A 51,000-nucleotide genomic window follows, 5' to 3' on the forward strand; every position below is an offset into this window, starting at 1 on the left:
GAAATCAAAAAATACTAATAATAAAAAATTATTAAATAAGAATAGTCACAGCAGAAAAATCATTCATCATTGATCCTGAGAGATGCCTTTCAAATTTCATAGCATTCATTGAAAAAGAGGGAAGGTGAGTTGTATTTCTAATTTGCGTTTGATTATTGTAGAAGAGGAGGTGAACCTGTAAATAAGCGTGTCTAATATTTAAAGAAGAGCAGAATGTTTTATTTAGCCAAAAATAAAAGGCACAACATTTAAATGTAAAACACTGAACTCTAGAAGGGGAGGTGAACCTATCATTTGCGTTTGATTATTGTAGAAGGGGAGGTGAACCTGGAAATAAGCGTGTTTGATATTTAAAGAAGAGCAGACGGTTTTATTCAGCCAAAAAAAAAAAGGCACAACATTTAAATGTAAAACGCAAAATTCTAGAAGGGGAGGTGAACCTAGCGTTTACTATAATAATCATGAGTTTATATTTAAATTGGTGTGGTCCTGCATGAATCTTAACACATGGCACAAAATTAGAATTCTAATATAGAATTGCAATTTAAGTTTCTCTCTGCTTTACCTATTATATATATATATATATATATATATATATATATATATATATATATATATATATATATATATATTTCAATTGCAAAAAAGCAAAGAAGAGAATATATGAAATTAAAAACTATCTACATTTCTATCCGATTCCCTATATTTCTCAGGAACCAAAAAGAGCGTAATAGAAAAGAAAATCAAAAGGAAAAAAAAAAAAAAAAAGCATACCGACAAGCTAACGAGTCTGATTTGCGAGTTGATCAAAAACCCTAAGATTTCACACACAATGAATGAAAGAAAGAGAGGGAGCAATAGAGAGAGAGAGTGAGAGAGAGCTATAGAGAGAGAGAGAGAGAGAGAGAGCCATTATAACTTCCATGTTTTTATTTTCAACATTTTATAACTGTTGATAAAATATTTAATTTATTTTTTTCCACATTTATCCGACTGTTGATATAACTTTTTTCTATTTATTTTTTTTCTAACACTTATTTTAACAGTTATGTCTACTGTGGATTTTTTTAACACATGTTTCAATAGTTATACCAACTGTGGAAACAAATATGTGAAGTTCTTTACTTTACTCAATAGTTGTGTATAACTGTAGAAGTTTAAGGTTTTTATTAACATTTTTTAGTGACCGTAGATAAAAATATGTTGAAAAAACTCAAGTTTGTTGCATGCTTGACTCCATTCCCAAGGATTTGAATCGTCCATGGGAAGACTCTATGCCAAAGACAGGTGAGAGGCATCTAGCACATGAGCTTAGAGGTGTTGGTTTATCATCGGCATATGATATGCCGGAGTGGAAGAAGGATGCTTATGGACATGGACAATCCCTTAGCTTTGGGCAAAGGTTGAAGCGTGCGTCCATTCAAGAACAGAGGCAGAGCTTGCCAATCTACAAATTAGAGAAGGAACTCATTCAGGCTGTGCATGACAATCAGGTCCTAGTTGTAATTGGCGAGACTGGTTCAGGTAAGACATCTCAAGTAACTCAATGTCTAGCAGAAGCTGGATACACAACAAAGGGTAAAATTGGGTGTACTCATCCTCGTAGGGTGGCTGCAACATCTGTAGCTAAGAGGGATGCTGAAGAGTTTGGTTGTCATTTGGGTGAGGAAGTTAGATATGCTATTCAATTTGAAGATTGTACTGGTCCAGATACTGTCATCAAGTACATGACTGATAGTATGCTTCTAAGGGAAACTTTGATCGATGATTACCTTTCTCAGTACTCTGTTGTCATGCTTGATGAAGCACATGAGAGGACTATACACACGGATGTTCTCTTTTGATTATGGATATTGCTGTAAATCGGAATGTTGCTATCTGCATGGTTGTTCTCATTATTTGATGTGATGCATTCGGCGGGAGATAAATAACAATTTTCAAATCTTAAACTATTCTTTTTTAAGACTCTTTTGGACTAGGTTGTAGTGTTAGGTTTTTGTTCTTTGTTTTAGTTCATGGTTTTATGGACTACAGTACTTTATGCACATGAATTTATTGTAAAACGAAGCAGCAAGTTCTATTCTGATTATTGTTACACTACATGAACTTCATTCTAAAAGGGAGCTTCTAGTTCTATTCAGATTTTAACTTCATTAGTTCTACAAAAAATGTTGTGCATACATCTAAGTCCGCCTAACATAAAAATCAGGAAAAAAAAAAAAAGCCAATTCGTTAGAAGTTGTAGGGGAATCCTTTTATTGCTCTCCCGCATTCAGTCATCCAACTTGTTTAAAGAGTTATCTTAGCTAGCACATATTTGTATAAAAAATATACCTCAAAAAGATTTTCAAGACTCTCCATCACTTGACCAAACCAGCCTAGTGACATATCTGAGCAAATATTTCATTATGGGGAAGACCAGCAGCAGAGAAAAGTGGTCCTCTAGCAATGGAATTGATGACATCAATTGTAGAAATCCCTGTCTGTATCATCTCCTCATGATAGGTTCTCACACTAGGGCTGAAGAAAACATTCACAACATCCCTTATTGTTTTTGAAGAAAATGCTAATTACTAATTAAAAATCAGAAAATATCACACAATGGAACCCTGCTTCAAAGTAGAATGTAGTGTAAGGAAGACCAGCAAATTGTCCTCATATGCAAAAAAGATGTTCATAGCACAAAAATAATACAGCGATAACAAACAAAACTTTCGCTGCAATGATGCATGGCACACACCCCTCAATCAAGGCTTTAAGCCTTAATAATGGAATTCAAAAAAAGTACTTGCACCATCTATACAATAACATTCCTAAGCATGACTCATGCATTGAGAACTGAAACTAGCTGCAGATATAGCATAATTGCTTCTCACAACTCTCAACTTAAAAAAATTGTCTCTAATACTTGGAAGCCATGTATAATGTGCAAATATATTAAAAATTTCTCAGTATTAGAACCACAAAGCTTTGTGAATACTGACACAGACCTTTAAAAAAAAATTACAGTATATGATACAGCCTCAGTGCAAATTAAAGATGTAAATATTTTGCATTACCTCATGAAGAGCATCGTCATAAGAACTCATATCTGTAAGTATGACAAGAACATGCTTCCCAATTCAAAAGCCAAATATTCAGCAATAGTAAGAGCTATATGAGGAGTGATAATACATTCAATTGTAGGGTCATTTGCCAGTAAAAGAGCACATCAAAGGACACATTTTATGAATGCAATTTAGACACTGTATTACTGAACTTATAACAGTAATAGGTATATCACAATATGGTCCATATGCAGATTTCAAATTATACCAGGTTCAGAAAGAGCGTCACATTCTCCATAGAGCCATTTTCCTCAAAATCATGTGTGAAAAACTTTGCAGTCTCCATATTTACAACCATCCTTAATTCCTAGTGAACACAAAGCTTCTCCTTAATTCCTAGGTGCTTCAATTCGAAGGCAAGCATTTGCAACTTTGGCCGACATGCAACATACGACAACCAGGCCGACAGACACTAGACAACTTCACAACAACATAACAATCACAAGGTTTCACAGTGTCAGAACGAACTCACAAAACCAGGGAAACGAAAGTTCTCGAGAGCTGGCGTGTTTATCTGAAGTTTCAACACCCAAAACAAAGCTATTGGACCTGCTAACGAGTTGGTGCTGGTCCAACTCGAGAACTGGGCCAGAGTGGCCTCCACCTGCTCGATAAAATGCTTGTGAGAACAGTGAACCAGGTTGGGTGAAAAGAGAGGATGTGGCAGAGAAGACAGTCAGGTAGCGTGCGTGTGTGTGCGCGCTTTTTTTTCCCCCTCTAAATGCCAGCAATTGGCAAACAACATCGTTCAGAGCAACAAATTCCGGAATGCTCCGACCCGTAAGACCGCTATACCCGCAAAACTGTATGTCTATATTGCCTTTTATGTTTTTGATATGTTATTGCTATTGGTATTCATTTTCTTTTTATTATGTTTAATTTGACTCAATTGAATTAATAAAAGACTTTGTTTTATTTATTATCAAGATGTACTTACCAATCTAAAAGAAAATATTCAGTTTGTAAATTAATATTTAGGCTAAAATGCAAAACTTACTTTTTAAGTTTCATTAGAATTCATTTCAACTTTATAATTTTGTTTCTGTTTATTTCAGTCTTCTATATTTCAAGTTAAATTAAAATCTATCCATCAATTTTGGTTAAAAATTTTGGAAAATATTTTTGAATTATTAATTCAGCTGGGATCCTTCCTACCACCTATAGCAAGAACATCAAAAGAGAGCTAAGCCACAATTTAATCCACTTGTTGGTCATTTTAATTAGCTTCTTCTGACATTTCTTGACAATTAATTCATTATACCTGCTTCATTAGAAGAACAACACAATTTCACTAAGTTACCACTAACATTGTAAGCAATAGTCTCCTAGTAATAAATAATAAAAAAGGTAACCCAAAAACGAAAACAAAAATTACAAGATCTAAAAGCCTTCACTAAAAGAATTACTCATCACGTTGACTAACCAAAGCGCTTCCAATATGAGGGACTTCAAGATGACCATGATCTTTATTGATATATAGAGAGATATACAATCTAGGAAATAAATGCAAATGCAGATCACGCAATGCTGATTAAAAAGGAGGAAGGGAGATATAAGCTAAGTTTCCTCCATCAATGTTTGCATCGTTGACTATAGACTGATCAAGGGTCTTCGCAAACATACAGTGGAGAAGCTCATGTGGGAAAATGCGAAGGAGTGTCCATGCCAAAACTAGCAACTAAATGATATTGCGAGTGTCATAAGCTGGATCACAAATTTCATCTCTGATTTATCCAGCTCCAAATACAAATAATAGTTATTTTTTCATGAAAAATCCAAACAATAGTCACATGTAGACCATTGCTACCTTCAATCATAATAAGTTTACCTTGCTTGTTTTGCCAGACTGCCACGAATTAAACTTAGGATGTAATTGGATACCACTTATTTTACTGAAACTAAAAAATTATTGCTGAAAGTACTGTAGATAAAGGTAAAAGTTAGTTGAAATAGTACAATAGGGCCCATGAATAGTAGTAAAAATAAGATGAATAGTGAAATAATTTTCATTTTTAGGATCCGTTTGGATACCGCTGAAAATTGAAAATTGAAAACACTATAGCAAGATAATTTTTAAATGTGTGAATAGTAAGGTGAGACCCATTCTTAATGAAAGTTTTGTTGAAAAAAAAAGTTTGTGGGTCCCGTGAACAGTGCACGGGACCCACTGAACTTAGTTAACGCTCTTCTCAAAAAACAAAAAGTGAAACGCAAACACTGGATACTTTCATCAGTATCCAAACGCTACCTTAATCTCTACCCAAATGCACACTTACTCTAATAGAGCCTTTCGCTATGGAGGTTAATGCTATCAGTTTTGCCACAACCAACTTATAATAAAAAGACAAATTATTACTCTTTCATGAAAAATCCAAACTATTGTCACATATAGAGAGCATACCCATCAACTTTGAGTTTTGACCCCAATCCAACAACACCCTCAACAATTATTCACCCTATAAATTGATTGCTCAGCGTTTTTTTGTTTTACCATTTGGTACTTGCATTGGGGAGTAATTTTATTCCTCAAATTTTGTAGTTTTTAATGTTCCCTCTCTTTTGGCAAGGCAAAAGATGAGCCTTTATTTTATTTTATTTTTTGTGGATGGTAACCAAGTTCTTGGTCCAAGAAATGCAAGCAAGGCACATAGTACAAGAAAATATTTTAGGCCACGCTACAGGCCAAGCTCCAAGCCCATAAGCTACAAACATGAGAACCTGCTTAGCATAGCATACCATTTAGACTACTAACAAAATGTTAGGAACCCATAGGTAGAACTCACCTTTGAATCTGGTTTGCAAGGAGATAGTACCCAAGAGCTTATAAACACATGATTAAACTTACACTTAATCCATGTGGGACACTAGGATCATAACATAAAAAGGCAATAATTGACCTACAAATATTGAATCCTTATATTTTGATAGCAAATGGCAATAATAACTTGATAAATCTAACCTCTTTTTACAGTCTTTATTGATTCGCAAATCGTATGCCAAACCCAAGGACAGTAGCATACAAAAGACTCTCTCTCTCTCTCTCTCTTCCCCCCAACCCCCAAGAAAAACTCAAAGACATGCATATGTCATCTTCTCATTGCACATCCATAATCCATAAATCCTATTTGCTATCAGAGAACTTAGCCTCATATGCAAGGGGCACCTGCATGCATTTGTAGAATTTACTCTCCCTCTCTAAACTGAACCTAGTTTCTCTCTCTTCTCTCCATCGGTTTCACTTTCAGACGCTTAATTTTGGTAATTTTTATGTTACACGTGTGTCTCACATGAGTAGTCCATTAATTTATATATTGACGGCAAAATCACAACTGTTCTAATTTGGCACATATGTGAAGTTTAGAGAGTAAACTGGCTAAAATAAAAGTTTAGGTATGTAATAGCCACTGGCCTAAAGTTCAAAGGGTGTCACGGTATTTTTCTCTAAAATTCTACTATAGTTCTTTGGTATTTTATGTTGCCTATTGGCTTATTAAAGCCTAATTTCAAAGGTAAAATTTTCATTGGCAATAACTAGTAAGGGAAGTTTTATTTTATGTTTGTAAGTATAACTAGTAAGGAAATTTTATAGACTTATCACGCATATCCTTTGCTATTAAATTCTCTCTCATTTTTCTTCACAACCAAATAAAGAAAATATATATTGGTTTTCTATTCTTTTATTTTTTTCATTCTTCCAACCAAACATGTATGGTGGAAAACTAAATCTAATATATCTTTTCACTTTTCTATCCTCCCAATCTTTTCTGATTGTCATTCTATTGTTTATAAATCCCTGAACACAATTCCCACACCCCTCCTCTCCAATTTCTTCTACAAAAAAATAAAGGGAAAGGGAGTGACAAATACAAAGTGATGTTACAAAAAACAAAAAGGAATTTATTCTTACCACGCCCAAATGCTAACCATTTACTTCATTCTTTTAGGTTATAGATTAACCCCGAAAAATCAATTCAATTACTCAATTTGATTAATTAGGTTAAATTACATGCAAATCATGGAAGCACCAACAAATCAACAAATAAACTAAATACAATGGAAATTAAAATTGACACGTTGATTTATTAACAAATGAAGAAAACCTCACCGAGTGAATTTCAAGTCACCACTCCTAAGAATCCACTAATCAAGAACAAGCAGTTACATTTATAATGAATCTTACCACTACCCTGGCTTATCCCAAAATACCAACCTACAGCTGAATCTTTACTTCAATCCCCAATTAGACTTAATCTTGTAGAAGACTTCTTCTTTTGCACGGATTCTAGTACGTGACTAACTCCCAACAACTGATTGCTTATTGTGGGATGCAAAGTTCTTCACTCCAACGCACATTGAAGATCTGGAAGCACTTGGTTACAAAACCCTAAGTCGCAGAAAAATGCAATAGCTTCTCATAGAGTGTATGAGTTCTCTAATTGAGTTTTTGAGTGTTTGATTATTTTAAAATAAAGCTTTTATATGGTCTAGAGGTTTAGGGAACAAAAACCTATCAATCTAAGTCTTCATGGGACGATATTCAAATTTGAGAATTCTGAAATCATACAGCTCAATAGATCGAGAGGTATCGAGCTTGTGTCAAGAATCCTTCATTAAGTCTCGATAGATACTAGTGTTGAGACTAGTGAGTTTCACTAAATTAGCTTTTCATTACTTGTTTCTTGGTTCAATCTTCATGTTTTTTATGATAATACTTGTAAAGTAAACTTCACATATATATTGTTACATTAAACCCAACTTAGATCTACTCAATTACAAGCAAAGTACATTTTGTTAAAGGATAAGCTAATACATAGAAAAAAATGTATATTCCCTAACACATTCAACCTATGTTATAAATGTATATTCCCTGGTAATTTGCCTCAATCTGAAAAAAATTTCATGCTGAAACTCAAATGAGCCGATAAGGAAACCGCATGTCTCTCCCACTGCTATAATTTATACACAGAAGCTCTACTCATTAATTTCCAGTGTGAGAGGCCGCCATTACTATTCCCATATTGCCAAATCTCTTATCTCTCTAGTATAGTAACCTTCTTTTCTACTTATCAATGCTCTTTTGTGGTGTTTTTGTGTGTGTGTGTGTGTGTGTGTGTGTGTGTGTGTTATAAGCATGCCGTGCAATGACAGTATTATATCATCATGTATGACCGCACCGACTTACTGTAAAATCTAATTTGCATATTCCATTAGCAAATGAAAAATGAGACTTCATCCAAAGTTGGTGTGGTCATTCGCGTGATTACTCTATCGTTACTGAGCAGTTGCATTATGTATTACAGGGCTTGCAATGCTCTGTTGAAGGATTTCTCAGTGGTCGCCTCCTGTGAAATAACTTTTGGTTAGTTATTTAATTTGCTAAAGTAAATGAAATTTTGCTATTTTGTGTATTTGATTTAAGTACCTTAGATTGTTAGGAACTAGCTAGTATAATAAGCTGGTTGGAGTATTTGAAATTTGTATGTTTATATCATTGTTAAAGAGATTTGTTATATTTATTTTGTATTAATTCATGCATTTTATATTTAGTATTAGAAAAATGTTTAATGACTGATTTTGTACTTAAATGAGAAGGAAGATCTTTTAATTGAAACCAATACAACAATACCCTAATTAAAACTTTTGATGAACAGTGACTCCTTTTTTTTTTTTTAAATGAACGATTTCCTGTTTCTACTTTCTATCTTTTGGAAAACTCAAATTAGTATTGCAATTATTGTAGACTAAAGATCTTTAATCTTTACTTTCCAGAAAAAAGAGAAGAAAAAAAGTGGCACCTCTAGATTGAATAATTGCAGTTGCACCACGGAAATTTCATGGAAGAATCATATACCTACTTTCATTATTGCGCCTCTTTGTCAAGGCGACTACTTTACTCTCTTTCCTTTATTTAGCTTTTTGTTAAATTCTTTTAGGATTAAAAGTTTGCTTAAAATATATTTATACTGTGAGAAAAAATAATAAACGTGAACCGCTAAAAAGAAAAAAAAAAATAGTTTATAAATTAGTCTCAAACACACAAATATAAAGATGTCAATAGCCATAAATAGGGTAAATTCTATTAACATATTTTGATATTTTGGCTAATATTAACTAGACTCAAGACTTTTCAAAACTGATCAATTTGATCCTTAAAACTAATTTATAGTCTGTTTGAGAACAACTTATTTAGCTGAAAGTAAAAACTTTTTGCTGAAAGTATTATAGATAAAGCTAAAATAGTATAGTGGAACTAGTGGCAAAGCTAGGATTTTTGTTCGGGGGGGCAAAATTAAAAGACAACATTTAAAGTGAAACTAATCTAATAAATATTAATCAATAATAATAAAATAAATAAATAAATAATTATAAGAAAATAAATATATTTCATATCATTAAAATAAATAAATAAAAATAATCAATTCATAGTTATTACAAAATCTACAACAAAAAGTTTACAAATTAATGCGGTAAAAATGCGAATGGTGTTATTTAAACAATATAATGAATAAATGTTTGTGATTATTTTTTGTGATTGGTGACATGCCAATTTGTAAGATATAAATAGTAAAATTTATAATATCTCTAACATCACTTAACAATAAAATATTGCAAAAAATATCATCAATAGTGAAAATAATTATAGAAATTAAAAAAGAAAAAAAATTGTGAAATAGGTGTCAAACATGGACAAGATAAAAGCTTACAAGAACAGTAAAATAGATGAAAAGGGAATATGATTTGATGTTTGAGATTTTTTTTTTTTTACTTTCCTTTTCTTGTGTCAGAATCACTTTCAAGTTTCAATCAATTGGAGTCATTTTTTCCTTTCTTTTTCCTATGTCAGAGTCCCTTAAGATTACAATTACATTTACAAGGAAATTTTAGGTGGAGTCAGGGGGAGGTGGCCCCTCGTCCCCTCTCTGCCTCCGCTATTGAGTGGAACTCATAAAGAGTACCAAAAAATATAATGAAACTTATAAATAGTAGTAAAATAGGTTAAATAAAAAAACAATCGGTTTTTTAAACCAATGCCGAATGCACACTTAATCTCTAAATACAGCTAGACCAACTAGTCATTTTTCTCAATTTAAAGACTAATTTAATTTTAAGGGCCAAATTAATCAATTTTAGAAAGTTATTTTTTGAGAAACACACACACACACACACATATATATATATATATGGAGGGGAGGAGGGTGAGATAATATTGGTATTATCTATCCACTAAGAAATGGTCGGTGCTCTATGCATTGTTTTATAAAAGTAAACAGAGCTTAAGAGTAATTTGCCATGTCATTTTCTCACTTTTTCTCTTTTTGAAAAACTGAAGACGCCCGAGATTTTGACGGAATTTGGTGGAAATTTCGTGGAAACAGCATAAGTATTCACGTAGGTCTTTGTTGTCAAGAAAGTAAGAAAAATTGTATAAAAAAAAAGGAAAGTAAGAAAAATTGAGCTGAAAATGCACCGAAGGTGTAGTACTTTATACCTATTTTCAGGTCTTTGAGGTTGCAAGTCAAAAGACTCAAAACCACTTAGACTCTTTTCTAAATAATATTTATTTATTTATTTTAAATTAAAATTGTGAGGTTCCGAGGACCCAAGAACCCAAAGACCCGAGGAAAGGAAGGCCGACATGCATTAAGCAAGATGAAGTAAAGGAGTAAGGGAATTTACCCGGAGATACCCGAAGATGAAGTGGCATGGGCGCTGCTGACGTAAGGGTTGCAAATATCTGAATGTGGCAGGCTAATTTAGAGGGTTGCATTAAATGCCCGGCAACAACCATTCTGGCCGCATTAATTAGAAGGTACCAACTCAATCCATTGCATTAATGTAGATATGACCTGAACAGTGCTGAACGCAAAGTTAGAACTTTGCTACATTACCGACAGACAGGTGTCAGGGGGAAAAACATAGTAGATTGCAAGGTGTAAGGCCACGATGAAAGGAACAAAGGATATAAATAGGAATCAGGAAACTACGGAGGGAAGACTTTTGTTGTTGAACCCTCTCTACCAAATGTATTGTATTTGGACCTTTAGTGAATAAACGAACAACGAAGTCTCTAAGTTGATTTTATGCGTTTTTGGTCCTTACAAAAATTTTTATTTAAAACTAGCCTTTTGTTTTTTAAAATAAAATTTTTATATTTAGGTTTGTTAAGAGCACTCAAATCACTATTAGTATCTATATAATAGAAAAATAACTACATTTTAGCCAACAACATGCAAAATTCTGTATTAAAAAAAAAACATAGTTGCTAAAATAATTATGTAAATTTACGTTAGTACTATTTATTTTATTTAGTTTTTTATTATTTCTTTACATGTCTCAAGAATGAAGGAAGAGAGTGAGTGATGATAGTTGTGTGTGAAGAAAGATAAATAATTTTAAAAATTAAGAAAAAAATGATATTTTAATAAAATGTAATGTAAAATAGAAAATCTGATGTTAAGTGTTTTCAAATATAAATATATAAACTAGAAAAAGTAGTTTTTATGTTAAAATAGACATGAATTTTTGCACGAGCTAATGTTCTTACGTCTACTTTTCATCAAATGATTAAAAGACAAATCCATTTAATTTCATTATTTATAATAGATTTTAAATAGGATTTCATGAATTTTAGTTTTGAAAAACTTATTTTGATGAAACAATTGTCACAAATTTTATTTAATATAATTCTGTAAGTGCACAAGTGCACCTGGCCCCAAGAACAGTTATGGGCCCAGGCCCAATGAGCCTTAAACAATATGAATTTGTAGAGTGTGGGCTTGAAACCCAGGTTAGAAGTGTGTGGGGATTAAATGACAAACTAAAGATGGCAAGTACATGGAAACAACAAGGAATATTGTAAATCGTCCTCCTCGGATGTAAGCCGAGGGCTGTTCTTATATTTTATCTTTCTCCTTGTCTTTTTTCTTTTTAGGTTACAAAAAGTCCATCCCCGTTTCTGTTCCAGGTTCCTCCTTAAATACTCCTCTTTTTAATACTTTGTACACGTGTTGCCCCAACTCCTCCCTTAGCCTAGATATTTCTTTTCTTAGTGCCTTTGAACAGTAACTGGAAGTTTCCCTTCCACTGTTCAAGTGTCACTTCCCCATTAATGCGGCCAAGGTGGTAGGTGCAGGGTCTTTAATGTGGAGGTAGCAGCCTTTATCTTTGACATTTCTCCAACACCGGTGCTTCTGGGGCATTCTAGGGTTCACCCCTTTTAACCATTGGTTCTGTCCGTGTCCTTTCCTAACTTTTACCATGAAGTCCCAGGTTCTTCGGTGTCAGTCCGAAGAGAAAAATCATCCTCGGCTGGATCCTCGGAGCCTCGGCGTATGGACCGACCCGTAGTACTAACAAGTCCTAAACCCAAGAGCAAGTCGGCCTTCCTTAGCATGACCCAACGGCCCATATTCCTATCAAGGTCTTTTTACTCCCCACAAATTCTGTAAGCATAAATGCACTTGAAAAATAATTTAATTTTTTTATAGTCATATATTATTCCACGACAGATATATCATTTTCTAATGCTATAATGATTATTATTGCCCCTGTAATCTTTTCATTGTATTACTTCTTTATCTTCTAATTCGGTTTTGATAATGTTCTAACAATAAATATAAAAAATAAAAACTCAATTTTGATAATTTCTCATTGACTTGGGAGATTTCATACTAATTTTTGTAGGATTTTGCAACGTCAACCGAATGAAATCACACAAATTCTCATCAAAATTAGTATTATTTATATTTTATCAATTTCTTAAGTAGTGCAAGCCAACTGTAAGCTAGTAGAAGACTTGGGTTCATAGAGGCATGCATTGCTTTAGGCAAAAATGACCACTACCACTATTTAGCAAAAAAATTAGCAATTTACCACTATTTTGGAAATATGTAAGGATCTACCACTTTTTTCAAACTCGAGTTTGTGAAACTCGAGTTCCAAAAACTCGAGTTTGAAAAAATATACTCTGAAAAATTTTGAAAATTTTTTATGGTCCTCAAGTTTATGGAACTCGAGTATCATGAAAAACTCGATTTCGCCAAACTCAAGTATAAAAAAAGTGATAGATCCCTACATATTTCTAAAACAGTGGTGGATTGCAACATAGTTTGCGAAAATGTGCTATTTGACTATTTTCGCCCATTGCTTTAAATAAAAAAGAGGCCTAAGAGCCATGGATTGCCTTAAATAAATTATATATAAATAAAAAAGAGGCCAATTTCCCAATTAAGTATACCTTTGTATGAGTCCAAATCTTCTGTCCTATTTTTCCTACTCCACTCTATACTCCACTCATAAAAACTTGCCACGTGTTCACCTAAGTAACTAAATACTATCATTATTGACTTATTAATGCTACCGTTATTAATTAATAGTAGTATTTAATTACTCAGGTGAACACGTGACAAATTTTTATTGGTGGAGTATAAAGTGGAGCAGAAAAAGTGAGACAGAAGATTTGGACTCCCTTCGTATAGTAATCTCAAGAAAAGTATACCTTGGTATTCGATTTTTATAAAAAATAAAAGAATAGGATTCCTCATCAGTCATCATTGATGGGGATAAATAGTAGTAGCTCTTTTGGTGTTAAATTAAAATTACTTTAATCATTTGAGAAGTACTACGTCCAGAATATTTTTATAATAAATTATATGTGGTTAATTATTATTGGTTATTATTTGAATTTATCATTAAAATTACTTTTTTGCCTTACTAATAACAATCTGTCACTTAAAATTTATTGTAAAAATATAGTGAACATAACATTTCTCTTTGTAAATTGGTGATGAAAATAAGGTAAAGTAAATCAAAATTGTAAAACTGTGTATTTTCATGTTAAGGGGGTTAAGAACTTAAAATGAAGTGAGTTTTTGTAAAAAAATTAAAAATACGTTAGTTGTTTTTGTGAAAAATAAAAAATCTGTAACAAAACTATGGAAATAAAATAGGATGTTCCTTTCAACACGCATTACGTGCTAACGGATGAGGAAGAATGTCATTTTCCCACTTTTTTTTAAATTTTTTTTAATCTTCTTGGACAACTGAAAACGCGCGAGATTTCGAGGCAATTTTCAGAATAACAATGTGAGGGAGGGCAATATAGTAAGTTAACACACACCTGAAACGTATTAAGAAAATAGCATCTCGAGTTTTAGAAACTCGAGTTCCATTTTAAAACTCAAGTCCCAAACACTCGCATTGTACTTGATGACGTGGACAGCAAATCCCAAAAAATGCCACATAGATCTCGAGTCTGTAAGACTCGAGTTCTAGCAAATCAAAGTCGAGTCTTACAGACTCGAGTTCCGCAGACAACGAAGAAGAGAACCCACAGTAGAACACGAAGAAGACTTCGTTGAAGAAGAGAGAAACCCAGTTGAAGATGAAGCCCGAATCTAGGAAGAACAGAACGAAGAAGAAAATAAGAAACCCAGAACGAAGATGATGAAGAAAAGAAGAAGAAACCCAGGAAGAACAGAACAAAGAAGAAACCCAGAATGAAGATGATGAAGAAAAGAAGAAGAAACTCGGGAAGAACGGAACGAAGAAGAAACCCAGAACGAAGATGATGAAGAAAACAAGAAGAAACCCAGGAACGGGAGGAAAGAAGATGATGAGGAAACCCAGGAACGAAGATGATGAAGAAAAGAAGAAAGAACTCAGGAAGATGAAGAATGTGAGGAAGAGAAAGTATTAAGTGGATGAAAGGAAAAAATGGTAGAACTCGAGTATCTAAAACTCGAGTTCTACGTGAGAGGGAAAAATCATGGAACTCAAGTTTCTAAAACTTGAGTTCTATGTAGAATCCCGAGTTTTAAAAACTCGAATTTTACCATTTAATTCGAGTTTTTAAAACTCGAGATGCTAGTTTCCTAGCTTCTTTTACAACAGGACAATTAACAATATTCTTTAAAAACTCACACCAAATAAAAAATAAAAAAATCGCAAGATTTCTACCAAAGTTGGTGGAAACAGCATAACTATTGGCTAAAACAATTTGGTTCTTCTGTAAATAAATATAGATGTTAGGGCATTTGAAAAAGATGAAAGCTTCCAGAATTTTCCCACCCCACGTAAATGGCTAGCTTTTCGAAGTCCTTTCTTGTAGACTTTCCATTCTCCTACTTTTATTACATCATTTCATCTTGTTTGTTGGAATGGTGTGGTAAACAAACTAGAAGCAGATATAATAGTCTGATTTAAACAAAGAAAAACTCTAAAAGTTTTACTAAAGACAGTAGCGGTTTTAGGAATTTTTTTTAAGATGTTTCTTAAGAAACATAAATTACACAAGCGAATGTATGAAATATTAATAAAATTATTAATTATCGTTGTTTAGTTATTTCATTAATTTATTTATCTTTTATAAACTATAATTTGTTATATTGTTGTTTCATCAAGTATAAAATTATTAATTATTATTTAGTCTAATATAATATAATTTGTTTGTCTTTTATAATGTGTTGATTATTTAAATTATTAATTATTTTTTATTAGTTGTTTTTTCCAATTAATTATTGGTTAATTAATATCCCAGACAAAACAAACAAAATTAATTAGTTCAACTAATTACTATGGTTGTTTGATACTTGGAATATCACACTATTACTTAACAAAATAAAAAAGTCAATAAACAATAAGCCAATTATTTAGAGGTCTCAACTTTGTACAACACAAAAATATATAAACTTAAGTCTAAGTCTAAAAAAGAGTGATTTATTACATACTTTATGACTATTAGTTGAACAAATCACTAATGTTGGTCAAACACATGGGGCAGAGGGAGAGATATTTTGTTTTGATTGCACCACTCCACTCAACAGACAGGCCCATGGCTTCCAATTAACTGTATCTTACCGACACCAACACCAATCCCAACACCCGATAAAGCCAAAACTAAGGGCAAATATTAATAAAGTTACCAACACCAATTCTAACACCAACTAATAAAGCCAAAATCAGGGACAAATATTAATAAAGTTAACAAAAGTAAATCTAAGCGAATAAAGCAACCAGCCACTCAAAGAGAATCAAATAAAGTCTAAGAGAGAGGGAGTCATTTCATATTTTCATTTCACTGTTATAACTTTATTCTCTAGATAGAGAGAGAGTCTGAGAGGAACTGAGAAACCCATCAACCCAACCCGTATATGTAACTATGTAAGAGAGAACGAGAGAGAAGTTAAGTGAAAAGATCAAAGATGATATACCTTGAGGAGCAGGGAGGCCTGAGGGGCGGGCCGGGCGGCGCCACTGCGAGCGTGACCGACGGATCGGACCGATCTCCGATGCGGCGATGTGCTCTGGACTGGAGCAGTGGAGCTCGAGTTGTGTTGGCTGATGCGAACTCCGATGCTACGATGCCCGATCCGTTGACTGGATGTGATCTCGCGATGCGATCTCACGATGCAATATCCGCTCCGATGCGATCTCCGATGCTCTGGACTGGAGCTCTGTTGACTGATGAGGTTTTCCGTTTTTGTCTTTAGTTTAGGTTTCTGATTTAGTGATTTGAGAATCCGTGGGTTTTGGTTTTGATTTAATTGACTGTTGCAGAGTATGTGGAATTAATTGAAAACTTAGAAGATTTAATTGATTTAATTGAATAAAAATAAAAATAAAGTTCAATAACTAAAATGAATTTCAGTCAAATTTAAAAGTATAAATTTGTATTTTGATTATCTCCATTTATCTTGTTATTTATCATTTATTGAACTACCAGTAAAAGGACGGAAGCTCCCAAAATGGCATTTTTGGTGGGAAATTCACATAAAACTACACGTCTTGGTGGATTTGTACAAGTCATTTACATATATCTGAAGGCCTAACTTTGGTTTGGAAATCAAAAGGAAAAGACATTGGATTCGAACATTGTGAATTTTAGAAAAGCAAGAAAATTATAGTGCGTGGTTGTGGTATTCATCCCCTGTGATATTGAAGCTACCACACAACCACCGCCTTCAACCTCCAGCTCCAGGCTCCAGTCATCAAAAAAAAGGTAAGTGTCTTTTTTTTTTTTTTTTCATGTGTTCACTCAGCCCTTATAATTCCCATTTTATCACATCTTTGACCTTCTCAATCTTCTGCTCGTATGTAGACTACAATGACTTCCACTCACCGGTGGGAGTATGATGTCTTTATGAGCTTCCGAGGTGAAGATACCTGCTACGGTTTTACAGGCCTTTTATATAAAGCTTTATGTGACAAATACATATACACCTTCATGAACGATAAACTTCGGAGGGGAGAAAAAATTTCAGAGGAACTTCTCAAAACCATCAAAAGGTTAATGATTTCGGTTGTTGTCATCTCTGAAAATTATGCATCTTCCAAATGGTGTTTGGACGAACTTGTTTGGATTCTTGAGTGTAGGAAAAATCTTGGCCAATTGGTTTTACCAGTTTTTTATGGAGTAGATCCATCAGAAGTACGTAAGCAAGAGGGAAAGACTCGGGTAGAATTATGTATCATGAGACACATACTCATTATCGTAATGGAATCCAATCAAATTGCCAACTTCTTTTAGAGTTGCCCTCCAAATCTGCACCTTGGCAATGTTATCCTTGAAATTTTTTTCATGTTCAGCCAATTCTACCCCAAATTTTTCCTCTTGCTTACGTACTTCTGATGGATCTACTTTATAAAGAACTGGTAAAACCAATTGGCCAAGATTTTTCCTACACTCAAGAATCCAAACAAGTTCATCCAAACACCATTTGGAAGATGCATAATTTTCAGAGATCACAACAACCGAAATCATTGAAAAATTTCAGAGGAACTTCTCAAAACCATCAAAAGTCAATGATTTCGGTTGTTGTGATCTTTGAAAATTATGCATCTTCCACCGAAGAATAGTTATGCACCAAAAGAGTTTCAGCCACCCACGCAAAAAAAAGTGATTAGATCTGGTAATGAAATTTTGATATCAAATTTATGAATATTTTTTCCCTTTCCTTGATTTCTTTGCTAAGGATCTTCCCTTTGTTTCATTTATAGTAAAGATTATCTATTTCTTTTATTGCATTTTTTAATATAAATATTTGATTGATTTCTTGTTGAATGTTTTTCAGATTTTTATAACTTTTATGAAGCATAATTGAGAGTGTGCATGTCAATGGCGGCCAAGACTGGCAGGTGGCTAGTAGCATTTCTTGCTTTTTTATTTTTCCTTGAGATTTTGTGAGGTTGGATCCTCTAATGTCGATGTTTGGATGTTGGTGCTATTGGGGTTACTGTGTTATGTTTGTGTTTTCATGTCATGAGTTTTAGGGGGGGGGAGTCATTTTTAAAAGTGTCTTGTTTCTTGAGGTTGTCTTTCTTGCTTACAAATTCATTTAGTTTTCATATTTAGAGTTGAAAAAAAAGCAATAAGAGATGAAATAGCTTTAGTTGGGTGCTTTGAAAACAGAAATTGCTTACTAATGAGTAGTAACTTTTTCTTTCACTAATATAATGAGTAGTAACTCTGGAGAATGTTATTGATGACTTAGAATTTTTATGTTAGGCCCCTTTTCAATCCACTAAAGAATGATCATGCTGCCAAATTATATCACTCTGGTGATTTACGTTTTTGCATAATGTGATTTCATTTACTATTATACAGGAAATGAATTAGTAAGAAAGAAAGACAACCTCATCTATCTATATATATAATTAAAGTCAAAGCTTAGTGAAAATTCAATTAGTTCTCAAATTGGTAGAGCAGAATATTATCACGATTCTCTTGCATCTAGGTGTCTTTTCCACTTCTTCTATCCATCAAATCCTAATAAGCTCTTACATATTCTGCAGTTATAAATTCACCTATTATTATTTTGTGTTTGTAAATTTCCGGACCATTTCTCTTCCTTATCTCTCTCACCTCTTATACTTCTTTCTCCTCTATGGCATTCACACACAGCCTCACATAATGTGAGCACCTACATAGTGCAAAAGGCCTCTCTCTTCCTGTAGAAATTTAGCTTTGTATTGATCCAAAATGCAAAAAATAATCACTATATTTACCCAAAAAATAAAACCCATTTCTATTTGTGTTTCTTCTTTTTGACATTTGTTTTCCTATGGCAGAGTCAATGACCGCACCAACTTGGACATCAAACAGTCTTCCATGACAATGAGGTCCATTTCATGCCTCTTCTTCTTCCCTTATTTTTTTTTCCCTATGTCAACTGTTCTATTTGAAAAATGCCATTGGATTGTTTTCTGAGTGATCATTCAGGAAATTCGTTGGGATTATTTTGTTTACTATTTCTATTTATATTTTTTCTCTTTTGGAACTAACAACTGCTACATTTTGAAATTAATAGCATTGACCATTGGTGGTTTCATTACATCTTATCAAGCCCTTAGATTAAATAGCATTGGCCTTTGGATTGACCCCTTAGAAATTGCCTGCAACTTGTCTGTCAAAATACTTGACTATAAGATTTTTGTGACATTGGGGCTTTAAAAGCATATTTCTAGGATCCTTTGGCTATTGTGTTTGCTATACTTGAGTTGTGAGGTTTGGATTGATGCTTTAGGAGACAAAGAAAACCTTAAATTTTCAATATGTTAGAACTCCTTAAATTGTTAAGTCCCTTTTAAGTCAAGTTTTTGTGTTTTAAGATTTTGCATGAGCAGTTGGTCTATTGAGAATTACATTAGTTATTATTGCTGGCTTTGACACAAACCTTATGACAGCAAAATATCCACTCTATTATGTGGATAGATGACTTGATTCAAATATTTTCAATTGTTTAATTCTAATGCAAAATGTCCTTTTTAGCTTATTGTATCCATTTCAATAAATCTTCATATTTTATTTATTTTTTCTTGTATTAGTTTTAACATAGCCAATAATATGTTGTTGGGACAGTTGTTGAATCACTCTGCGTCATCGCTCATTAAGCAAAAATCCCCATGGAAGAAAGCGATAACAGATTTTCATGTTGTTTGAACCCATAACCTGCATTAACATTGAATACATCCGAGTCATGCAGCAGCCTACCAACCTCTGCTGTTTCAAGATGCTATTGTAAATGGGGTAAAACTTGCAACTGATACTATATTTTTTTGTTCTTATTTTGTTGGTAGGGTGATTGAAGTGGCATGTGGTGGGTCCAAAATTTAATATTAACTTTAGTCTCCTAAGAGTTAAATGAACTGTTCTAGGCATATAATGGTGGATGAAACATGTTCTCTATGTGAGCGGTCTTGGGAAACAAACATGCACAGCCTTTGGTACTGTGAGCAAGCCCAAGCAATCTGGAAGTCAGAGAGAAGCTTTGCGGATTTATATAAGAAGCATCACTGGACCTTCATGGACCTGTTTGAAGGGGTGCTAATGCAGGGGTCCGTTTTTCGAATAGCTTGGTTTCAACCATAGCTTGGAGCACATGGCAATGGCGCAACGGAATTAGAGAAAATCAGACCACATGGCCTTTGTTAGAGATTGGAAGAAGAGCAAAAGCACAGGTGGAGGAATTTTTTGAGGTGCACAGACAGGCCCCGAGGACACTTCCCAGACCTGCTACTGTCTGATGGGCTCTGCTGATGGGGAATTGGTACAAAGCAAACTTTGATGCAGCCTTATTCAAACACTTGGGCATGGCTGGATTGGGAGTAGTTTTTCGGGACAGCACGGGGAATTTGATTGCAGCACTGAGTCAGAAGATTTGCTGCCCCAAACAGTGGAGATGGCAGAAGCGTTGGCAGCAAAACAAGCAGTCCTATTAGCAACAGAGCTGAGTCTTTCAGGGTGCTGGTTGAGGGTGATTGCTTAATTTGCTTGCGGGTTATACAAGCTCTGAATGCTCCTGGTAAATGTATCACGTTGTATGGGCATGTGATTGAGGATGCCCGTAGAATTGGTCCCACATTGCAATCATGTAGCTTTCACCATGTAAAACAAGAGGGTAATAAGTAAGCGCACTCTCTTGCACGTGGAGCAGTTTTATCTACAGATACAGATGTATGGGTAGAAGAACTACCTATCTGGATAATGTATTTCAAAATGATTTTTGATTAGTAAAATGCTGTGACCTTTTTCTCATAAAAAAAAAAAAAAGAACTTTTATATATTTAAATTAGAATTAACTTCTAACATTGCATGTACTTCCTTATAATGCTTCTCAGATCCATTTGAATAAATCAATGAGTTGAATAAATCCAAAGCCAGTGGCACAAAACTTGGTGTTTCATCTACTAATAAAACAAATGCAAAAGTGCCAAAAGCAGATAATGGTTCTTATTACTTCCTCAAACTTATGAGATTTTTATCCGTAAGACCCTTCATAAACTTAATAGTGGGAACATAATTTGCGATGCATATAAGCAATCAAGAATGTCTTCAATTGTCAAATTTGAGAACTTTCCCATAGGTAGGGTGCATAATATAGTTGGTGAATGATAAGATGAATCCTCAAGAAAGTTCATTTATGTGGCTTATTTGTATTTGATGCAATTACAAACCTCTTTTTTTTTTTTGTTTTCTTTCTTTTTTTTTGTTTTTGTTTTGTTTTGTTTTGTGTGTAGAAATTGTATTTTCATATAATTAAGAACTTCAGTGGAATAATGGATATGATAAACAAGTTTGAAAAGCCGAGTTTTTTATTTGAATGCATGAAATTCTCAGATTTTTAAATTATTCCTAATTTTATTTAACGGCATGTCATTTTATGTTCATGTCATGTGCTTCCTATTTCATCCAATGATGGGTAAACAAGTTTGAGTAATCATTTTTTTTAAAAAAATTCTTGAATTCCTAATACATGTAGAATGGTCAGGAGGAAGAGAAATAAGAATGGTGCGGGTGGTGCTACAATCATGGTTCCCTGGTCCTATGCTAATGGACATTAAGAATGTTCTTCAAACTTAGGTGTTGCCTTTATTTTTCTCTCATTAAAAATTTGGAATTCTGGAGGGTTTTGTATGATTGTTGAAGTTGGAAAAGTGAGATAAATGGGTTTATTGAGATTTGAGGATCGGCTAAATGATGGAGCTTGCATATGTTCCTTTCAAGAGAGAATGTGCTATCAATTTTTTGTTATTTTGATGTGCAGGTTATTTTATTTTCTTGAATATAATTTTTTGAACTTCCTCACCTTTGATGACCAATTCATGGACATCTTTCGGCCTAAGGCTCTTATTAGTAGTTGGAACTAAGTTTTGGAATTTGAAAGTTATGTAAACCATCATCTTATGTATGTATTTGTCTTCTTTATTTGGTTATTAGAAAGTATTTATCAATGTCAAAGACATTTTTGTAAGGTGGTTCATGACTTCATTCTCAACAATTTAGGTAACTAAAATACTATTACTTTATAACTAATGATGTAGAAAACCTCGAGGATGAAACTAATTTTTTGTAATGCCTTATTTGCAAGTATAATCTACCTTCCAAAATATCATGAATAAATGAGTGCCAAACATATATTTTTTTTTTTGGCTTGAAAGTGTCAAATTAACATTACTAGAACTGGTAACGGTAATGTGGCAGACCACCATACAGAATCACATGGGGTAAGTTTTCCTGATTTTTCTTATGACCCCAAAATCCTACAATAACTTAGTGGTAGAATGAGTCTTCAAGGTTTTAATTTCTTTAAGGGGTAATCATTTTTATGTGTGCGATGATGTATTATACTATTACACAAAATTTTCCCATGCGTCACGAGTTAGTGACCATCCCTTGAAAATTGAGATCATAGCACCATAAATGTGTACTCTCTCCTCTCACATACCTGTGGGTTCCACTAATTAAATTTATAGTGGAACCTACAATTCATGTGAGATGGGGGAGTACGCATTTATGGTACTTCGGAGTATTTAATAATTTTCCAGCACAATATATGAGAAAATCGATGATGTATTAAAGTCAAAATTCAAATTAGCTTCTAACTGTAGTCTAAAATATCCATTTTAACTTTCTTAATTTTAATGCCAAGTGACCCATTTATAATACTCAATGAGAAAGCTGAAATGACCATTTCATCGTTATTCTTTTGCTTAATGACAATTTCATTATTACTATTATTGAATATTTTTGTGCATAAGCATAAATGACCATTTCATTATTACCTTTTTTTTTTTTTGCTTCACAACCATTTCATTATTACTATTATTGAGTTTTGTTAGTTTTTTTTTTTTTTTGTCTTTCAATTTTGATATATTATTATTTAGTAAGTTTTTTCAATTGGTTGCATTGATGTCAAGCTTATGATGAGAAGGTAATAAATACAAACAATTCAAGTCTAAATCTTGCCATCTTAGATAATTTTCTTTTAGCCTTTTTTGCTTTAGTTAGTTTTCCATACAAATTAGATTGTTTATATTTTTATGTAATTCTTTCTTTGAACTATTGAGTATATTTTTTTATGTTGTTTCTATTCATATACTTTCTATACAAAGATCTTGGACATAACAAATTGTAATTAAGTTGAACAATCTGCACCTATTCTCATCCAATTTTGGAGATACTATTAGACCAACATATTCTTATACTTTGTGTTGTATTTAGTAGAATTTCATTGACAATGATTGTGAATTGATATTATATATGTAGTATCTAACAGTGATTTTCAAAATTATATACGTAATAGCAGTGTAATGAGAAACTTGACGTAACTAGTATCGTGAAAGCTATAAGGAAAAACTATTTTAGTGCTTTCAAATATCCTAATTAAACTAATGTTCTTTATGTTTAATAACCATATTGAGTTACATACTAGTTTTAGTAATGTGGATGGTGAGGGTAGTGGATTCAAGACCCACTAGGAAGGTGTGTTTGAAACTTGGTAATAAAGAAGAGGATGTGTTTTTATATGTCTGAGTAAAAAGAGTAGTGGCAACATAAATTAATCCATATCCTAAAAATTTTGCTAAATTGCCACTTCCCCACAAATCACCAAGCTTTAGCCTTGAACTTAAGATGAACGGATGTTGAATGTACATACACACAAAAACAAGCACTACTAGGCAACTAAATGGACTTTGCAACTGATACAGGCACAAACCAAGCTAGAATGTTAGATTTTGCCACAACTGAGAAATAAACATAGATAAGAGAAAAGTGGAGAATCATTCTAGATCAAAATAAAAGAGAATCCTAATGTACTGTTTTCAGTCAATAACCAATTGTTGTAAACCCAACAATGTAATTTATGACATCAATTATAGAAATCCTAATCTATATCATCTCCTCTTAATAGGTTCTCTCACTAGAGAAACGTTCACAACATCAGTTATTGTTTTCAAAGAAGTTGTTCGTGGTCTAAAGAAATAGAAAGAGTGGCATTGAGCGCAAGAAAAAGTCCAAGGCTTGCACAACTTTGCTTAGCAAGAAATCAGTAGTAATTGAATGAATTATGATTATTAAAAATAAAAATTTTAAAAAAATCTTTACCCAGTGAAAATAAGTAGATGCCTATGTTAATTCTTTTATTTATGCATATACGTTCAGTAAGCAAAAAGGCCTAGGCCCAGCTGCGTATAGCATGGCCCAGATTTTATGAGCCGGTGATTCGGAATCGATCTCACTGAGTTTTCTTTATATCTCTATCTTTTTCTTTTTCTTTTTCCTTCATTGAATCTCTCTAGCTATTTCTGTATCTTTTTCAACAATGGCTCCCGCTAAAGACGACGGGTTTAAGAAACTCTAATAAGTCGGAGAAGTTAGAAGATGATAGAAGAGATTACAGGAATTAAGGAAGGCATAGCAATCGCCATTGCCATCGCCATGAGAAGCGTAGGAGAGACGATGAGAGTGAAGACATTGGTGATAATGTTGATCATAGGAGAGGCAACTCGGATAAGCCGGAATAGTATAAGGTTTACAAGGGAATGAGTCACCGGAGAAGCGGGAAGCGAAGCAGTTGATTGCTTCAGGTGGTTTGAGTCTTAGGGACTGTCAGGGAGATGGATTGTTATATCAAGAAGAAGAAGAAGAAGAAGAAGAAGAAGAGGGTGCTGAGGTTGAGATTGGGATGAATGAGGATGAACCAGCGTTTCTACAAGCGCAGAGCAGGTATTCAAGTTCAATGGATATGTCACCTGTTTGAATTTTTAAGAATCCAGAAGGGTCTTTGAGTCGTGCAGCAAAGCTTCAGTCTGCGCTTATAAAGGAACAGAGGCAGAGCCAATCTATGAATTAAAGAAGGAACTCATTCAGGTTGTGCATGAAAATCAAGTCCTAGTTGTAATTGGTGAGACTGGTTCAAGTAAAACAACTCAGGTAACTCAATATCTAGCAGAAGCTAGATACAAAACAAAGGGTAAAATCGGCAGTACGCAGCCTCGTAGGGAGGCTGCAACGTCTGTGGCTAAGAGGGTTGCTGAAGAGTTTGGTTGTCGTTTGGGGTGAGGAAGTTGGATATGCTATTCGATTTGAAGATTGTATTGGTCCAGATACTGTTATCAAGTACATGACTGATGGTATGCTTCTTAGGGAAATTTTGATAGATGGTAACCTTTCTCAGTACTCTGTTATTATGCTCGATGAAGCACATGAGAGGACTATATACACGGATGTTCTTTTTGGATTTACTCAAGAAACTAGTGAAACGAAGGCCCGACCTTCGCTTGATTGTCATGTCTGCAACACTGGATGCAGAAAGTTTTCAGGGTATTTCTTTAACTGTAATATATTTACAATTCCTGGTAGAACTTTTCCTGTAGAGATACTCTACTCCAAACAGCCGGAAAGTGATTACCTTGATGCATCCCTACTTACTGTGTTACACATCCACTTGACAGAACCTTAAGGAGAGATCCTTCTCTTCTTGACTGGTCAAGAGGAGATTGATTTTGCATGCCAGTCTCTTCTTGAAAGGATGAAAGGGATACGTAAAAATGTTCCGGAATTGATTATACTACCTGTTTATAGTGCTCTTCCAAGTGAAATGCAATCAAGGATATTTGAACCTGCACCTCCGGGGAAGAGGAAAGTGGTAGTTGCTACCAATATTGCTGAGGCATCTTTGACAATTGATGGAATTTATTACGTCATTGATCCTGGGTTTGCAAAGCAGAATGCGTATAACCCGAAGCAAGGGCTTGATTCACTTGTCATAACTCCTATTTCACAAGCTTCAGCCAAGCAGCAAGCTGGGTGTACGGGGCCTGGGAGATCTTATCGCCTCTACACTGAGAGTGCATACTGCAATGAGATGTCTTCTACTTGAATTCCTGAAATACAGAGGATAAATCTTGGGTTAACTACGCTTACCATGAAAGCTATGGGGATAAATGATCTTCTGTCTTTTGATTTCATGGATCCACCTTCACCCCAGGCTCTCATTTCTGCCATGGAACAGTTGTACAATCTAGGAGCTCTTGATGAGGAAGGGCTTCTGACCAAATTGGGCCGGAAAATGGCAGAATTTCCTCTTGAACCACCATTATCTAAGATGCTGCTTGCCAGTGTGGACCTTGGATGCAGTGATGAGATTTTGACCATCATTGCATTGATTCAAACAGGGAATATCTGCTACAGGCCCAGAGAGAAACAAGCACAAGCTGATCAGAAGAAGGCCAAGTTTTTCCAGCCAGAGGGAGACCATCTAACATTACTTGTGGTTTATGAGGCTTGGAAAAGTAATAACTTTTCTGGGCCCTGGTGTTTTGAGAACTTTGTTCGGTATAGATCCTTGAGAAGAGCATAGGATGTGAGAAAACAGCTTCTCACCATCATGGATAAATATAAATTGAACATAGTGACTGCAGGGGAAATTTTTACAAAGATACAAAAGGCGATTACTGCAGGGTTGTTTTTCCCTGCCTCTAGAAAGGACCCACAAGAGGGCTATAAGACCCTAGTAGAGAACCAGCAATTCTATATACATCCAGGCAGTACTCTTTTCCAGAGGCAACCTGACTGGGTCATCTACCATGAGCTGGTGATGACTACAAAGGAGTACACGCGAGAGGTCATGGTTATAGATCCTAAATGGCTCGTGTAACTGGTGCCTAGATTTTTCAAGGTGGCAGATTCTACAAAGTTGAGCAAACGAAAATGACAAGAAAGGATTGAGCCACTATATGACAGACATCACGAGCCGAACTCTTGGCTTTTGAGTAAACGTCGTGCTTGAGATGTCTTGATGTCATTCATTTTGATTATGGGTATTGCTGTAAATCGGAATGTTGCTATTTGCATGGTTGTCCCTTGTTATTTGATGTGATGCATTCGGCGGGAGGGAAATAACCGGCACTCAGATCTTAAACTATTCTTTTTAATACTCTTTAGGACTAGGTTGTAGTGTGTTAGGTTTTCGTTCTTTTGTTTCAGTCCATGGTTTAATGGACTTTTGTACTTTATGCGCTTGATTTTATTGTAAAAGGGAGCTGTTAGTTCTATTCAGATTATTGTTACACTACATGAATTTTATATTGTTATTGTTGTTACACTACATGAACTTCATTGTAAAAGGGAGCTGCTAGTTCTATGCACAGTTTTCAGCCATTAACCAGTTGTTGTAAACCCAGTCACTCTAAAAAATTCATCAAAACCATGCTACAATAGAGAAGGTAAAATTCTTAATGGTGGCATAAAACTATTAAGTCTGTTTCCTTAGATACAGTTTGTTGCATTTAGTTTATTATATGACACACACACACACATATGTTCCTATTAAAAATATTGATTTACATGTTGACATTATGTATACATGGCACTAAATTACTGTGATAATTACACATATGTTCCTATTAAAAATATTGTTTTACATGTTGACATCATGTACACATGGCACTAAACTACTGTGATAATAAGAAACCCCCAACCACATGAAATTTATTTCCCATCAGTTGTTCAACTGCCTTTTAATGTATATCTGCCCCTGTGATATATCTAGTAAGATCTAAAGTTGGATGCATAATGTCTGAGAAAACAAAGAAATCAGTGTTCAATATTTTTTTTTTTTTGGTAAATCAATGTTCAAGAAATAATTTGTCATTAAAACAAGATCGAAGAATAGGTGAGATGATTTGAGAATCCATTACCATCATTAGGCAGTGCTAAAATCAGAATGTGCAATTGAGCCTTTCTGCCCTTCAATCCTTCCAGCACGCTCATAAATTGTTTCCAAATCAGTATACATATACCCAAGATACCACGCCTTCCCAGCACTTCTTGACAGGCACCAGAAACCTGCACAGTAGCAATCAGTTGTTTTTGTCAAGCAAATTGTTTTAGAAAGCTTTTGAGGCTCTTACAGGGCACTCAAAATACTCCGGACAAACAGCAAAGTCTTGACTTTCAAATATACTAGGAAGCCATGTAAATTTTGCAAATATATTATATATTTCTAAGTATTAGAACCACAAAAAGATGTTGAAGGATGTACAAAAGGCTTCATGCATCCTGACAATGACCTTTGTTTTTTTCATAAATTACAGTACATGGCACAGCCCCAGTGCAAATTAAGGCATAAAGATTTTACATTACCTCACGAAGAGCATCAGCATAAGAACTCATATCTATAAGTATGACAAGAACATGCTTCCCGCATTCATAAGCCAAATAATCAGCAGTAGCAAGAGCTATAGGAGTAATAATACGTTCAAATGTAGAGTCATTTTCCTGTAAAAGAGCACATCAGAGGACACAGTTTAGGAATGCAATTCAGAGACTGTATTACTGAACTCATAAAGAAACAAGTATATCAAGATATGGTCCATATGCAGATTTCAAATTATACCACATTCAGAAAGAGCGCCACGCTCTCCATAAAGCCATTTTCCTCAAAATCACGTTTGAAAAACTGTGCAATATTTACACCCATAGCTACAAATTCAATGGCAAAATTGTCCTCTTCTGCATTCTGGAAATTAATAAAGTAGGTCAGCACTATCACTTAAAAGTTAGGGGGGAAGAAAACAACAAGAAGCAGATAAGAGACATTGTAACAAAAGTGGTGATGTAAGAAATAATTAACTCAGTGAATTCTAAGGAAAAGGAAACAACTGGATCAGAAGTAAGCAATATCATAAAGCAACACTTCAATTAAAGCAGCTAGGCTCCTATATTTGAGCCATTACAACTCTTTCAGAAAATTTAAATTAACTTCATACTACAAATCTGGGCAATTTTACCAACGAGAAAAAAATTTAAAAGTTCAGTTACTTTAACTCACAAAGAGAAGTAAAAGACATTGTTCTTATTAATATAATTTGGAAGTTCTATTTGCTAGGAAGGTATATAATTCTAGCACTACATGAATTTCATTGTAAAAGGGAGCTGCTAGTTCTATTCAGATTATTTTTTTTGATAAATAACGGAATTGTATTAATCAAAAAACCAGGTACAATGGGGGTGTATATGGGCAGCAGTGCATCAAACTCCTAAATTACAATGATCGAGCAATTAAAAAAAAATAGAACATGGAAAGAGATTAAAAACAAAACTCCAATCCAGTAAGGTGTGGAGAAGGAGAGATTTAATTTCCGGAATAGACCATTCCTTCCCTTCAAAACATATTGAGTTCCATTCTCTCCTAATTCACCATAAAACACAATGTGGTACAGCCCTCCACAAATCAATGCTTCGATGTCCACCCAAGGAACCTTGCCAACACGAAATAATGTTGTGCATGCATCTAAGTACCCCTAACATTAAAATCAGGAAAAAAAGGCCGATTCATTAGAAGTTATAGGGGGATCCTTTTGGTGCTCTCCTGCATTCAGTCACCCAACCAGTTTAATAAGTTATTTTTTGAGTTCTTCATGTTTTTCCAAAAAAAAAAGAAAAAAATTAATTTAACTAATTTTTTTTTCTCTTTTTTAACTTATTATGTATCTGTTCATGAGATTATATAACTTATTGTGTTTCACTTAAAAAAGAGAAAAAATTGTTAAAAAAATTACCAAAAGAAATATAAAAAAAAAATTGCCAGAAAAACTGAGCAGAAAATGCACGGAAAGTGTAGTACTTTTTTACACTTTATAGCCAATACTTTACACCTATTTTGAGGTCCTTGTGCTTTCTCAAAAAGAAAAAATATTTTGAGGTCTTTGAGGTCGCAAGTCACAACCATTTAGACTTTTTAAAATAATATTTATTTAATTTTTTAAATTAAAATTTTTATTTAAAACTCTTTTTGTAATATAAAAGTTTTATATTTAAGTTTGTTAAGAGCAATGGAATCATTATTAATACCTGTATAATAGAAAAATGACAAGATTTTAGTTAAAAAATTCTAAAATTCACACACATAAAGTCATATAAAATTGTGTAAAAATATATAATTATTATAATAATTGTGTAAATTTAGCCTAACTCTATTAATTTATTATTATTATTTTTATTCTTGCTTTGCATATCTTGAAAATGAAAAAAATGAATGGATGATAGGTATTATGTGTATGAAGAAATATAAAAAATTTAAAAATTAAGTTCTTGTGTTAAAATCGACACAAATTTTTGCACGAGTTAATGCAAATGCTCTAACATCTATTTCTTAATTGATTATAAGACAAATCCATTTAATTTCATTATGCATAATAGATTTTAATTAGGATTGAATTTTAATTTAAAAAAACTTATTTTGATGAAACAAAAAATGCACTGGGAAAATAATTTAATTTTGTTACATATTATTATTTGAATTTTATTATTTTAATTGAATTTTAATTTTGTTACATATAATAGTCAAATATTATTATTTGAATTTTTTTTTCAATTTTTTTAACTATTATGATTATTATTGCCATTATAATCTTCTCATTATATTATTTCTTTATCTTCTAATTCGGTTTTGATAAGCTTTTCAAAAAAAAAAAAAAAAACCCTCAATTTTGATAAATTCTCATTGACTTCTGAGCTTTCATATAAATTTTATCTTATATTATTATATTCCTAGTAATAGATTAATCAAAGGATCCTATGTGATAATCAATTAAAATTTCTAGTTTTACCTTTTTTTATTATCTTTTTTTTTTTAATATCTATGTCAATATATATATTAGACATTTCTAATTAAAAAATATTTATAACCAAAAGAAATACATTCTATAAGATAAAAAGTTATGATTAGGATATAATAGAGTAAATTTAAAGCGTATGACAATATGATGTAATATCTCAAATACACTTGTAAGGACACAATTCAAATTCCCAAACCACGACTGGGAGGAAATGGGCTTGAAAGGCCTTTCTTCACAATGAATTTGTAGAGGATGGGTTTGTAATCTAGATTTCAAGGATGGCTTAGACAATTACAAAAAGAACGGGCTTTGGGCCCAATGGAACAAAACAAAAAATCGTTTGCAAAGAGTAAGACTGAGAATTCCTCCTCGGACTGTTTCCGAGGATAGTTTATAATAGTATTTCTCAAGTTTGGATACAAATATTGATTATCATACACTTTTTCTTTCTCAAAAAGCCTCTCCTCTTCTTCGTATGCCTTCCCTTCTATTTATACTCCTCTCCTTCTCTTCATCATCTTCCACTTTATGGTTGCAATCCTGATTTTCGGATACTTGTCCCATCCATTCTTCCCTAAAGCCCGCTGGGATTAGGGACCAAGTTCCAAGCTCTATGCTCAGGTCCCATCCTTCCATCTATACAGTCAGCGTATCAATTACAGAGTTTTTAATGTATGGGCGGTGGTAGCAGCTTTACTTTAGACATTCCACCGCTCTTTCTATTGTCCTCCACGTATACTGTGTATCCTCGGCTTAACATTCCGAGGACAAATCTACTCCTCGGACGTTTTGGGACATTTAAATACTCCACGATCATTTTGATGTTTTCGGATTTGGGTTTCTAGCCCAAAAGACTTCGTTGGGCCGTCCTTCATAAATTACTGGGCCCAATACCCCTACAACACTATTACAACTTTACTTCATAATATAATCGCTCCATACCAACGGTTTCAAATTGGCAAAATAAAGACGAAATTAACATATGATAGATTAACCAGATTGTGTTTTTAAATTTAAAATTATTTAACTAAAAGATATGGTTATTTTAGAGAGTTTAAAAATTTGTGTGAGAATATTTTAGTATGCAAAATGATGAAACTCATATAAGGAATCATATTATTGATAGTATATATTAACTAAGAATTTTGGAGCTCTTTTATACTAGGGCCTAGGCTACTTCTGTGACCTTACCTTAATGGCTGACCTGAATTACAATTAATGTTTTGAATATTTTGGTATGCATTTGAACAAAATATTTCGAAATTAGTATATTTTGGCATACCGTTTTAGTATTATCACTAATATATACTCCTCCATCCCAGTTTGTTTATTCTTTATTCCGTTTTGGAATGTCCCAAAATATTGTCTTATTTCTAAAAATAAAAGTTATTAATTTACTAATATTCCTATTATACCCGTACTTTATTTTCAAAACTATTTGAAAAGAAAACTAACAAATATTTAAATAATCAATCTAATTTGGGCACCTTTTTAGTTGCCTCATTAAGAGTAACTTTTTTTTTTTTTTAAACTGATAAATTTATTTAAGAGTAGTTTTGTAAACTTATACATTTTTATAAGGTAGAGAAGACAATAAATGGTGTTTCTTTAAAAAATTTGACTTTTCAAATAGGACAAACAAATAAGAGTAATTATTTATATAATAAATTATTACTTATTATTACTATTTAGTTAAATAATAGTAGAAATCAATTATTTTAATAAGCTAATCTGATTTCTTTTAGTTTCTTATTTTTTAATAATTTTTTGGCCTCATCTCTATTTTTGCATGCCAACTGTTCAACTTAAGGCCTTCCCTCATACAGAGCTTAATCCCTTTCTTTCTTCCTTCCTTCTTCTTGTTCTTTTATTTTTTTTTTCAATGCATTTTGATTCATGTGTTACAATAATATGAGAAGTTAGAAGCAAACTAGTTTATATTGCCAAAAATGTCGGCTTTGATTTCAAGCAAACTTTTTATTTGGTAATATAATCAAAATTGACATCTTAGTAGTTAGAATTGTCCCCCTACAATAATATAACAGTTAAATAATTGATGGGGTATGTGGAATCCACTTTACAGAGTTGGAATTATATGAATATGATTGAAATCTTGCTCTGAGGAAAACAGAGAAGGCAAGGGGATCTTATGGGTTGGATCATACTATTCCTTACTTATTTAGCAAGGAGCAGTGGACTACAAACCTCTATTAGGGTGGATCAAGGAGATCATGGAAAGTAGATGTGGATCTATTGCTAAAAATAGAAAAATCTATCTCTAAAAAAATAGAGGATATAATTTTGGTTAAAATTCATTATAAAGAAAGACACAGGATAGCAGGGGATTATAGAGAGTTAATAGAAAACAGTTTTGTTGATATATGTTTTGTTATATGTCTTTATCATACTTTATGTTTCATAACCTAAAAGATTGGAGATTGGATATAATTTTCAGTAGCAATGGTGGTACAATAGATTGCAAAGAGATGAAGTGGTGGTAGAGTGGAAGAAAGTAAAGGGGAAGTTGTCTCTTCATGTTCATTGTCATATAAGTGGAGGCCATATAAGGGAGTTCTTCATCTTCTACAAAGAGCTCCTTGTGGTAAAAAGATTTATTTAGACCTAGGCCTGAAGTATGGTGTTGATTTATGATTTATCATTCATTCCTCTGGAGTTTGTTTCTTGTTTTGCTAGTTCAGCATTATAAAGAAATGCAATGTTGATTTATGATTTATCATGCATTCCTCTGGAGTTTGTTTCTTGTTTTGCTAGTTCAGCATTATAAAGAAATGCAGCACCTTTTTTTTTCACATCAAAGTTCTTGTGGCTTGCGCAGAACCCCCTGCTATTGAACTTAGAAGCATATCTCACTTCTTAGTTATCCTTATAATTTAGTTTCCTTTCTTATCCTTTTTTTGTTTGTAATGACCTTGAGTCTCCTTTTTTGGCTATAATGGGTGTTTAAGGGCCAAAGGCACATGTAGAATGTTGGAAAAATTGTCTCAATTTTCACATTGCCAATCATGGTAATTCCACAGTGCAAGCATCCTATATAATCGTGGTAATTCCACATTGCTAATAAGAGGGCAATGAGTTACAATTGGAGGGTAGCTTTTAGGGATGAAAAATGCTCATAATATTGCCTCTTTTTTTTTGCATTTGTTGCTGCACTAGTTTTATCGGCTAAAGGCAGTCTTGACATACATGCTTATTAATAATGTCATGTGATGGAATAAGTTGTAATAAGTAATTAGTGTTAACTGTCAAGTAAATGCATATGGAAGAGAGCTTGCTATGTTTATTCATTAGCATTATGTGTTTCTATTTTTTGTTTTTGTTACTAGGGATGGATTCGGGTATTCCAGGAGGCACATCATTCACTAATCTTATAGAAGATAGCTATAATGATTATGTGTCTGGATCTTCACATATTAGTGATGAAGACAGTGTTCCACAAGCCCAAACATTAAGTCAAATGTCTTCACCCCAAGTGATGGAGAAATTTAGAATGAAACAAGTGAAGGAGGAAACAAAGATTATGATGATGGATGTAAGTACGTTGTCTTCAGTGCAGCAAGAATATATTCATCAGCGCCAAATGGAGATCCTTGAAAAACGAAGGTCTAGTCATTAGACTATTATATTCATCAATGCTCTTGTTTTGTAGGATTAAGAGAGCGCTTAAAACTTTTTATTTTGTTACAATACGATTCTACTGACTAAGGATATATGTTGGGTCACTCACTTTTTTTGGTTGCAATGTGATCCTACTGTACTATATACATATATCCAAGATGATGTTCAACTTTAGTTGATTAGCTTTTAAAATGTAAAGCTTCTTTTGTATCAGTAGCTTGCTACAATGAAACAGGCAGGTTTAGTGTTTAGTATTAACTGTGAAATGTCAAACTTCTTTTGTATTGATGTTTTTATTCTTTAATGTAGTACTAATGAGATTCATATATGCTTCCCATGACTAGCCCATGTTGGTATCATCGCTTATTTGCTGGTTGTTGACAAGAGGAGTGGGGTTAATTTAATACATAATGTTCTTTACAATTGTGTGTCAGCTCTAGATTTTATTCTTAAGCTGAAACAATATTGCTTTAGCCAACAGATGAGAGACTATGCGATCTTCATGAATACTTCTAACTGTGGCTTGATCTGCGTGACTATGTGTCTTGTACAAGTACTTTAAAAATTCTATGTAATTTGAAATTTATCAAATCTATGTAAATCTTGAAATTTATTAAGTCTTTTTGAGACATGACTATTGAGAAATATTACCATTTGAAAAATATGACCCTTAAAAAAAAGCCTATATAATTGTTGAAAATTTTGAAAATATTTCCGTTGGGAAATTTAAAAATATAGCAGTTAGGAATTTGAAAAATATAGTTATTGGGAGAATAAAAAAAGATTAAAAAATAATAAAGAATGAATTAAGAAATAATATTTAAATGAGATGGAAAAAGGATAGAGAATCTATATTGGAAAACGTATTTCAAAAAGTAGGTAGGTAAAAAGTAAATGTAACTGTTCATTCTCCAAACAATATATACAAAAATTTAGAGAGAACTTTTGATATTTGAATAATTCAACATAAGTTTTGAGGGTCCGTTTGGATAGAGTTTATTGCTGAAAACTGAAAACTGAAAACACTGTAGCAAAATAAATTTTAAATGTGTGAATAGTACCATGTGACCCATTTTTAATAAAAAAGTTCTGTAAAGTGAAGTTTGTGAGTCCTGTGAACAGTACACGGGACCCACAGATGTGCTGAAAAGGCAGCAAAATGCGGCTACTGTTCATGCACAGTAACATGAACAGTAGCCTTTGTCCCCCTGACTAGCAGACAAAAAAAAAAAAAAACAAAACAGAAAACGCAAAAAACTCAAGACGTGGACGCTATAAGTAAAGGAAAAATTCTGGTTTTGCATCTCATGCAAAATTCACAGCGGAAGCGACGAACTAGGATCTATTTCATTCATGATTGATAACGTGCACAATGTAAATTTCAGAATTTAAGAACAAGATAGCGTACCTTGGTGTGGAGAAATTCAAAACAAAGATTAGAAGCACTTGGGAACACTTTTAATCTTCACTCCAATTCCACTTTTCGCCCAAGATGTGTGGTCTCTCAATCAGTTTTTCAAAGGGAGAATGAAAGTGTGTCTCACACTCTCTCACACACCGTTTCTTTTTCTTTTCTAATCTCTTCTAATAAAAATTCTGTATGTTTCTCCTTTTATAACTAATTGATTATCTAATTGGACTGGCCTATTGGGCCTTTCTAATTGGGCTTTAGTGTGTGGCTTGGAGTGGGACCAATAAGACACTAGCTCCAATGGGCCTTGGGCTTTTCCGTCAACTCTTGACAAGCCCAAAGTTACCACTAATTATATTTAATACCACTATATAAATATAATTGCACTCTAGGCCTTATTAATAAATTATATCTCAAGACTTTATTATGCATACAACCCCTTCATTAAAATATTCGTAGTAATCCAAAGTCATGAATATAGACTGCCACTTTAAAGATTACTACATCTTAATCCTTGAGTACCCGGTTTAATCCTTTATGTTATTCGTCATATATTTATGAAATCCAATTTCATAAATATATACTTTAGTAACTCCTTACTAAAGTGGTTGGGCCCAACACTCTGAATAACTAAATCCATTAAACTTATCTCAGGGGAATATTTTGTATCTCCATTAAGAGACTATGAATTCCATCTTGAGAATATATGTTCCATCAACACTAAATGCGGATGCCCAACATACTGAGATTTTGACCGTAACTAATAGATCTCACTCCTGATATATCAAAGCAACCTACATCTCATGATCAGGTCCATTATTCTCTCAGGATTTAGAGTTGATGTAAATAGAAGTCGTGAGATTTATTATTCATTTGACAGTCGTTAGGAGAATAATAAATCTCACAGCGGTCCAGTTCAATATGTCTTAACTCTTAAAACATATCAACATACCAACTAGAAGTCTCTACTTCCATGATCAAGACAAATCATCTTAGTTGATATGTTATAGTCTTCGCAGATGAAACGCTCAATTTCATCACCGACTACGAACTAAACTTCTGAGTTTACAAAGAACTTGTGATTTATATCTTCTGTGACTTTTCACATAAATCACATACAATGCATCTCATGGACTATGATAATGTCTTAGTTCATTTATAGATAGTCTCATATAATTAAACAATTTAATTATTAAATACATGCCAATAAATTGGGTTTTAAGGCATAAACCCCAACAATCTCCCACTTGCCCTCAAAGACAATTTATCATATATCTGACACTTATTTCCCTTTAGAGTAATTCATAATCACTCTAAGGCAAGGCTTGGAAACAAGTTACAGCCAAATTTATTGCATAAATTATCTTTTCTACTACTATTATTTCTCATGTACTCATATCTCTCTAATGAGAAGATATCATTTACACTTAATGTGTATCTTCACCACCTAGAGTGAACACATATCTTGAAGTTCAATTTCATAATGTGTATCTTCACCACCAAGGATGAACACATATCTTAAAGTCCAACTTCATGAATCACAATCAAACTACAAATCAGTATTTGCACATCCAGTAATAATCAAAACTTCACTTCTGTGGACAAGCATATAACACCTCATTCCCATAAGATATTTGAGTATATGCTTTACTCCCACTAACTTAAGTGATCTTTGATTCAATTGATATTTGCTTACTATGCCCACCGTAAAATAGATATTTAGTCTAGCATGTAGCATAGCATAAAGACTTCCTATCTATTTGATATAAGGAACCGTCTTAATATGCTCTTCCTTTTATATGTCTTAGGACCACAATCCTATATAAAGGAACTTCAAACTTAAAAGGAAAGAATCATTTCTTGAAGTATTATATGCTATACTTGGCTAGAATCTAATCTATTTAAGCAGTTTGAGATAGACCCAACATCCTAATTTTTGAATTATAACAAAGTTTAATTCTTAGGATGTGACCAGTTTTTCCCAAGTACTTTATATCAAACAGGACTAGACAACCAAAAACACATTGATGACAATAAATCAACATCATTCTAAATGATTAGAATGTCATCAACATACATTAAGAAATTTATTATTCTATATAGCTATACACACATAAGGCCTTTTAATATTTGATCAAAATCAAACAATTTGATTTCTTGATCAAAGATAATATTTTATGATTTGGATGCTATCTTTAATCCTTAAATGGAATTTAAGCAACTTGCAATCTAAATACTACCGTTTCTTTACTATGTACAAGTCTAGTTACATCATATAGATGTCTTTCTCAAAATTGCTACTAAAAGGAGCTTTCTTGATATCCATTGTCATATTTCATCCAAATGAAATATAATGGATAAGAGAATCTAGATAGAGTCAAACTTGACTATTGGTGAAAAAACCTTTTCATAGTCGAACCATTTCGTTCTGAATAAATATTTTCGCCATTAGTCTTGACTTTGAAGGTTTGCACCTTCAAATCTATCAATCTCAATTTTTTTTTGTAGACCTATTTGAGAACAATAAGCTTAATGCCATTAGGCTCCTCTACAAGTTCTAGACTTTAAATAGAATTTAATTCTATTTACATAACCTTGATCCAGTAATCCATATTTATATCATCTATTGCCTCAACGTAGGACCGAGGATCAAATTCATATCCTTGCGGAATGACTTCAAAAGTTTATTCCAAAAGTATGAATTTATTTGATAATTGATAATCCTCCCACTACGATATTGTATTGGTGTATTAGCTATATATCTAGAATAATTCCTTGTGATGTATCTAATACAACCATCTCATTTCTAAATGTATTTCATAGTTGTCTTACAACAAATTCTGACATTTTTCTTCTAGAACGATTCTATGTATAGCTTTAAGATTATTCACATAGTCATCATCAAGAACTTTGTATTTGTACTTTACAAACATCTTATCTTCTTTATGACTACCAAAACAATCTTTTGAAATTCCTTTTGGATACCCAACATAAACACACATTTTTCTACCTTTTGATTTCATTTTGTTAGACTTCCTTTCAGCACAAGTGCTGGACATCCCCAAAAGTGGAAGTATCATATACTAGGTTTTTACCTAATCCACAATTTGACAAATGTCTTAGGAACAAACTTTTGAAATCAATTTTAGAAAATGTATAGTAATACATAGAGTATATCTCCAAAAGAAATAAGGAAATGGAAATACTTATCATGTACTTTACTATTTCTAAAAGAGTCTTATTCCTCCTTTATGTATGCACTGACTTAAAGAAGTCATTGATATTATATTCCTTTACAATAAAGGAACCCTAGATCATATTATCCTCTAAATAGAATTCATAGATTGAAAATTTAACAAATAATGGTTCTAAAAGCCCATCTTTCACCAATCTTGAATATCATTTAGATTAATAAGATCTAGACATAAGTGCCAAAAACATACAATACCGAAGGATGAAAACTTTCTCTTTAAAAAGTAAAACATGTAAATCTCCATCTAGAAAACAATCATGGACAAAACTTAGCTTTACCAAAACGGAAACACTTTCCTTTTGGTCATACTTTTGAGTCTAATTTCCTTTTGGCAACTACTAGGGCAAATAGCTTGCCCAACTGTTTGGTATTTTAATTCATCTTCTTACCACCTTTTCCTTTTGGTCTAGGCTAAGAATTTGATTAAATCATATTGATCCTAGCCTTAGCTTTTAGGATGTCTTCCGTTGTGTAGAACTCACTCATCAATTTAGATAATATAAAAGAAATTTATTTTCAAAACAATATGAATTGGTCAAATGATTCTAACAAGGACTTATGGATCATATCCATATGAGATTAACATTTAATCTCTACATCCAAGAATTCCAATTCATTTTAAAATGAAAATATTTTCATAAAATGATATAGAATTGGAACTACTTAAGCTTTTCTTGGCACTCAATATGACTTATATTAAATATCGTCTAGTAGCACGATATTTCATACCAAACATCTCATTTAGACTTATTACAAAGTCTAAATCTAGTACTAACTCTTGCATCTCATGCTGTAGCACATTTGAGATAAAAGCCAATGTAACATATTAGCATTTCAATGGAGATTATGATCATATCATAAGCCATCTTCCATCAATGCATCATGCATAGGAAATTACGATAATGCTGAATTGAAACATATAAATGTACTTCAGCTCCTTAAGCACCATGTCCAAAATTATATCTTAGTTAATGTGATTCAATAAAAAAAAAAGTTAGAAAACAAAAATTTATGGCAACTTCAATTCGAGACTATGAACATAATTACAGGGACATTATATTTTGCATCCATAACCATATAGTATAAAACCCGAAAAACATACTATACTAGGTGCAATGACAACCTAATCTCGCAATTAATATTCCTCAGCATAGAGTGAATACCAACCACTACCATCAAGCGAGAATTACTCTCATTATTAATGCTATCATGGTAACTCTTACCAAACAAAATAATTTGCCGCTATTTCTTTGGCCTCTAAGTGATAATAGCAAGAACTCAGCATAGAGGATACTATCAAACTTAGTCTAGTGTACACCATTGCCTAGAATCGTGTGTAGCCACATTTCATCCCCTTAAACAGGCTTATTATGTAGTGCCATGATACAAAACACCCTCCGCATGGAATGCAAAGCTCGAGGCTAAGACAAGGTGTTTGATCAAACTACTATAAACCAAGAAATTCAATCCTGTAGTACCATGAAATAAATACTCTCCGCATGGAATGCTAAGTTCGAAGCAAAGACAAAGTATATATTTCACACTACTATGAACCAACAATGGAGGCCGTGAGATCCAACCCTTGTATCTCTCTCCCACTAGAAATTTTAAAACAAGTGGATTGTCCTAAAAACATTGTGATCTAATCACAAATTTAACCCTACACATCAAATGTGTTTAATTGTTTAAATTCGATGTGATGTTACTAAGTCACGTCACTTTAGTGTAATGAACATTCGCTTAATCACAAAGAAGTTTAACCTTGTAATCCGTGAAGTAAATACCCTCCGCATGGAATGCAAAACTCGAAGTCAAGACAAGGTATTTATTCACATTACAATAAACTTAACAAAAGGGTTATTTAAGCACTCTCACTCGTTATTTGGGTTTTTTCTTAAATAATTGTGATCCCATCACAACTAATAACCTTGCACTTGTTCAAGACTCTAATCTCATTAGAATCACTAACTAAAATGGAAGTCCTAAACTATTTAGGATTCCTTAAACACTAATGAATCAAAAATTAGTTATATAGAACTCTCTCCTTAATTTACTAAATAAAAGATTCTAATCTCATTAGAAACTATATAACTTTTTAATTAGAATTTTAATCTCATCAAAACCCTCTAATTAAAATAAATTAAGGACTTTTAATCATAAAACAATTTAGGACTAAGAGTTCTATTTAACTAACATCTTTGATCTCAGTAGGTCTTTTAGTTAGATAATGATTAATAAATATCTTTAACTTTTAAGGACTATAAAATTAATCATATAGCCTTGCTTTTATTAAAGTTTTAACACTTAGTCAAAAACAAGTGAAAATTCAAAATTCAGTGCCTTTGATCGGTCGAAAGGAATTCTCGATCGATCGAGACTCACAAAACTGATTTTTTCAGAATTTTCAGGTAACCGTTTTTGACATCTTCATTGTTCTGCCATCAAAAAAACTTTTTGATTTTATCAACAAAGATTTACAGATCAAGAACCATAATAATGCTAGACACGTGAAAAAATATAATCCTAATCTCATTAGGAATAAATTTCATCAAACTAGCATTAACACATATAAATATATATAACGTAATAAAAACCCATATTATATATAAAAATCTATATTATATTATATATAATATAATATACAAATTAATATATAATATATATATATAATTACATTACGTTATATATATATTATAATATATATATATATATAGTTGTCAGAAGGTTTGAATCCTCACGGATTCACTTTCTACAAAACAAATAAAATTGTCAAGCATTTGTACACTAAGTCAATGCACTTGCACAAAGGCCAATCAACCGTGGGCCATCTTATTGTCTTATTCTAAACCAAGTTGTGCAACAAACTCAAGCAATGCATTAAGTCCAAAAGGTGCAAGCAGTGAAATGAGAATTCAAACCATGCAATTGGTCACCTTTTCTAAGTCCAATCCGTGACATAAATTCAAACCATGCAAATTTGAATTCAAAGTCAAACGGTGCAATAACTGAAGCAGTTTTCCTTTTCAAGCGGTTACTTCATCAATTAATAATTACCATAAGGCATGCAATCCGTACATCAACTATGAAATAATAATCAATGCATCAACACTCAATTGTATTCATATCCAAGCACTTTTCTACAAGACACGGCTTCATACAAAAACAATATATCCTTGTGAAGAAACGGATATGTATATACAAGTGATGCAATTCTCTTCATTATATTCATATGATGCAGAAAATTAAAAACACAAAGACAACGGTTTTTCTTAAATTCTAAAATTTAATCACACGCTATACAATCATGATATGAAAATCTGGCTCTGATACCAATTGAAGGAAAAATTCTGGTTTTGCATCTCATGCAAAACCCACAGCGGAAGCGACGAACTAGGATCTATTTCATTCATGATTGATAACGTGCACAATGTAAATTTCAGAATTTAAGAACAAGATAGCGTACCTTGGTGTGGAGAAATTCAAAACAAAGATTAGAAGCACTTGAGAACACTTTTAATCTTCACTCCAATTCCACTTTTCGCCCAAGATGTGTGGTCTCTCAATCAGTTTTTCAAAGGGAGAATGAAAGTGTATCTCACACTCTCTCACACACCATTTCTTTTTCTTTTCTAATCTCTTCTAATAAAAATTATGTATGTTTCTCCCTTTATAACTAATTGATTATCTAATTGGGCTGGCCTATTGGGCCTTTCCAATTGGGCTTTAGTGTGTGGCTTGGAGTGGGACCAAAAGGGACCAATAAGACACTAGCTCCAATGGGCCTTGGGCTTTTCCGTCAACTCTTGACAAGCCCAAAGTTACCATTAATTATATTTAATACCACTATATAAATATAATTGCACTCTAGGCCTTATTAATAAATTATATCCCAAGACTTTATTATGCATACAACCCCTTCATTAAAATATTCGTAGTAATCCAAAGTCATGAATATAGACTGCCACTTTAAAGATTACTACATCTTAATCCTTGAGTACCCGGTTTAATCCTTTATGTTATTCGTCATATATTTATGAAATCCAATTTCATAAATATATACTTTAGTAACTCCTTACTAAAGTGGTTGGGCTCGACACTTTGAATAACTAAAACCATTAAACTTATCTCAAGGGAATATTTTATATCTCCGTTAAGAGATTATGAATTCCATCTTGAAAATATATGTTCGATCAACACTAAATTTGGCTGCCCAACATACTGAGGTTTTGACCGTAACTAATAGATTTCACTCCTAATATATCAAAGCAACCTACATCTCATGATCAAGTCCATTATTCTCTCAGGATTTAGAGTTGATGTAAATAGAAGTCAGGAGATTTATTATTCATTTGACAGTCGTTAGGAGAATAATAAATCTCACAGTGGTCCAGTTCAATTTGTCTTAACTCTTAAAACATATCAACATGCCAACTAGAAATTTCCATTTCTATGATCAAGACAAACCATCTTAGTTGATATGTTATAGTCTTCGCAGATGAAACGCCCAATTTCATCACCGACTACGAACTAAACTTCTGAGTTTACAAAGAACTTGTGATTTATATCTTCTGTGACTTTTCACATAAATCACATACAATGCATCTCATGGACTATGATAATGTCTTAGTTCATTTATAGATAGTCTCATATAATTAAACAATTTAATTATTAAATACATGCCAATAAATTGGGTTTTAGGGCATAAACCCCAACAATAAGCTGTATCCAAACCAAGCTGTGTGTGGGCCTGTGGGACTTAATGGGTTATAGATTTATAGGACTTATTACTTTTATTAGTTTATAGTGTTTTATTATTGTTGAGTACTTGAGTTTGAGTTTCTTTACTGTTGAGTGTTGGCTGTTGGGTGTTGGCGTGTTGCAGAGTTGCTCTAAGTGTTTTATTGGTTTCGTATAAAGACTATGAAGTTTAGTTATGACTAACCACTTTGACTATTTGACTAATTTGTAACTTGTGAGGAGTTTTTTTTATTTTGTTGAAGGTGACTTGTGAGCTGTGAATGGTTGTTGCTTATGTGACTTGTTCAATACATTAACACTAAAAACAATAAAAATATAAAACATTTAAAGAATTGTAAACTTATAAATTAAAGAATTGCAAAAAAATCACTTAACAACAATAATTAATACAAAAAAAAAATCACTTAACACTAAAGACAATAAAAATATAAAACATTTAAAGAATTGTAAATTTATATATCCAAGTCTCGTTTTAGATTTTATATAATTTATGTTTTTTATTGACCTCTCTTGGCAAAAATTCTGGAGCCGCCCCTATCAATCGGATATTATTTATTATATGATCTACAAGCTTATATATTATGCATAATTTTAAACTATAAAAAAACTTGTAATTTAAAAAATTTATAGATGACATAGCTATTGATATTTAATTTTTTAGAAATTTTGCAAGCATAAAGGATATAAGAAGAAAATATAATCTAATAGTAGATTTGTCAAAATTTACCTCTAAAAAAAAATATTAAGTAACGTTGTAGATTTTTGTAGCTAAACTTTGTCTTACAATAAAATGTGACAATATTTTCACAGTATTTTTTGTTTTTAGTTGTGGTCTATCCTAATCTAATATTTTATTAATTTATTTAATTTTATCTTTACATATGGAAGATTTGATACTTCAACTGTTGTGAAAATTTTATGATAATTTGTGGTGTTGTAATACAATTTTTAAATTATAATTTGTGAAATTCATTCGATGATGGATAGTATCCCATCAAACCACCTTTTACTTTTATTTATTTATTTATTTTTACTTCTTCTCTTTTTTCTTTTCTTTTCTTTTCTTTTTTTCTCAACCACACGTCTCCTATCTTCTTTTCACCTTTATCTTCTCCCATCCACCTACTTCTCCTTTCTCATCTTTTAAAATTTTTTTGTTCTCCCATTTCAAACTCTTAGCTCACCTTCTGTCTTCTATTATTTTTCACAGCTTTCTTTTCTAACTCAGTTTGTCTCCTTTTTTATTTCCCCACTATCAACCCAGTTTGTCTCCCTCAATTCCGGTATTTAAAACCTTGATTTGACACCCTTGTGCTGCCACTGATTTTGGCGGCATCTCAGGCATTTCTTATATGCTCTTATGGGTTTTGTTTTGGATGTACTGATGTTAGTTGTTTTTTTTGAGATGGTTTTTTTTTGTTTCTTAAATGCGCTGATGTTAAGATCATGATCCAGATGAGGATATTGATGAAGAATGGTTTCAAGAAAGAAACGATTAAAGTAAGATATGTACAAAAGATATATGCAAAAAAAAAAAAAAAAAAAATCGTGAGACCCACTTTTGGACCCACTTTTGTCTTGGCTTTCCTTCCTCACTTGCCGTCACACCTTCTTCAAGATGGCCACTATTAAACTCTATGATGCTTAGTCCTTTGCTCAGTCCCATAATGCCTATTGTCAGAAACAAATCTACAGGCGAATATTTTCTGAAGACAACTGGCACTGATCACTCAAAATTTTTGGACATCTGTAAAGAAAAAATCAGCATTTACATTGTATAATATTTTGTCTTGTTGTAAAATATTTGCCTATAAATAGGCCGTTTGTATCCTTAGTTCAGCAGAGAAAGTTTTAACCTGGTACATATTTCTAAAGGCTTGAGTTAGTGAGAGGCAAGGGTATTTTGGTCCATTTATTAATTTTTCTTTTTTCTTACAAAGCTGACCCACACATCTGGAAAAAAGACTCCATAAACCTGTGTAAATCTGCAAAAAGGCTGGGAATAACGTGCACCCCCATAAAAAAAAAAAATATAAAAAACGCCTTTGACATAACAACCACATAAGTTTGGAAGCTAGTTTACTTTACAAGGGTAAAGCTTCTGTCCAGTGAAAATTTTTACTGGACACATCTGAATTTGGACACGTGTTTAAGAGTGGACACGTATTCACCATCCAACGTGTCCAATGGAAACTTCCACTGGACACAAGCCACACCCACTTTACAAAGCATACGTGTACGTTGTTTATTTTATTTTATTTTATAACTTTGAATGTGTTTGGTTTGTGTTTTCAAACAATAATTTTTAGTTTTTAAATAATATTGCACATTTTTTAAATATTTTTTTACCCATACATATTTTCAAACATATTTTTAAATAATAATTTGGCGGAAATCACTTTTTTGTCGTTACATTTTCAATCAATTCTCACTTTAGTCTCTACATTTTATTTTTACCGGATTTAGTCCTTATCCTGAAAAACGCTTCCCAGTTTGGTCCCTGCCGTCAGGGGCGTAGCCAGGAATCTCCACATGGGAGGGCCGGATTATACATTCATATGTTAGCCGTTATTTTAGATATTATATATATATATATATATATATATATATATATATACACATATAATTATCAAATTAAAAAAATATAATATTTCTAAACTCAAATGAATATATAAATTATTTATTTTGCTATAAAGATGTACAAAATATTTTAATGAAGAATTTAGCATCTCTCATCAAAGTTATGCTTGAAAATGATCTTTCATTGAATAAAATCATCCATTATCATCTCCTTATTCTTTAATAAAATGGTTAAAAAATTAATCTAGAGAAAATCATATAATTTTATGTTAATTAATAATCCCTTTAATGTATGGCTTTCACTTCCTATATTTAACTATTCCTTTAAGCACAATAAAAAAAAATTATCTTTAGTCTTAATCAACCATAACAGACAATTGAAAATTTAAGCAGATAAAATATATATTTTTAATACTATGTATATTATACGAATTTATTAAAATCATTATACATAACTTGAGAAGATTCTACTATAAAAGGGAAATTTTAGACAAATATATATCTTCTCTTTGCAACAAACCCATATTATCTTCTATGAACAAATCACTATTGGAACAACTTATTTGGCACCAAAGTTCGAAGCAAAAGAAAACAAATCAATTTTGAAAAGAAAAATGATATATGATGATGATGAGAGAAAATTATATCCAATTTAAAAGAAAAAAAAATTATGATGATGATGATGATGATGATGATGAAGAGAAGTAAAGGGTGAAGTTTAAAGATTAAAAAAAAAAAAACTCACTTAAGCCCAGTACACGTTTTAGTGTGTTAATTGCTGCATGGGCTATTAAGAAGAAAAAAAAAAAAAAAAAAAAAGTTTGGTGTTGCATAGTCCACGTTTTCACACTTGCACATGTAGGTTAGACAAAAGTTAAAAAGTAAGAAACCCAAGTGACATTTAGGTGGGATTTAAACTATTTAATTGTAAAGTCCATACTTTGGGGGGGAGGGGGCACCTAATATATTTTGGAGGGGCCAACTATTAAGTTTTAAGACCCCAACTAATGTTTCATGCCATAATATAGAAATATTTTGAACTTTTGGGGGGGCCATGGCCCCCTCACCCCACAACGTGCCTCCGCCCCTACCTGCCGTTACTCATTTAACAGAATTATCCTATGTGGCAAACGGTCCAACAGTAAATGCTGACGTGTCCATTAAAATAATATTAAAAAAATTAATTACATTTAAAAAAATACCACATCAGCAATCTAATTTTTTTTAAAAAGCCACATCAGATAAAAATAATATACAAATTTATAACCTAATTATTTTTTAAAAAAAGAAAAGAAATTAGTTAAATTAATTTTTTTTTTTCTGTTTTTTTGGAAAAACATGAAGAACTCAGCCTGCCCAGAAAAATGTGTTCTTCCCCAACTAAGCTTGCCCTCACCCTCCATCTCTCCGATCTTAAGCCCTTATCATCTATTTGTCACTCTCAAGCCCTTACCCTCCATCTTCGATCTCAAGCCCTCACTCTCCATCTTCGATCTCAACCCTCGCCCTCTGATCTCTCACCCTTGCCCTGCGCCCTTCGATCTCTCAAGATCAAACTAGACTGATTCTCTCTTGTCTCAGATGAAACTCACTCCATGGGTCTCATCAAGGTGGATCATGCCGTGGGTCTTGAAAATGGTGGGTCACGTCGTGGGTTAGGCTGTGTAGGTCACGCTTGGGCTTTCCCTGAGGGGGTTTTGGTCACAGTGGTGGTGGGTTGTTGTGGGTGTGGTGGGTCGGTTTGTGGCGGTTGGGATGGGTTCTGATTGGGTTGTGGGTTGTTGCGGTGGTGGTGGGCTCTTGATCAGGCCATGGGTTGCTGTGGATTTGGTGAGTCAGCTTGTGGTGGTTGGGATGGGTTGGTGTGGCAGTTTTGGTGGTGGAGTTCGTGGTTTGGTGGTGCGTTCGTGGTGGTGGGGTTCATGGTTCGTGGGTCGGTTGGGTTTTTTCTACTGGTTAAAAAGTTCCGAGCAAGCTTAGTTGGGGAAGAACACATTTTTTGGGCTGAGTTCTTCATGTTTTCCAAAAAAAAGAAAAAAATTAATTTAACTAATTTCTTTTCTTTTTTAAAAAAATAATTAGATTATAAATTTTTATATTATTTTTATCTTATGTGATTTTTAAAAAAAAAATTAAATTGCTAATGTGACATTTTTAAAAATGTAAATAATTTTTTTAATATTATTTTAATGGACACGTCAGCATTTACTGTTGGACCGTTTGCCACGTAGGATAATTCTGTTAAATAAGTAACGGCAGGGACCAAACCGGGAAGCGTTTTTCAGGATAGGGACTAAATCCGGTAAAAATAAAATGTAGGGACTAAAGTTAGAATTGACTAAAAATATAGGGATGAAAAAGTGATTTTCGCCTAATAATTTTTAATTTTAAAACACATATACCGCACGACCTATCCATGTGCGTTTCCTTTTGTATTTTCCAGGCGAAAGTATGTTAGTTCATTCCTCGTATTCTTTTGTATTTTCACTTTCAGGACATTGATTAGGCCGGGTCCAGGAGAAAGTCTGTTAGTTCATTCCTCGTATCCTTTTGTATTTTCACTTTCAGGACATTGGTTAGGCCGGGTGCAGGAGAAAAGTCTGTTAGTTCATTCCTCGTATCCTTTTGTATTTTCACTTTCAGGAAATTGATCAGGCCGGGTGCAGGAGAAAGTATGTTAGTTCATTCCTCCTAACCTCCCATCCTTTGGTCCATTCATATTAAATTTGTGCCTATCCATGTGTGTTTCTTTATGTATTTTCACTTTCAGGACATTGACTAGGCTGGGTCCAGGACAATGTGTCAGTTCATTCCTCGTGACCTCCCATCCTTTGGTCCATTCATATTAAATTTGTGATACAGGTGGCCTTTACGGATTTCGTTGGTGCCAGAGTTTGGTTTGAAAGGAAGAGAAGGGAGGGAAGAAAAATTAAATCATTTCCGTTGTTTGAATAAATGAACTAAATTTGTTAAGAAATTTATTATTTGGGTCCACATTTTTTCCCCGCTTTGATTCATTTTCTCTTCTCTTTTATTCTCTTCCTTCAAACCAAACATAGGGTAAGGTCCGTTTAGTTAAATGGGTACAAAAATAGCAGGATAAAAAATAGTAGAAAAATAGAAAAGTTGAAAAATAGAAAAGATATTAATTTCTCTCTTTTTTGTTTGATTGGGAGTAAAAAAGTGAAGAAATTAAAAAAGTGAGTTTGCATAGATTTACTCATATATTCTTATTAAAAAATTATGCACAATTAAAATAAAAAAGTGACAAACAACCCAAAAAAAAATGCAATCACCCAATTAAGTACTCATTAAATAAACAAAAAAAGTAACACATTTATTTAGCAAACAAATTGTGCATGTCCAAATAGATGAAGGAAAAAAAAAAAAAGTAAACAAAGTAGTTGGACGAAATGAAGAAGAAGAAGAAAAAAAGAAGTAAAAAAAGCAACGGCTACTAACGTGGTAAAGCCCATTTGCAAGTGTACTTAAGTATTTTTGTCCATCAAGCAGCCTTATTTTCTCCCTTTAGTTATCTCCCTATTTTGGAGAGAAAACTTTTTGATGGGACCGGAAGAAAACATCCTGATCCTACTATTTATTTTCCTTCATCCCCACCTAACCAAATACATTCTAAAAAAGTTTTTATTTTCATTTTCTCTCCAAAGTTTTCTATTCACTCTATTTCAACTCTAAAGTGCAGTAATAACTACTAGTCAACAAAACAAGACAAGTGTTACGCCCTTCAAAAAAAAAAAAAACCTACGTTCATGACGTAAGTTATTATTAATTTTAATTTGAATTTATCACTAAAATTACTTTTATGTTCACCAATAACAGCTAATAAGAATTTACTACTTAAGATTTGTAATGAAAATATTGTAGAAATAACATTTTTCACAAAAAAAAAAAAAATTATGAGTATTCTAAACTATTTTGAACAAGACAATTTTTTTTAAAAAGAAAGTTAGCTTTCATTTGCTTAATAGATATAAAACAAAATTATAAATATATTTGGAAGTTTTATACTAAAATTGTGATACAAAAATAAAAGTTAATTTATTTTCAAAATTTTAATTTTGTTCATTTTAATTTTTTTTTAAATATAGCAAGAACGTCTATATACAAAAATCCAAAAGCTTATTTAATTTCCAAACAAAAAGCAAAGGCTAAATTACAAATTATTCTTTTTAATTTAGTATAAAATTCAATTCAGTCTTGTAACTTTAAGTTCATTCAATTTGATCTTTTAATTTTTAACTTTATTCAACTCAGTCCTCTTATCATCTTTTTTTAATATTACTGTTAAAAGTTTAAAACGAGACCCAAAAATGATGTTACTTTAAAGATTA

The 51,000-nt window shown here is 32.7% G+C and overlaps 1 long non-coding RNA gene and 1 pseudogene across 1 annotated transcript; both read left to right on the forward strand.

The window, feature by feature from the left end:
* Window positions 1-1,226: 1,226 nt before the first annotated feature.
* On the forward strand, window positions 1,227-27,344 carry LOC142643322 (putative pre-mRNA-splicing factor ATP-dependent RNA helicase DEAH5; annotated as a pseudogene).
* LOC142643328 (uncharacterized) lies at window positions 16,110-21,181 on the forward strand. Its single transcript, XR_012845836.1, has 7 exons — window positions 16,110-16,576; window positions 16,831-17,106; window positions 17,206-18,016; window positions 18,179-18,242; window positions 19,176-19,226; window positions 19,966-20,133; window positions 20,262-21,181. It is a non-coding gene; the product is annotated as an uncharacterized LOC142643328 (long non-coding RNA).
* Window positions 27,345-51,000: the final 23,656 nt, after the last annotated feature.

The sequence above is a fragment of the Castanea sativa genome, chromosome 7, assembly GCF_040712315.1.
Source record: "Castanea sativa cultivar Marrone di Chiusa Pesio chromosome 7, ASM4071231v1".
Taxonomy (NCBI): Eukaryota; Viridiplantae; Streptophyta; class Magnoliopsida; order Fagales; family Fagaceae; genus Castanea; species Castanea sativa.